The sequence below is a fragment of the Anopheles cruzii genome, chromosome 3 (genome assembly GCF_943734635.1).
Source record: "Anopheles cruzii chromosome 3, idAnoCruzAS_RS32_06, whole genome shotgun sequence".
Classification (NCBI taxonomy): domain Eukaryota; kingdom Metazoa; phylum Arthropoda; class Insecta; order Diptera; family Culicidae; genus Anopheles; species Anopheles cruzii.
This window is the reverse complement of record NC_069145.1, coordinates 25054888-25116545: the sequence shown is the minus strand read 5'-3', so window position 1 is coordinate 25116545 and position 61658 is coordinate 25054888. Positions and strand designations below refer to the sequence as shown.

The 61658-nt window shown below is 50.6% G+C and overlaps 8 protein-coding genes across 9 annotated transcripts; 5 read left to right on the top strand and 3 right to left on the bottom strand.

Moving 5' to 3' along the window:
- The first annotated feature begins 10736 nt into the window (after positions 1–10736).
- LOC128273488 (sodium-coupled monocarboxylate transporter 2-like) lies at positions 10737–13384 on the top strand. Its single transcript, XM_053011458.1, has 5 exons — positions 10737–10939; positions 11558–12058; positions 12127–12486; positions 12552–13214; positions 13291–13384. The coding sequence occupies exons 1-5, from the start codon at positions 10737–10739 to the stop codon at positions 13382–13384; spliced, it is 1821 nt and encodes a 606-aa protein (XP_052867418.1).
- A 3783-nt stretch (positions 13385–17167) lies between these two features.
- On the top strand, positions 17168–19932 carry LOC128273369 (protein pygopus). Its single transcript, XM_053011312.1, has 2 exons — positions 17168–19722; positions 19812–19932. The coding sequence occupies exons 1-2, from the start codon at positions 17168–17170 to the stop codon at positions 19930–19932; spliced, it is 2676 nt and encodes an 891-aa protein (XP_052867272.1).
- A 2972-nt stretch (positions 19933–22904) lies between these two features.
- Positions 22905–27602, bottom strand: LOC128270109 (tubulin polyglutamylase TTLL13-like). The gene is made up of 6 exons (XM_053007513.1): positions 27226–27602; positions 25699–25764; positions 24961–25254; positions 24643–24900; positions 23518–24589; positions 22905–23435 (listed from the first exon to the last, which is right to left on the bottom strand). The coding sequence occupies exons 1-6, from the start codon at positions 27600–27602 to the stop codon at positions 22905–22907; spliced, it is 2598 nt and encodes an 865-aa protein (XP_052863473.1).
- Positions 27603–30139: 2537 nt separating this feature from the next.
- Positions 30140–32651, top strand: LOC128272907 (zinc transporter ZIP3). Of its 2 annotated transcripts, none has more exons than XM_053010792.1 (3): positions 30140–30274; positions 31173–31824; positions 31892–32651. In XM_053010792.1, the coding sequence occupies exons 2-3, from the start codon at positions 31328–31330 to the stop codon at positions 32496–32498; spliced, it is 1104 nt and encodes a 367-aa protein (XP_052866752.1). In that variant the 5' UTR covers positions 30140–30274; positions 31173–31327; the 3' UTR covers positions 32499–32651. The 2 variants fall into 2 exon arrangements, with proteins under 2 accessions (XP_052866752.1, XP_052866751.1); XM_053010791.1 differs by lacking the exon at positions 30140–30274 and adding an exon at positions 30911–31045.
- Positions 32652–34407: 1756 nt separating this feature from the next.
- Positions 34408–35926, top strand: LOC128270107 (uncharacterized). Its single transcript, XM_053007512.1, has 3 exons — positions 34408–34586; positions 34750–35237; positions 35322–35926. The coding sequence occupies exons 1-3, from the start codon at positions 34408–34410 to the stop codon at positions 35924–35926; spliced, it is 1272 nt and encodes a 423-aa protein (XP_052863472.1).
- An 11160-nt stretch (positions 35927–47086) lies between these two features.
- On the bottom strand, positions 47087–54429 carry LOC128270106 (uncharacterized). Its single transcript, XM_053007511.1, has 6 exons — positions 53837–54429; positions 51448–51557; positions 51226–51358; positions 50916–51117; positions 50609–50827; positions 47087–50317 (listed from the first exon to the last, which is right to left on the bottom strand). The coding sequence occupies exons 1-6, from the start codon at positions 54427–54429 to the stop codon at positions 47087–47089; spliced, it is 4488 nt and encodes a 1495-aa protein (XP_052863471.1).
- Positions 54430–56394: 1965 nt separating this feature from the next.
- LOC128270105 (presenilins-associated rhomboid-like protein, mitochondrial) lies at positions 56395–57714 on the top strand. The gene is made up of 4 exons (XM_053007510.1): positions 56395–56628; positions 56703–57000; positions 57070–57392; positions 57463–57714. Exons 1-4 carry the CDS (start codon positions 56395–56397, stop codon positions 57652–57654), a joined length of 1047 nt encoding a protein of 348 aa, XP_052863470.1. The 3' UTR covers positions 57655–57714.
- Positions 57703–58760, bottom strand: LOC128275090 (S-formylglutathione hydrolase). Its single transcript, XM_053013476.1, has 2 exons — positions 58680–58760; positions 57703–58610 (listed from the first exon to the last, which is right to left on the bottom strand). The coding sequence occupies exon 2, from the start codon at positions 58606–58608 to the stop codon at positions 57760–57762; it is 849 nt and encodes a 282-aa protein (XP_052869436.1). The 5' UTR covers positions 58609–58610; positions 58680–58760; the 3' UTR covers positions 57703–57759.
- Positions 58761–61658: the final 2898 nt, after the last annotated feature.

Genomic DNA, 61658 nt, shown 5'->3' with positions numbered 1-61658 from the left:
GCTAAACGTCGAACTCTGTGAGACCCTTTTTCCTTCCGTTCCGGAAAGGGACGAACGCGAGGGACGGGGCACTTTGGCACTGTCGGCCGGGTGGGCGAATTTAAACGAATTGACGTCGATTGTGCATTTCAAACACACTGCGTTTCGTGCCAATTATTGTCGGTGAATATTGCTGCGGAGTATCACCGCATTCGCGGGGATCGAAGCAAAACCCAGGAATAGTAAAGCCCGACTCAGCCCATGATTGAGAAAAAAGTACCATAAGATCGATATGGGAACAATACGATACGTGCTTGAGGAACGTTCATAAAGAGTATCATGCGCAATGTAGTTGTGGTTGAGATGAATCGAACGCTCGTTTCATTCATATACGTTCAACGTTTCATTAGAATATCACTCAAGCCTTGTTAATCGGGCAACGGTTCCCCGTTAACGTCTTGAAGAAGATGACCAAAACCGAAGGCCGACATCTCCCGCTCCCGTTACAGTGTTGTGAAAGGTCGTTTATCAAAACATTTCGATAGCTAATACTTAACCCAGTTTCCATTTGGCGGTCTAGAATCGTCCGCCATATGGCCGCAGTTCTGCCTGTAGCCTGCGCTGGTGGCCGGTATTGTTACTGGGCCGATCCTGGTGCCTCGGTGGTGGTAATAATCAACCCATTGCGAAACATAAAGAGAAAATATTAACGCACCCGTTGAAAGCCATTCCCCCCGGCGGAACGGACACATATAGTGCGGGGCGGGGCCGGTATCGGCCAACAGTTTCTTCTCGACAACACAGCAGAAGATGTGCTAATGGCGCCGGGAGCAGCGCGATGGAACCACGCCGCGTGCTTCGGTTGCTTATTTGTGGACTGTGTCGCCCGCCCGTCAGCTGGAAAATAAATTTAGACATAACCCCACCCTGCGGGGGGCCAAAACCGAGCGCGGGACATGCTGCCTGGTACGGACAGCAGTAGCCCCGCGGTCGGACGCAGCCGGATGATTTGTGAAGCCGACCACTCGGAGAGGTCTTCCACATTGTGGGGAGCGCGTGCTGTGTGGTTAACCCTTTAACTTGCCAGCTATGGGCCACGGTTGTGTACAATTAAATACTATAGATTGTCCAAAACTTGCGCCTCCGTTTTGGGGGTCGATCTTTTGACCGGACGAAACGGACCCAACGTTCTTTCGACCGACTGTCACCCGATATGATGGACGCAGAAAGCATGCTTCGTCGCTGCTAGGTTTGGTCCATGTGTTTGGTTTTCTCGCTGCAGTGGCCATCTAAAACGGGGCAAACGGGGTGCGAGAAGTCGAAAATAAACCATCTATTAAGGAAAATTAACGAACTCCACCCCGGGGCACGATGGGGCACCGGTCGACAACTTAATGTAACTTAAATAGACCTTTGTTAAAAAATAACAGAAAATTGAACAGATAAGTTGTGTTCGATTCGTTACGATCGAAGAATCTATCAACAACCATAAGAAAAATAAAATCCACATCAGTAAAACAATTGCGTAATATTAGTAATTAACAGTTGCGTCCTAGAAGCAAACAGATACACACCGACATGTGGTCCGATTTGGTATGCACACCAAAAAGGCGGTTGAGAAGAACCGTATTGGCCCCGCCAGGCAATGCAATATGTTTCGAATTTAAGTGGTTCACCCGGTTCCTCTCGAACGTGTGAACGACACATTTCATACGTTGGCCACCGGATGAGCCGGGTGTAGTTTAGGGCCCCGTCCAGGTCCGGATGGGTACAACTTCCTTTGTTCCGACGGAAGAGCACTTTCTTAATCGAGACCACCACCACTTGGCGCCCCCGTGCCAAGTCGTTAGAACGGCCGGCCGGTCCAGGGCCGGTTGTTGCCGCTGGGCGTGCATTTATCGCCTTACCCGCGCTCGGGCGAAATGACCCAATTTGCTCGCGTCCACGGACTCCAGCTATCGGCGTGGCGAAGTGGCCGAACGACCGACCAGGCGCTGGTTGGTTGAATCGTAAAACGATCTCCTTCGTATCGCGATCAGTTCCTTTCGATCTTAACCCGTGCTGCTGCTAGTGAAGAGGGGCACAGTGAAGGCCATTAATGTCTTGCCATTAAGTGTCGAAAATATCTTTAACTACCCACGATCATATCTTCATTGAAAGTGCGTCTTACAGGGTGTGCTGTGCTCAAGGAGCGCCATCAACGAAGTTTGGTTGAACAAAACAAACTATTTCGGGTGAATTTTTGTATTGTAACCAAAAGACGTATTATTTTCTTCCGACTGCCTATATTGAGGCCATTCTCGCGCTATTCTCGCGCTATTCTCGCGCCATTTTTTGGTACAGTATATAAGAAAAAAATCGCCTCCCCGAGAATCGAAATCCCGAGCAAAATATGAGCTCCAAGATTACACATCACAACTCATCATCACGAGCTCTCTTGGTGACCAATGAGCGAATAAAATTGAACGGTGGTTGGCCCTATTTGCTGCAATGTTTGCATTTCTTCTTATGTCCGAATGCTATTTTCGAACACGCCCGGATGACGCCGACATGCTGCATATTTCACGCAATATTCACTAGTTTCAGCGCCGTGCGAACGATGAGAAAGTTTCCGCTTCATTACAACTGAACGTTTTGAGCGTGTTTTATTTTTTCCCGAAAATCCATGATCTCATCATCATACCACACGCTCACTTATCGCCGTTAATTTATTTATTTTTTGGCTCCCGGAATGTGACCAACCGAAAACATGTCACGCATTCGTTCACTCCAACATCGACCCATTTCTTAACGGCTGGCCAGTGTTTTTTGGCGACGTTCTAATCGACCATTCGGTGGCTTTTACTGCAACGATGAGAGATGATGCCATACTGTCGCCGCTGCCTTCGATTAGAAGCATTCTGGTTACGAAAAAAATGGCAACGGTTGCTACGAGCCATCACCATGTACCACCACGACGTACTACGCCCAGTTTTTCCACCCGAAAAAAGAAACGGAAACCATGACACGGTTGACTTCTGCAACGAGATTATGCAAGACGATGATGGCGTTGATCGATGGCTTTCGTAGGCCGACGGTGAAGGTGGCAAAAAGTAGCTACAACCATCGGTAGGTTGGGTGTTGCATATTAAGGGCGCAGCCCATGCGAGAGCGAGGCTAAAATGCATTCGAAAAATTGTGGAGCAACATTCAAGCGGGACCGCATTGATGCGGCTCGCAGCCACAACAGGTCACAACCTGCGAAGCACGAGGGCACATTTTACACCTGCGGGGCCCGTGGCTAAAACCTTTTAGCTCCCCCCGGGGTTCTGGTTGACGCGGCCAGTGGTGCACCAGTTTCGTAACACCGTGTGTGACCGCTTTTAGACGTTCGGTGCGACCCGTGGTTCCTCCTTCTTTTAGAGGCTAAGGTCGCCCTGCTGATTCACACTCACGCGCCACCCGGACGGAAACAGGTTCAATTAGTGGCACTTTGCGCTGCGGGCCCTTTTGGAGGACCAAACGAAAAGGCCACGAAGCATTCGATACGAAACACTAAACACCACACCGCGCCTGCTGAGATATTGTTTCGTCGAACCTGTGCCCGTTATCGAGCGACGAAAGTAAGGTGCGAATGGGCGCCCAAAAGTCGAAAATCTATCATCAATGTCAAGTTTATTAACGTTGCAGTAATTCTCGAACAAGTTCCTGAATCCGGGACGAACAGGAGGAGCCCAAAATTTGCATGTTTGGTAATTTAGAAAAAACGGATACACACACGCCCACAAACGATGTCCTTCGAATGCGGTCGGTGTCGTAAGCGCCTACGATCCGGGGATTGCTTCGGGAGCACACACCCTGTCGACGGTGCGCCTCCGTGCGGCCAACGAAGCGGATGACATCAGACGTGCCTGCAGTGCAGAGCGCGAGAGATGAAGAGCAGCCGAAAGGCGACCTACAACCTGCCTGGTTCTAGGAAGTAAGGTAAAAAAAATCGATCCCATCCTAGGTCTGCAAATTGCAACCGCGCGACGGATGATGGATCTTTCGCTGTCCAAAATCAAAGGGCACGTGCCCTAGCATCGTCATCCGGCCTCGGCGATAGGCATCCGCGAACTCCCGTATAAGTCCGCGTGTGGGTCTCGCCAGTATCGGCCGACGCCCCCGGCCGCAGACCTTGAGCACGCCAAATTGACACTCCATTGTGGCAACGTTATTACTTTTTTTTCTTCTTTTAAGTACCATCAAATCTTCCAAACACCACCAACGCACGTTTTGCACACTCACTTTCGATGCGGGCAGACACGCTGGAATTTGTCTTCCTTCCCGACCCAACCACCGGACCGGATGGAGCACAACACACGAGCGCGACACGACACACGAGCTTTTAATGACCGGACCGAGCCACCCACGGGGTGGGTGTAGCATAAAAAGGTTTTTGCTGAAGATGAAAATAATCGATCGAACTGCGAAACCCGTCAGTTCTCGGGTTCTCGGGAAGGGATGATGAACTTCAACCTTTCTCCGACGGTGGCCGATGACTGCAAACACGTCGGCGGTGGTGACGTCCAAACTTTTGGCCAGGGTTCTGCTGTCAGGACCACACAAACACAGAGAATCCAGTGTTTCGCTTCCTTCTTTTTCACACGCCAGGATATGCGCCAGGAGAACAAACAAAGCATTAGACAGCGGATAGGCGGCGCGACGGCACGATTTAATCCACGGCGCGAAGAGCTCCTTCGCTGTTTGTGTATGTGTGTGAGAGAGCGAAATGAAACCGGAAGGATATGAGAGAAAGCTTGCGATAGCCTCTCCGCAGAACGAGCGAATTCCGCTCTCTTCGGAAGCGTGTCGTACGAGACAGACACCGTGACAACGGCGAAAGGACGGCAAGGCAGGGGTACGATTCAAAGGCACGACCAGACCGGGCGCCTGCTCCCGAATCGGTTGGCGCGCGGACCGCGTTAACGTTATATGTGCAAATCACTTCATTACTTCGCGACGCTGCCATTGTCCCCCGATGGGTGGTCCGATTCCCAAACCTTGGTTCTAAAAGATTGCTTTGCTTTTGGCAACGTGCCCCATCGTCTGCCGAAAGCGGAGGGGGAGGGGAAAAGATGAACCATCACTCCCGCAGCGGATATGCAAACTTCCGGTGTCAAATTTGTATGCAAACGAGATCCAGGCCGTTCGAATGCACCCGCATGGCTCGTTAGCGGCGGCGGTGACGTCGTTAACAACTCGCAAACACGTGTCAATTTGTCACCCGAAAAGCGGATCAATTTTATTCCAATTCATCAGCGGCGGATTGATAGGTGGATCAACTTCCGAAGATGTTCAAACGGTCGTATGGAAGTCACATCTAAATTTGCCACAAACTGCAAACGGTTGGAAGCACTGCAAGCCGGAGGCGTTTCCCTGACTTCTTGCGAAGATTAGCTCCGGAAGAACCATTGATCTCTCGATGAATGGCGATCGTTCGTGGAATGCATTAAAGCAGCTTCCGGTGCACCGGACTGTGTATGTCTGCCGCCAATGACAGACATGGCATTCCATTCAATTTAAAAGAGGTCTTGCCCACCAGCGATTCCCAAGCTGCGAATCGGGGCGGCTGTTGGCAAGGAATTGAAGGTACGTCTTTCACCCCAAAGACGTATGGGTCCATTTTGCGTAGTTTGATGACGTTGTAGAAAAGTACTACCATAAAATTGTAGATTGCAAACTTTTTACCACATTTATAGACGAATTGTTCGCAACACAAACAGGATGGCTACCGGGGAGTTCCGTTATCGAATGCATCTCCCCTCAGTGCGGTCTTATCTTTTCCGGCATTTTTCGTTTTCGCTTCTTATCGACCCTCTGTGACTCCCATGGCGTAGCAGCATGAACAAGCAGAGGGTTCCGGAAGCACATCAAAAATGCACGCGAGGCGCAGCGAGTAGAGCAAAAAAAACCGACCGGCCCGTCATAAACGACGCGCAACCCCTTTTAAGGTGGACGAGATGAGCGCATTGTGCTGTGGGCAAGGGGCCAAAAGGACGGCCCGGGAAGCGCTCGGAGCAGCCGCTTCCGCTGCCATTTTATCGTCCCCTTTCGGTTAAGGTGTTACACAAATTTGCATTCATATCAACTTACCCAAAGTTGGCGGCTTCGTGGTAGCGATCGCTATTGTTTTATTATGCAGCGTCCCGATCTGGCCGCACTGCCGTTGTCCGACCCGACTGGTCTCCTTTCTTATGAGCGTATGTTGCCCAACACAGCTGTAGAGAAGCGCCTGCAATGGGAACTGGCGATGGCACTGGTTTTTGCGCTACATTACAATCGCAAACCTGGTCAGGCTGAATGCACTTTTGGTGCAACAATGCAGCGCTCACGGTAAACTTCACACACTGCACGCACCGGGTTCGTCGGGGTTTAGGCTTCGGGTTTCCCTTACCGCGCACCGCAATTCACATGTTTTTTTCACTGCACACACGCACGAACCTGTAAATGGATTGCGAAAGAAGAGCATTACAGAAGACGCAGAACAAATATTAACCCACGCTGGTTCCAATTGCACAAAATAGGTTCCCGATTTGTGTAACGATTGGAACGCGAGTCACAAAGCACAGGAGAACGACAATTAGGAACTTGTTCTCGGTAGGGCGCCGCTGCTGCTGCTGGGAGCAATTTTGTTAACAATCGAACGCACTGCTGCCAGCAGGGACTCGCAATCCACCCAGCAAGCCCTGCAACCATTTCTGGCACACGCAACACAAACTTCTGAAAGGGATAACAGTTGACGTTTTCGTGTTAAATTTTCTTTCAATCGAACCTTGCACAGTGACCGCCCGGAACCGAAAACACCAAACGCTGGAAGAAAACAAAACCTTCTTCAGCACTGACGCACTGGCCCCGCGTACGCACACTCGCGCACTCGCTTCCAGCGGAGGCACGCACGCGCACGCACTCACACGCAACCCCAGAGCACGCGCTCTCCTTCGGCATCTCTTTCGCTCTGCTGGGCTTTTTGTTTGGGCTGCTCCATGCTCCGGCGTACGGAGCCACAGAGATGCACCACGCGCACTCTCTCCCTCTCTCCAAAGACGACACGCAAAAATCGATCAGGATCGGCCTTTTCGCTCGACTGTGGAAAACTCCGTCCGGCACAGCTACTTACTGTTGTTCTTCTCAAGCTTACGACGATACCGGTGTATGCGTTCTAGTGAGTTTCTGTTCCAAATATGATTATTCTATTTGCTAGGTACGGTACAAGTGCACTGCCTTCCATTCACGCAACCCGTTCCGCAGAGTTAATTCCCTACCGACGTTTTTTTTTTTTTTCATGTATTATAGAGACTTTGAGCTATATAGCCTGATATTCGTCTCTTTTAAACTAACTATATTATCTGTAATAAAAGTATGTTCTATCTTAACTATTGTTAATTTAGGTTTGAATTTGTTTTCTGGTTGTTTCCCAAGCGATGGTTGAACCTAACTTTGAACCTTCGAACCTGACTTGAATTTTCGAACACGAAACGGAGAGCAAGGAGCGCAAAGTTTGACAGCACATTCTCTCCTTTTGAGCTGTCACTGTGAATCTAGTACTCCTATGCGGCGTATTTTGAAATCGGAAGACGATAAACAACTATCACCGTTGAATTTGCACTTACACGATTAAAACGAAAAAATAGTTCTTATGGCGAAAAAATTATACGAGTGGAGTTTATGCGGGTTTTTTGCGACACACATGAGATACCGTTACACAATTTCCTAACGTTTCATACAATTAATCAATTAATTAAATTAATTAAAGTCCATTTAGTTTGTCTGTGATATTAGTATATATCGGGCCAAGACAAGAATGTTTTGAAAAGATACGCAAGAATGGCCACCGCATTATTTCACATCTGGGGAACTCCGTTGATAATACAAGTACGTCAGACCCTGCTGACGACCAGGGAAGTACCTTACTTCTATAGCTTCTTATCACAAAGTTAAACACGATGAGCTACTACCCAATTATTCACAGGATTGACTCTGAGTAAGACATCTTGTGATTATTTTTTGTGTACTCATACAATTACTGTTCGCTGTGAATGGCAGAAATTGAATTGTCTTTGAGGAATACAAGAACATCAAAATAATCAAAATGTTATCATCTAAACCTTTCAAACAATGTCAAATGACAAATTTATAGTAACGATTTATACGTTGTGCAATCAGTAAACCGCAAAAGACATCAATCGACAATCTCATTCGAAGCGATAGGCAGATAGGATGACCCAGCTTCCTGGGTCATTATCGTTAGCGAGACTGGCTACCGAAAACGAAACGAATGATGACCTCGTGAAAAGAAAATTTACATTATTCGGTTTAGAGGGGTCGCAGCTTGATTGGTCATTTACTTACGACCTTACGGTAAGCCAAGCGCGAAGCGAGTGCCGATCTTTTCAATGAAACGCAATCAAACAAGTTTCAGCTTTAGGTTTCAACGTTAATGTACACAAACCGAACGGAAGTGGCATCAAAAACTGAGGCCAATTGATAGCACCAAACGGTAGCAAATTGATCATGAGCTTCCCGAGTGTGCAATTCCAAAGTTCAGAGCAAAATGTTGCGCCAAATAGAACGGTCAAAGCGTTTACCAATGATTAATTAAAGGACGTAATTCACTCACATTCTACCCGCGGGTGTCGGTTAATCTGTTGATCCCTGATTGACATGCGTGAAGATACCCACGCCCAAACAAAATGCTGTCGAAAAAGCGTTGAGCGAGAGGCGTTTGATGAATGTATCAGTACGGAGTGTGTTTACGCAAATGGAACTTTGCGGTGTACATTTTGTAAATACTTGCTTGAGAAACTTCAACCAAACCCGGAAAGTTGAGCCTGGTGTGGCAATGATCCTGGGGCTCTAGCCGAGCGGACCCCGAAGCCATACCAATAGGCCGAAATGAGGCTTTCGTGGTGTAGGGCCTCGGCTCTTTGCCGGTGCTTGTAAGGTGGTTGCACTTTTATTTTACGCCATCCTTTTTCTCGATGTTCAGTCTCGTTACGGGGTTGTTGCACGATTGCCCGACCGATGATATCCATTACAACGTGTTCGGGCTCGCCTAGAGTACCCGTGGTACTCGTTTGATGCATAAAAACGACAAACCAACGGCGAATAGTTCATACATTGTAAGAGGAAGCAAGTAGGTTATAAACCTAGTGACAGTTTTTAACAATGGAAAGTCGATAACAGACAACCAAACTTTATGGTTAATAAACACGTGTGTGATTTATTGAGGTTTTTTCCCAGTTCGCCACAGAACTGTCTCATTCTAAGCAACGCTAATTTCAAGTGATACGATGTAACTCATTACAAATTATCGCCATCTTAAGTGATGGTCTAGAAGCGAGTTAAAAGCCTGCCTCAAGCACCAATAAATTAGTCCGCATTGGACTGTTCCTTCCCAGAATGTCCTCAAGGGTGTAATTATCAGTTATAACGCACTCACCGATTCCCCTTCGGGGACTCATCTCGGGGACTATTTACATTTAATCGTTTTTTCGAAACCCCAAGCCTCTAGCCACAGCCGAACCAGCCGGAGTTAACCGGATCCCGGTGCACTGCATCCACCACTACTACAGGGGCAAAGCCTACGAAAACGAGGTACTACGAAAAACCGAGTGCCTCGTTAACGGCAATACGTGTTGTGTGATCGACCGGCACGGTTCTGATGTGCCCGGACGAACGGGGATCGAACGCGTGTTGCAAGGATCCTGTTCCGAACACTACTTGGCGGAAGTGTTTATAAAGCTTATTCGGTGGTGAAACGTATATTCGTAATTTTGTGACCCCCTTTCTTAGACATCGGCGCCAAGAATCAGTCGCCAGAATCCCACATGGCGCCCAGACCGACGGAGCAATTGAGCGAAGCGTCGTTGAAAGAAACACTAACTCGCCGCACACCATTTAAGAAGTGATCCTTCTCTAGGGACATTGTCCTCCTTCGGCACGGGATTTAATTGTCATCAATTAGTGTTGCTCGCGGACGAGAGTGATTAGTCAGACTACGCAAGCGTTCATCTCTCTAGTTGCAATCCGATCACTTTGCAGTTATAAAGCATTCCGGGGCGAGATTATCGGTCAGATCCAGATTGCCGTGCACTCTTATCGTTCGCTTCTTGTCGCAACGTGTCGAGAAAGGATCAGCCAGCATTCCTTTACCTCGTCCGAAACGTGTGTAGCCGATTGCTGGGTAGACAAGAAGTTTTGACCCACGTAAGGGCGCTCGGAATTTCGGAATCCGTATAGTTTTACTACCTCTTTAGCTAGTGAGGATGATCAAGTGCCGTCCGTTTGCTTCTTGTTAACGGTGGCAACCCAAGTGGTCACCTAAGTGTGATCGTAAACGACGGCCAGGCCACTAGAAAGTGCCATCCCGCGCTATCAGTAGACCCTTTCGGAGTGCGGAGCCACTTATGACACAGGTCCGGCGACTGCGCTGACGATTATTCCGGAGCTTCCTGCCGGGTGTTGAAAGGCAACCGAAAGAACACGAACGGAGCGAAACGAGCAACAACGAAAAAAAAGGAATAGTACCCAACACTTGAATCGTTATCGGTCTGACTAGCAGGAGCCGGACCTCTAGCTACAACAGTGCCTTAAGGATTGTGGCGTCCGGCCATTCAGTCGGAGCGAAGCCATCGAACGGACGACAGGACGACTCGGGAGCAGCTGAGGCAAAGTTACAGTGATAGTGGAAAAAACATTAACGCAACGCACAACGGGCGTGCCAGAACGACACCACGATGGTGAAATCGATTTCGGAGAACCCGCAGGGTCAGTTCTCGGTGGAGGACTACACGGTGTTTGCGATCATGCTTGGCGTCTCCACCGCCATCGGGGTGTACTTTGGGATTTTCCAGCGGAAGAAAAACCAAACCACCGAAGAGTACCTGCTGGGCGGACGAAAGATGAAGACGTTCCCGATTGCGATATCTCTGATCGCCAGGTAAGTCGCGTCCGGTAACCGGTCGAGTGTGTATTACGCTAGGATTATTGGGCTGGCTGAAATACCAAATGGCGGGGTCTTCAATGAGTCACTAAAAATAACGACCCCCAGCGTGTTAAGTGGATGTCTATTTTCGTGCCATTATCTGGAGCACTTTAAGTTAGTGAATTACGTTTTGAAGGAAAGACGTGTCTCAATTGTTTGGCATTGAGACGGTCTTGGAGCGATACATACCATCATGTTGTTTTATAATTTCCACGCACAATTGGAAATCGTGAAAACAAGAGACGCATTCTGCAAATGTGTTCAAAATATTAACCTTCCTTTCGACGAAGCCACGACCGCCCAATATTGATGGATGACGTTTGTTTGAGAAAGGTTGTTAACGATTCGCAAGCGACGAACAACCATTAGTCTTACAGGACAGTCTTTTCTTTCTGTTTTGTGTGATTTATTTGCTTTTTTTTGCTTTTTTTAAACATATTTCTTAAATTTCCATTCATTTTGCTTCCCAAAGCAAGGCCAATTTTTGCTATACCAAGTATGACCCAATTCCACTGCTCTACTGCCCTGCTCTATGCACTAATTGCTATCCTTTGCTCCTGCTCCTTCGCACAGTCAGCTGTCCGGGGTTTCCATAATGTCGGTTCCGGCGGAAATGTACTCGTACGGTGCGCAGTACTGGATTATTGCCCCGACAATGCTGATCATCACGCTGATCATCAACTACATCTTCGTGCCGGTGTTCTACAGCAACCAGATCACCAACTGCTACCAGTACCTGGAGGATCGCTTCAGTCCGGCGGTGAAACAGTTCGTCACGTTTACGTACGTCCTCAACATCTATCTGGTGTTGCCAATTTTCATCTTCATACCGGCGCTAGCATTCTCGCAAGTCAGCAGCATCAATATTCATCTGATCAACGGGATCGTGTGTGGTGTGTGCATTTTTTACACGATGCTCGGTGGCATTAAGGCTGTCGTGTGGACCGACGTGGTCCAGGGAATGATCATGTTTTTGTCCTGCTTTCTCGTCGTAATCATCGGGGTGTTGAAGATTGGGGGTCTGTCCACGGTATTCGACCGTGCGGATGCTGGTGATCGTATGGAAATTTTCGAGTAAGTCAACCTTGAAACTGGAAGCAAGATCTACGACTACTAATCCCGATACGACGATCCTTTTGCAGTATGACGCTCGACACGACCACAAGGCAGACATTTTGGACCTCCAGCATTGGAAATATTTTCCTGTGGACAGGCTACCTGGGCCTCAGCCAGAGCTGTGTGCAGCGAATAGTGGCCGTACCGAGCATGCAACACGCCCGGTCGGCTCTGTGGATCTTCTGCATCGGTTTCATCATCATAACGTCGCTGAACTGCTTCACTGGAATCGTAATGTTTGCCAAGTACTTTGACTGCGATCCGATCAAAGTCGGATTGGTGCAGAAGGCCGACAAGTTGCTGCCGTTCTTCGTGCAGGATGTCGTCGGCAATCTGAAAGGCATGCCGGGCGTGTTTATCTCCTGTGTGTTTAGCGCTGGTTTGAGGTAGGTTCTCTGGGGTCAGCACAATCATACATTGCAACAACTAAAACGTATCTTCCGAACCGCAGCACGATGTCGGCCAACCTAAACTCCCTGGCGGGTCTGATCTACGAGGATTACATTCGGCCCTTCAAGCTGTTCAAGCATACGGACGCATCGGCTAACATGACCATGAAATTACTCATTCTCGTGAGCGGTGTGTACTGCATTGCGATGGGTTTGATCGTGGAGCAGTTTGGCCATTTGTTGCAGATGGTCGTAACGATCGCCAGTGTCACACAGGGCGCGGTAATGGGCATATTCTGCCTCGGTATGCTGTGGCCGTGGGCGAACAAGCACGGTGCCCTCTGGGGATCGGCATCGAGCGTCATTGTCGTATCGTGGATTATCTCCGGTGCCCAGTTGGCTATCAGCAGCAAGCAACTCGCCTACCCCCCGAAGCCGACCAGTGTTGAGAATTGCTACGAGTACGGATACAATGTTACGGCAGACGATTTCCCGCCGCACTCGTCGCCCCAGGACAGTGGCGAGTTTTCGATCTACAACATCTCGTTTGTTTGGTACTCGACGGTGGGCACGTTAATCGTATTCCTGGTGGGCATCCCGGTGAGCTACCTAACCGGATCGCAGGATATGCGCAACTTCAAGCCAAAACTCATTGCGCCACTCGCACAGTGGATGCTTCCGGCAGAAGTTCGGCAGAGTGACTTTTCTCTCAAGGAAGAAAACTGGTAAGTTTTGCATTTCATCCAATACAGTTTCTTTGAGAACCACAAACAGAACACTGTACGTTATTTTCCGTTGCAGCAAATCCAACACGGCGACCGTCAACACGTGGACATTCACTACTGCTAACGAAAGCCAGAAATACAAGGAACGAGTGATCGAGCAATCACTTTGAAAACGATACGTACCGATGCTGGCGCATTTAGCTTAACAGATAAGGAAGCTGTGCGGTGCAATTCGAATCAGGCGGCGGACAAGGAGCGCCAAGCTTCGATGTGTCGGACACGCCATCGCCAAGTATTAATGTAGTAAACTAATAATTTTTAGAACGGTCTTGAATGAGTTACCGTCTCATTACGATGCCGCTTGTTTGTAGCGAAATAAAAATGTAGTACAACGAATGTACCATACGACTGATCTTTTTTCGTAAACAAGAAACAATTAAGGAAGGCAGTGCCTCGGCATGAGGGTAATTATTTTAAATTCGTTGGACTTTTTTGCAATCCACAACACTCGTTTCAAATCGGTTCGGCGGCCCGCGGACGATTTTCGCCCCGATTCCGGCCTGAGTCACAATAAAAACGCTATACCATCCGAAGCGAAGCGAACCAAATCGGGCGAAGGCGAAACCTGCCTTAACCCATCTGACGTTCCGTCGCCGCAGGCGCCATCGTTCGAGCGAAAGGAGAAGAGAAGCGAGCGAACGCACGTAAAATAAGTTCCGAAGTTTACGATACACAAACCGTCGGGTGATGTCCGGTTGTGGCGTGGGCATTCCAGGTGCAAAGTGTTGCAGTATTAGGCACGATTGCGGGCATTATCGTCGCGTCGAGGCGGCGATGAGGCACTCGGGCTAGGGGTTCGGCGCAAAGAAGTGTTTCCCTCAAAGTGTGTGCACCGCCACCGAGTCGGACCGCAGTCCGTAATGGTCGCACGGTCCTAGGCGAGAAACGGGAACGAGTCCTACAGCGAGTATTTGTGTGTGTGTTCGTGTGTGCGTTTGTGTGTGCGGCAAGTGTGGTAAGAAGGATAAAAAGAGATTGTGGTACGGGCACGGTAGAGGAAACGGACGGACAGGAACGCAAAGGACGTTGCCTTTGGTACGCAAACGGGCGAGCAGGAACGATAAGAGCAGTAAGCAAGAAAAAAAGGACCGAAAAAAGAAAACGTCGTGCAAAGAGTCACGGACGGGTCTCCGCGTTTTGAAGCGTTGCCCATTGCCGGTATCGCGGCAGCCCCCCGCCCGTGTGCGTGATTCATAGTGCTGGGCGCCCGAGACGATACGGAGACAGCACCCGGTGGCGCGGCCCGGATTGGCGTGAATTAAGGTGATTTCCGTGCGTGATTCTCTCGCACGGTTTCGCGTAGTGTCTCTGGCTGCGCTGGCTAGTTGGCGTGTGTGTATCCGCATGCCTTCCGATGGTGCGACGGTGTGCGTGGATACGCGCCTCGGGCCCGCGTCTGTAGTGGTGTGAGCACGGCGGCGATTTGGAAGCGCGAAGAAGAAAACACACGGCCGTCAACGCGACACACACAGGAACGTGGACCGTGGAAGAATAATAATAACCAAAAAACAAAAAAAACAGCCACACCGTTGTGCGGTGAAGATTATTCGATAAATTTTGGATCGAAAACCACAGAAAAAACAAACGTTAGCCGCACGGGTAAAGATTTGCAGCTGTAGAGTCGGTCATTTGGAACACGGCGAAACGCAAACACAACAGTAATGCGATGCGGATGAACGCAAACGCGTACCGTAAACATTATCCTCAAGCAGCAGCAGCAACATAGCCGTCACTCCCGCAGTGCATAATTGTTTTGACGGAAACAAATCCTACGACAAATCGCATCCAGGCCGAGAGCGCGGCATCGCACAGCATCTTGGTCGCCTCGTAATCGTCGCGGCTGCCCGATTTAATAATAGAGCGACTTTTCTTCCGAAATCACAGCGCAAGGAGGCGCGCGCGTGAGGCGGGACGAGAGTGCATGCACCGCGGTCTGCCAACGGTTGGTGCGTACGTGCGTGTGCGACACGGCGACAGCATCCACCAGCAGCGTGTGTATCGATGTGCGTAGGATTTGTCCGGCGGACGCGGTCAGGCTGAGATCGAATCCCGGAAACGAAATCACCTTCCATCACGAAGGATGCCGTTGCCGTAAGTGTGACACCGAGAGACCAGGAAACGAAAACGCTCAAGGGCCTCCCCGTGCGGACACACCGTCCGTCATGCAGCGCGCGAGAGAGGCGATGAAAGTGAAACAGAAAGCCAAATAGTTCAATTTCGTGTACGTTTTCGATTATTAAAAAACGCCAAAACGTAAAAGGAAACACACGGACTGTCGTACGAGGCGACTGGTGGTGGCGGTGGCGACGGGCCGAACCTGTAGTTATCCCTTTCTCGCTCGTGCTCGCGAAGCAGAGCAAGTTGGCTGAGAAGCTACGGTAGCGAGACAGAGCTTGTCGTGTTGTCTATCTACGCCTTTCCGATTTTGTATGTGTTTTTTTCTTTTCATTTTTTACCTCGAAGGTACACAGCAAGCTGGGTGAAATGTTAGGTTAGCTTTTGACATTTCCCCAAAAGAATGTTTTTCTGCGTTCATCAAGTTGTGGGTACGCCGTTTGTAACAAATTAGAAACGAGTGTTGATACGAACGAGATTTCGTGCATCTTTACGAGATGCGTCCAACAATTGTCATCGTTGCCTCGCGAATATTTTGCTCGCAGTTTGTCACACACGCCTTTGACAGATCCCATCCTGTAAAGAGCAGCACGCGACAGCGCGATGGTTGCTTTTCGTTGTTTACAGTGTTCGAGCACTACACTGACGACCGGGAGGACGATTTATGCAAAACAATCCAATGTAACGCTCACTGCAAGCGGGTGCGGGTATGTTGAAGTGCATCTGCGTTGGCTACGAAACACAGCGACATCCTCCGGATGTTTTGGCGATGTGTTTTGCAATGATGATGTTGCTGAAAAGTGTGTCGCTCAAACGGGCGCGTTTCAGCTAGCTGGTTCGGTGAATGATAACGTCCTCCGTCGGCGTTGATAATGGTTCATCCACATTGCTTTTGATGATAATTTGCAGAGCAAAAATCAAATGGACCGATTTTTTGGAAGAAAACGGAGGCCTTTTAAGCTGTTTGTCGTTGAATACCTAAACTTTTCAGCTTTATTACGGACAATAATTAACATCAATCTTTTCTTCCATTTCAGATACTCTCCCAAGGGGTCGGTTGGTTGATGAACTTTAAAACGCTTCGCCTTGTGGTCTGTGCTAACACACACAGGAAGAGAACAGAGCAACCAAAGGATCAGTGATGTCGCGGAAGTTTGCTGCAGATCGGACTTGTTATTGAAATCGAGTTAAAACGGTAATCGTAGCAATCGCCCGCAAGAGTGCGGCGATTTTGGAAGTGCATGGATAAAAGCGATGAACGCGATCTTCATTCGAGAAGGAAGCAAAAACGCAGCATGAGCGCTTCTTTGGAACTTTATTTTAGGAGCCGCTACAGCATTATTGCAACAGCACCAGGTGCTGCTTTGCCTGCGTACGTTCGCCGAAATGGATTCCCTCACGCAAAGGATGCACTAATTTTCCCACCGAAAAGATGAATCGTGTCGTCGCGTGACTGCTAACGACGAAATCACTCACCGTACGGCACGGTTACTCGCAGAGTTGCCCCGCAAACATGTGTACAGCACAGTGTTGTGTTTATTGTGTAAACTGGATCGTGTATAGATCAAACTAGCAACTAAGTTTCTTCGTGTGTCTGTGTGTGTGATTGTACGTGTGATAGAAACGTGAACAAACGAAAAGAGTAACGGCTAACTCGCTACCCACGCACGGGCTGCAAACGAGAAGTATCCTTTTGGGATCGGTTCAAACGGTTGTAAGTGTTTCCGGCGCGCTTTGCAGTGCGGTAGTAGCCATCGTCGTGTTTGTGGCGGTGTAGTATGACACACAACCTTGGCATGGCGTCGTATCGGTTGCCTGGACCCGGACTGTGTCCGCCAGATTTCAAGTCGCCCTCCGAGTCGCCTCAGTTACCGATCGCCGCACCGAGCAATCCGAAGAAGCGGAGAAAAACGTCAAACGCCGCGAACGCGAATGCCGTCACGACGCAGCCCACGCCGACGCCCTCGCCGCAAGATCTCCTGCCACCGCCGCCCACCGGCTACGGCGATACGATCGTAGCCTCGAATCCGTTCGACGACACCCCGCCACCGTCGGCTGCCGGGCCGCACCTGGGACACATGGGACACCCGCACGGTGGCCACGGTGGTCCCGGGGGCCCCGGCCCAATGATGGGCCATATGGGTGGCGGTGGAATGGTTGGACATGGCGGCGGACCGATGGGCCCCATGAATCACATGGGCCCGATGCACGCCCACCATATGGGTGGCCCACCGATGGGTGGTGGACATCCGCACGGAGGACCCCCGCACGGTCACGCACCACACGGTGGTCCAATGGGTGGCGGAGGTGGCGGTGGTGGTCACGGAGGAGGCGGCATGCCACCGCACGGTATGCCGCCGCACGGGATGGGCCACGGTCCGGGCCATGGTCCCGGCCATGGCGGATCTCCACATCCCGGAATGGGGCCCGGAGGTCCACACGGAGGGCCCCCGGGTGGTGGAATGGTAGGTCCCGGCGGACCGCAAGGGCCACCGATGCGTGGCATGAGTCCGATGGGGCTAGGCAACCACCCCGGAATGGGGCACCCCGGGATGCACATGAACGCGGGTGGCGGTATGGGCCAAATGGTCGGCGCAGGAATGGGACCGCACGCGATGGCACGGGGAGGAGGCGGCATGAGCCCGATGGGCACGATGCCCGGCGCCCAGATGGGAGGCCTGAGTCCGATGGGAGCGGCGGCCGTTGCCATGAACCAGAGCATGTCGCCGATGGGGCCGATGGGTGGCCTTTCGCCCATGAGCCAGCAGCAGCAGCAGCAGATGGGCGCCAAATCCGTCGGCAGTCCGATGAGTGGAGGAAACATCGGGAGCCCGATGAACTCGGTGCCGGGCATGGGCTCGCCGCACGGCCCGGGCGGTGGCCAGGGAGGCGGTATGCTCGGGAGCCCGATGAACACGAGTGGTGGCCACATGAGCAACGGACCGATGGGACCCCCGATGAACAGTCCGCTCGGGAACGGGCCACCGAACCATGTGCCACTCGGACCCAACTCCGCCGGCCACCAACAGAGTCAACAGCAGCAGCAGCCCCCCGGGGGCGGCGTGTCGGCGGCCAACGTGACCGTCGGTGGCCAGACGTCACCGAACGTGGTGGTGAGCGGGGCGGGCGGTGTCGGTGGCGTAGGCATGAACAGTAGCAGTAGCAGAATGAACCTACCGAATGGTGCAATGACAAATCAGCAATCAGGGAATCTAAATCAATTACCTCATCAACTCGGACCGATGGGCGGTGCGAATCAGCAGCAAGGCGGTGGAGGAGGACCGGGCGGACCGCAGCAGAATAGCAGTAACCAGGGGCAGGGACCGAACATCAACAATCAAGGGCCGCAACAGCAGCAAAGTGGTGGCCAGTCGTCGTCGCAACCGTTGCAACCTCATCCACCGTCGCATGGCGGAGTCGGCGGCGGCGGCGGCGGTGGTGGTGCCGCGGGTCAACACCAACTACCCCTCCCGCAACAGTCACCGCATGCCCAGCATCACAGTCAGGGTGGGCCCGGAGGGGGTGGTGCGCCAGGACAGCAGCAGCAGATGAATGCTATGGTCGGTGGGCCGATGGGTGGCGCCGGTGGTGGCATGGGCATGGGTGGCGTGAACTCGATGGGCGGCGGCGGCGGCGGCGGAATGAACCATCACCACTCTCCGCATCATCATCATCACCACCACCATCATCACCATCCCGGTGGACACCATCATCCGGGGAACCACCAGCAGAACCCGATGGGGATGGGAGGCGGCGGTGGACCACCGAACAATATGCACCACCACATGGGCGGAGTAGGTGGCGGCGGCGGCATGCCACCGCACGGAGGCATGGGCCCGGGGCCGGGCCATCGACCACCGTCGATGCACCCCGGCGGAGGAGGCGGAGGAATGCTGGGACCAGGTGGAATGATGGGCGGCCCTCCGATGGGCGGTGGTCCGATGGGCGGAGGCGGTGGACATATGGGCGGCGGCATGGGTGGAATGGGCGGAAGTCCGATGGGGTCACCCCACATGATGGGTCCGGGACCGATGGGCGGAGGCGGTGGTGGCGGGATGCCACCGATGGGCGGTCCGATGGGAGGCGGGCCGGGCCTGGGACCACCGGGGAATGGGCCGAACGGCCCCAACCATCACCACCACATGGGCATGTTCGGACCGAAACCGATGCCCGTGACATCCGGCAAGCTTTATCCGCCCGACCAGTCGAAAGTGTTTAACCCGCAAAACCCAAACGCCCCGCCCATCTACCCCTGCGGAGGATGCCACAAAGAAGTGCATGACAACGATCAAGGCATCCTGTGTGAATCGGGTTGCAACTTTTGGTTTCATCGGTAAGTTGAGCTATTTGAACGTGAGGTCCATCCGTTGTGGGACCCGTTTTGCTCATGCTGTCGTGTCTTTCTCTGTCGTGCGTTTGCAGGACGTGCAGTGGACTGACGGAGGCCGCCTTCAACCTGATACACGCCGAGGTGTACGCCGAGTGGTGCTGCGACAAGTGTTTAAACTCCAAAAACATACCGCTGGTCAAGTTCAAACCATAGTAGAGGCACCCGCAGCGAAGCGCATAAGCCAGCCACGTGCCTAGCGCCGATCCACTCGCGCCCGACGACTCGCCAAGAACTCGCTGCGCGCGGCACGTCTCCTTTCCTTCACACCCCTATCATGCGTGTCATGCCTCATGAAGTCAGTTTCTTGTTCAACGAACAAACGAATTCCGGGTTCTTTTTTGTTGTATTGTATATATTTTGTGCTCTCCGTTAGGAAAAACTGTTCAGGAAGCTGTGTGAAGTCAGTTTTTTTAAGGATTGTGATTTTTTTTCTTTCCAAGTGACGAAAGATTCGACTGTGGTGGGTGATTTTAGATTTGGGACAGTTTCCCCTCTAGTCTATCGCGTAATGAACCGTCGTGCCGTGTCTTTGACCGTGCGAAAAGGACTTATTATGGTTTTTGTGTTAATATTAGCCAATTGTTTTCTGGCTGACCATTGGTTACATGGTCAGGCATCGGTCACATTGACGCCCTTAGAGTGAGAATGACAAGTGTACCGACGAAAGCCCCCCTCAGCGAAGGGAGTGCGCGGTACTATACCTGACGAACCCAGCATCATTTGCTCAGGAGTAGAAAAAACGGACGACGAACCTTTGTAATCGAGGGGTATGCCGAGTTATTTCACTTTTTTTTACCATTTTAACCCACTTTTCTATGTTTTGCATACCAACTCTCTGATGACTGGGAGAAGGAAAGAAAGAGAAATCCGGTGCAGTAGGGAACGAGCGAATCCACGGATGCGATGGGTTGATAGCAGCGTGTATTAAGTAATAAAAGAAATCAAAAATGGCCTTCTCAAATATAATGCATATATATAAATATATATATATATATATATAACTATATAATTTAATTTCGGTGCTTAAGAATAAAGCCAAGACGTTGTATAAAGATAACCCGGACAGAGACAGAGCACACAAGCGAAAGAGGATGAGGCCGGCAAGTCGTGTCGCCGTGTTGTTCGAAAAATGTCGTAAAGTAAAGAGAAAAAGCCGGCTTTCATTTGGCGTTCGGAGCACTATAGATACCTGTCCGGAGCAGGTAAACCAAGTCCCTTCTAACTACCACAACGCACGTGTGCGGCAACCGAAGAACAGAAGCAAGCAAAGCAAAACAAAAACGAAACGAATCGACACACAAATGCCAGCGGCGGGGAGAAGCACATTGGCGCACTGGAAACGATGGAAAATTTTAAAAACAGTTTTAAAAGAACTAGCAACTTAAGTGAACATATTTAAATTATTTAACGCGAGCGGCGTGTGAGTGCGAACGTATAGAAACGTGAGGTTAGCGGCGTGAACGGAGACAAACGTGTGAAATCGGATGGCCGAATGTGTGTGTGTGTGTGAAATAGCAAATAGGATAAGTGGCACAGAGAGAAAGAGGAAAGGACACATTTAATGTATAAAGAGTATTGAGGGACAGTGGAACATGTTGCCTGCTTCTTGGTTGTACGAAACAGCAATTGAAGCAGTAGTGGGTGCGCAAGGCGGCACTGAGGAATGCGCCGAAGGGAAGCGCATTCGTAAATCTCGAAGGCTATATAGATGAACGATGCTCAAATGATTGGAACAACTCAATCCACAGTTCCGTACACGAATGACCACCAAGAGGGGCAAGAAAAGTGTATAGATCATCACGGAGACAAAGCGAATAGGAGACCACCATGGCACACCTTCACGACATTCGGAAAAAAGTTGGCAATAGCTGTGTTCCTGTTTCTGTTCCACGCTCCAAGCATCTTGTTAGAATCTTGAAAATTATTTGGTTTCAATTGTCACAACCCCGACTTTCGTTACCCGGACGGTTGGGCATACCAGATCGACCATGTCTACGCAAAAGAACATCGCAGATTACAGTTGAGCAAACATTAAACCTCAAGAAAAGGAAACAGTAAACAGTTGACACTTTGCTGTTGGCGTGATTCGGCATCCAACCGGGGTTGGAGGTTGGGTGCCAATGTGTCCGTGATCGTGACTCCTGGACGCTGAAACTAGCAATAATTGAACACAAAAATAGACGAACCTCTTTCGGTTGCACTTTCCCATTGCCATTGGACTGCGATCTTCGAGGAGCGGTGATCGTTCGTACAGAGCATTAGTCGTTTCGTGTTGACTGAGATTTGCTCCCGTGCCCCCGTGGCTGGGGTGATCAGGTTGTGGTCATCACCTTCTTAACTCCTCACCATCCTGAGTGCTCCACGAGCACGTTGGGCACGTTGGATTGTTGCCGCCTTCCCCTTCCGGAGTACTGATGAATTACGTAGTGGGAAGTCACTGAAGTCACGGAGTGTAGCAGAAAAAGGAAACGGGACAAGGGATGAGACCAGCAGGAAGGTACAACGGCAAAACAAAAACCTGCTTATAATTGTAATATGTTTAGTTAATTCTTTTTTTTACTAAAATAATCAGCAAGAGCAGCTGGCAGGGCGACGAAAGGTGAAAACGTTGGCATAAAAAACAAAGCAAAAAGCATAGAAAAGCTCACTGCAGCAAACACGGGGAGCAGTGTGTGCAGCGATTGAAGAAAGAAGCGAAAGATTGTTCAATTTACCGTGTACATATAGATGCTAATGATTATTATTTGTTATTCTTTTATTAATGAATAAACATTAAATTTTTAATCAAATCGTACGCTACAGACAGTGGACAGTGTCCGCAAGCCCATTGAAACACAACGTTCATAACACACCATCCATCACTTTCGTGTATTCTCGATTTAATCTCCTATGGACAATGCGGCTTAAACGGTTCGTCAGCCCGTGGTGGGACCCGTTCTCTAGTGGATCATCCAACACACAGGCTGCATCGCTCCATCCAGCCGGAGCAGCGAACACCATCGGTTACGATCAGGAAAGCAAGAGCGGTAGTATCTCCGGACTGCCAGTAGCAGTAGCAACGGCCGCAGCTGCCAGTCCGTTGCCGGTCGTGCACGGCCCGGTACGGTGCCGTGCCGGAGTCAATACTAGATGATTTTGTCCGAGGTGTAGTACTGGCGCGACTCGAGACTGTGGCGCTTCACAACGTTCGTCACCTGGCGCGCCATCGTCGACTTGGTGCTACGGTAGTTGGTCGGCTGTGTGGCCAGCAGATAGGGTAGTGGCGGTCGGCTCGGGACCGGCACCTCGCTGCACTGCATCCACGAGGTGACGTCGTTGATGGCGACCAGACTTTTGATCTGCAGTTTCTGCAGCTGATTCGGTTGCGCACTGCCCGAGGCCGGCTGTAGGGAGTGATAGCTACCGTTCGGCGGGTTCGCAAGACTTGGCAGGCAGGTGGTGCTGGCTGTGGTGGTCGTACTGCCGCCGTGGTACGCCGCGGCAACCGACCCGGCCACGGTGCTGGTGCTGTGGAGGGTCGACTGCGTGTGGATCGATTGTGGCGACGATTCCGACGGCTGCAGGTGCTCGTTGGCGATCAGCTTGGCGTACGTTTCCTTGTATTTGCGTCGGTCCGAGTCCGTCAGCAGCTTGTTGCGGTGAAAGTTGATGTACATCTGAAAAAAAACGGAGAAAGATGCATTTGGTGAGGCAATGGGAAGCGGCCAGCCTTGGCGAAACAACGCATGCGATCCGTACGCTCTGCACCAGGCCACAGGTCCGGATGAGGAAGTCCCGCTGGCCGAGCAGTGCCATCCGCTCGCGCTCCTCGAAGTCGGCAATCTGGTCCGGCGTGTAGTCGTCGTGTTTCTTCGTCACCTTCGGCATCTTTCGCTTGCGGAACTTCTTCTTGGCCGCGAGTGCCCCGCCCGCGCCGGCGGCATCCTCGCCCGTGCAGAGCCCGGTGCCCTTCTGCAGCTTCCGATTGTGTTTGTGCAGTATGGCCTGGTTCAGGCGGAAGCGCTCCTCCAGCTCGATGCGCTGCTGTTTGGCACACTCTTCGCGCCGCTTGCTGGCCGCCGTCTCGTTGTACACCGAGGCGTGGCTTTGCGCGATGAAGAACTGCAGGTAGCGGTTCGGGTCGCCCGGGGCCGGCAGAATGCGCCGGTAGCCGCCGAGATGCGTCTCCTCCCAGTTGATCTGCTCGGCCCACGGTCCCGTACCGTCCTCACCGTACAGCTCCTCGTCATTGTCCGGTCCCGCCGCACCCGCTTCCTTCGGGGCCGCCGCCGTCTGCTTCGCACAGTCCCGCAACCGCTGCAGCAAGCGGTTCTGGATGCGCCGCTTGTCTTCCTCCAGCACGCGCTTCTTGACCTCGCCGTTCAGGTTGAGCATCGTGAACGTGTCGCGGATGAGCGCTTCCTTGATCTCCTTGTCGATCGCCTCGTCCGTGTGGAACGATGGCGAGTGGTTCACCTCCAGCACGTACGGTTTCAGCTTGTGGTCGATGAGGATGTCGAAGCCCAGGATCTCGAAGCACGCCTGGATGATGTCGTGCGTCGGGAAGCTGGCCGTGTACGTGTGCTTCAGCATCGGCCAGGCGCTCATGACCGTCTTCACGATCACGTCGTCGATGTTGCTCCACAGTTCCGCGATGTCGTAGCCCTCCGCCGTCAGGATGCGATTGAGCGTGGAAAAGCGTCGCTTCGAGCCGGCCTCGTCGTCGTTCGAGAACGTCCGGCTGTACTTGTTGACCGAGTAGTTCGTCAGGTGCATAAAGTTGTTCGATGCGTTCGTCACGCACGGTTCCTTGTACTTGTACGTGGCGAACCTAAAGAGGGAGGAAAGTGAGGAAACGTTCTGGTGAAGAGCACCACTACTTACCTCGCCAGACCCTCGTTGTAGACGAAGATCCGCAGTGGATCGGTCGACGTGATCAGCGTGTAAACGCGCAAATCAAACTTATAGCCGTCAATTAGCAGCGGTTTCGTGATGTACACCTGGCAGATCATTCGATCCTTCGGGCTGATCTCCTTCAAGTTCTTCGTCAGGAAGATGCCTTTCCCCTGCGAGCCCTGGTCCGGCTTGAGGATGAACGTTTTGCTACGGTGCGTCCGGCTGTAGGCGATCGCGTCGCCCAAACTGAAATTACGCGGGCGTTAGAGTACGCATTTCGCCGACGCTGCCTCGCGGAATACTTACTCCGCCGGGAAGCACCAGGTTTTCGGAAAGATCTGATAGTCGATCGGGAACAGCTTCAGCATGCGGTTCAGATTGCGGGCCAGCAGATCCTTGCGGCAGATCTCGAACATCCCCGGGAAGTGGTTCACCTTCTGGAAGCGGCGCATGTCCCGGCAAAAGTCCACCCCGACGAACGAATCGGTCCAGCAGACGTTCCACAGGTCCGACTCACCGACTATCCGGTAACCGAGCCGCTTGCAGACCCGCGAGATGATGTCGTAGCGGCAGTTGAGTATAGAAATACTGATCGGTAGTCTGGTCGGTGATCGGTGGGAAAGAGACAAACAAAGAACGAGAAGGCGAAAGGCGAAAGATAGGCGACATGTAGAATGTTGTGTGTGTGTGTGATGAAAGGACAATGTGTGTTTGTGTGACTGTTGGCGAAAGGTTTCCGGCCGGTCTCGAAAGTCCGGTCAGGCGATAGATTTAAACACCGATGCTGCGGCCCGGAAGAAGGACGGCCGTACCACTGGCGTGGAAAGCAAGCGGTCTGGCGCCGGTCCAAGTTCCAAGTTGGCGGTTGAAGCTTGCACCAGGTCCCAACTCCAGGTTTGTCCCGGTTTTACGTGGGCCGATCGGTCGCTAGTACAACTTTACAACTAATGTTTCTGTTTTTGCATTGCGTTGCGAGCTGGTTAATGAGTAATGGCGGGGAATAACTGATCGGGATTCGGCAGTGGGTTCGTGATACGGGCTTACGTTTTCTTCGCCTTCTTGAGTCTATGTACAAGGCGCGCATTGCGGTCGAGAGCACCTCTACAACAACTGCGCAATGGAGACGGAGCGCGACACACGCGGTGAGGGAAAGGAAAAAAAGAAGAAGAAAAACTATTGTACACAAAACCAAATCGTTGGAGAACCTTTTCTCAGATCTCAGGAAAGTGAGTTTGGAGGACAGATCGACGGGCCTTACTACGCTACTACGGGCATGGGGACCGTGATACTGGAGGGTCCACACTAGAATCTACAGTTACGGCGCTGTGACCAAGTCACCGGAGACACCCAACTCACACTGCACCTGAAGGCGCAATGCGGCGCCACAGCAACAAGCGGTCCAGCAAAAGTGCAACTCCAACCCACAACTCTTCCTAGCGCGTGTGGTGGGCCCATTTACTAAACCGAGGCCGAGGCCTAAGCAATGGTTTCAGTCCGAAAAAGCCCCACAAATTAAGCACTACTGCCTAGCGGTGATGGGTCCTAAATTTAGCCCTCCGCAGGACAGCGGAGCGAAGTTCCAAATTAGGAATCTCGTGCGGTCCGAAAATAACCGCATAATAATAAGTTACGGTGCGACCACTGGGGCTCGATTTTCGTGTGCGCCGGTACAGTAAGACCCCAGCGACCCTCCACCACGAACCCGGAACACCCGGTTGATGGTTGGTGCTCACTTGAAAGTTTTTGCCTCGGCATGGGCCGGCTAGGTGGCTAGGAAGCAACAAATAATCAACCAAACGGTTCGTTCGCAACCGTTCGCTTCGAAGCGCAGTGGTCGGGTGGTTGCCTTGGCAGTTTGCTTGCGAAGGCCCACACTGTTTGGGAAGTGACGTGAAGCGCCCCCCACCCGTCATCGCTCGGGAAAGAGGGGCCCGTACTTTCATTATGGGGCCCCCCGTAGTCTGGGGCCGGTACGCGACAAGCGGCGGCCCTTCCGCCAACATTATGCCTCGGATTCGCTATCGATTTATGCAATCTACTCGGTAGCGCTTTCCTTTCGCCAGAACGAGCCTAGGCGGATATGCACCGCCATCTTTGTTATCGTTTTACCGCAACGCGCGCCCTCTGACCCGACGCTGGCCGGCTAGACGATCTCGGACCGGACGAAGGTGGCGGCGCTCTCGAGAAAGGCCATCAGGCCTTCGGCGACCATTCGCCGGAGGTGATGGCGGGGCTGAGGAGCTACCCCAAGTCGAAACTGGAGCAAACTACCACCTCCGCCGGTCCCGCGTTGGCCCCTTTTTAAAGAACGAGGCCCTTAGTTCTCTTGGCCCCCACCCATTGGGGGGCTCGCTGGAGCCCAGTAATGTCGAGTGTAGAAGCCAAGCATTGCAGAGTGGCAGCATGTAGGGTGGTCTGGGAGGATCGGTATCGGTTCCATAAGCAGTATTCTACTCCTAGCGCCTAGGTGTACCTAGTCGAGGCATGCTGCGCCCGTTTACGGTAAAAGCGGTGTTACAAAAGACCTAATTGAAAGCAGGAAACCGCTCGGTTCGTCGTCCGCATACTCACTTTGCATCCTTCTTACAGTCATCATCGTGATGATGGTGGTGATGATGATGGTGGTGGTGGTGATGGCAGTTCTTGGAGTTTTTCGAGGCCGACTCGCCACCACAGTACACCCCGTAGGTGCGGTTGTGCACCCGCAGCAATCCCTGTTGCTGGCCCGGATGTTGCTGCTGGCAGCTCAACTGGCCGCCGCTGGCAGCGCCGCACTCGGTGACGCTTTTCGACGAGAACGACGTCTCGGTGGTGTCCATCTCCGACTCGGTGTCGGAGCTGGTCCCCGATTCCGCCGTGCCGGACGACGTCTCCTCCTCGTTCGAGTCGTCGCTGGAGCATTTCGGCTCGACGGTCGGCTTCGGTTTGTTGTAATGGCGGTTAATCATGATGGCTACTTGCACATGGGAAAAACGGAACAATAGCCAAAACAGTGCACCACACAAACGCACCCACGCTACGATCCCTGCCGGATGTCGGATTTACTCTCCAAAAGCTGCCAAACGAAACTATGATCCGAAAATTGTGAATCCACCGAACGCTTTGGTTGCACTGCAGGCAAAGTAGGCCGCACCAACCGCACTCTCTTCCAGGCGATGGTACCTCGATGATCGACGACCGACAGAGAGCGAAACTTGGGCCGCGTCCGTACGATCCGTAACGAATCGCCGCTCGGCAGTGACTGAAGCGGACCGAAAGTTAAAATGGAATCCTAAAAATAGGACCCCACCGTTTGGCAAGCCTTGCCGCCGTCGGGAAAGCCTCCATCGCCCCAATCCCAGCTGGTTGAATACTAACGTCGCGTACGCTACTACTCCCACACACACATACTCACGCGCATAAAAGGATATTTAGCCGAAGGATCCTTCCGCGCTCCGTTCGACATGCTTCGCGTTCCGGTCGTCCTGGGCCGGTTCCGACTCGTCCGTCCGTCGCTAGCGCGTCACCGTTTCGCGTTCACATTTTATTCACGAAGCCGATTGAGCGGCAAAAATGTTTCGCGTAAAGTCCCGGGCCTGGCGACGCTACCCGGGGGCGCGGCACTGACACCGTCTGATGTAGCGAATCCGCGGTGGTGAACGGTGTCACGCGGATGGAAAGCGAACGCCTCCCGGGCAGACAGTAAGGGCGGGGAGGGTAAGGCAAGGCGAATACTAGTCACGCTAGGGAGTATCGTATCAGGAGGCCCCGGGGCGGCGGGTGGAGGCTGGTTGTCTATGAACTTTGCCGGGCGCCCACAGGACTCAGTGGACGTACCAACCGTTCCGCGGGGTTGGGCTTGGCGCACCATATTGGAACGAAAGAGTGAAACTTCATTACAGCGTTCGGAACGGCCATGCTGCTGTTCAGTTTTCAGTAGCTCCCCATCGGCACATGTTCCGCTAGAGGGAGACACACAATCGAAGTTGAATCGACTCCGGTGCTCTCCTACCCCAATTCCCGAAGCACTTGACCTCCGGTTAACGGTCGGCTCCCCGCGAGGGGGCAACAGTAGCAAAAGTTGTGCGGCGATCATAAAGTCAACTTCTTTCGTTTTGACTGAAAAAAGTAATTTCAGCTCACCGTGGGTAGGGTTCCGCGAAAGGGGAGGTTACTGGCCGTTGCCGTAGGGTGAAATTCTTCGTTGAAACGACGAGTCTTCACGAATCATGAGTCGTGAAGGACGGATGCCGAAATTCGAACCCAAATTCTAACCCCAAAGAAATGGTGCTACATGAGCAACGATAAATGAATCATTCGTGGTCACGATACTGCCAAACGTAAACCAGTAATTCGATCATACCTTAGACACATCCCTGACCTGCTTCACGTATTGTGCCTGTTTTTTTAAATCGCATTTGATTGTCAAACTGTAACGCGCGTTGTGCCAGAGGGCATAAAGATTGATTCTCTGAGGGCACGTGACGCGGCCGCAAAGAACATCGACGAGCAGCGCTCAGTTGTGGGATCCTGGATTGTAGGAGGATTCGTGCATAAAATGATGCCATCTCGTAGTCGTAAATCGTCGGCTGCCCGTAACGTCATTGGAGTTTCGCAAACATGTTGCATGCGACCGACCGCCAAACGGCCAGAAAGACGAGCAAGTTGGACGAAGCAATTAAGTTCGCATGTCCTTTGGAGCCCAGATACGGGATCGTATTGTGCGCCGAGTTTATTTCGCTTCGATCGAGTAATTTGTAGCAAAGTCGGTATCGGTGGAATGCACACGAGGAATACATAAAAGAGACTTAATTAGATCATAAAGTTGTAACAGTTGCCGATGGAAGGGGCGATTGTAGGTCGATTGATAGTGAGGTTCATTAGCATTGCACAGGCTCGAAACGGCGATGATTGCGAAAAAAGTTGTTATAGAAACATCGAAATAATACAACATTTGCCTTGTTGGGCGAAAGACTTTGCCACAGCCCGTTCTGCGGAAGGGTGATCATAAAAATGGCGCTCGGACTGATGAGAAGAAAAACTGCGGGCGAGGGTGCTGTGCTAACTGTAGTTCAAGAACGTACCTTTTCTACCTGCGAAATGACGGGTCAATAATTGGCCACTCCATCACGGCTCTGAGTTGTGTTATTTTGCTACGGGAATGCTACCTATCACTCCTGGCAGAAGGGTAAAGTTTCAAATATTTGACATAAAAGAACATCGAAAGGGTTGCCTGGGGCCGAGGAGCAGCATGTATTTTATTAGGTTTCGAAAGGCCGCAGCGTGGCAACCATCTATACAGTTTGCAACCGGTGCGCCGCGTGATTCACTTGAAATGAAACGTTTCTAACGGGCGCGCCACAATAAATGAAAGCGTTACTTCGAAACGCTTGCTAACCGCTCGTAACGCATTGCCTTGCTGGTGTGAGTGAACTTGACATATCGCGGTAACGCGCTCTTTTGTTGTGTCTGAACGGCACGTTTGTTGATTTCGCATGGAGAGGATGTTGCTTTTGCGATACATTTTACTTTGAGGTCTTCTGCACGTTCGCGGATCCAGTGTTACACCTTCTACAGTGTAGTTGCCTTCGTGTCTCTGGATGGCGAAGTTCGAGTGCAGTCCCAAACCGTGGTGCAAAAGGTTATTAAGTTTAGCGTTTTTACCTGCATACAGAAGGTTTGTGATTTTTATCGTTAAGCGTTTAGAAGCATATACTGAAAGTACTGGCAGAAGGCATCGTACGAATCACGCTTTTTTATTTCTAATCGCGTTCGTACGCGCGTGAACAGTTCGAGGGCATCGATTTGCAAAGCCCGCGTGATTTTCCTTTGAGGCCAATCGTAAACAAAGGCCAGATGTGCCAAAACATGCGCGTCTGTGCGATGAGTCATTTGACAGCTGCCGAAACGACAGGGTGGTTCAAATACGATCCGGTTCATATCGTGCGTTTTTGAATTTTGCAGTTAGGTTTTGCTCAACAACGAGAATAAGATTTTGTGTCAAACTGGTAAAAATAACGAGTTTGCTTTTCACGCAGTACCGATAAGGGTTTGCGTAAATAATGCACGACGTTGTGGTGCTTCGTCGTCCCACCGCACACGAGAGTTGAATGCTAACGAATTCACAAAACAGTCGTGCCTCTCGTTAACACATGCGGAGTACATTCGAAAAAACAATCTTTTTTCCAGTACTTCGTTCCATTCGCGTAAATACGCCTCGCCTTTCAACATTCACTTTGACTCAGTGGTGTTTTGAGTGAGTTTGAAACCTGATCCAGATTCTGATCCGGGACCTATCGTAGTTCTGTCTGATTTTTTAAAGGATATTAATTCGCTAACTACCGCACTACAAAACACAAAGCACTCCTCCGTTAGCACACCGCTCGAGCTGAACCCGTCCTAATCAGTCTTGGTACGTCCGGGCTCGTATTTTACCTAATCTGCCTAAACATTGACCCCGTTTAGATCTACTCTGCGCCAGCATCGCATCCAGCACTGCAAACAGGTGTAACTAAACCGTTTTATCTTCCTTTGTGCAGATCTGGTCCACTATCTACGGCGGTTAGGTCGAGGACAATAAAACAAAAAGACGATAAATGAGATAGCCATCCGTGGGCGGATAGCTCGTGAAGTTTAGTTTTGAGCACGTCGTTGGTGCTTGACCGCAAACCAGCGCACATCCAGCCATTTCATTATGGACGTTGTGACACCCGGTTTTTCGACGGAACCCGAGCCCCCGGTCGGCATCAGTCGCAATGTGGCCAAACTGTTGGCCATCTTTGCACTCGGTGCGGGCAGCTTTCTTTGCGGTATCCTGCCCCTGTTCTGTATGCAGCGTAATCATGTGCGCTATCCGCGGTTGCTGTCGTTTCTGCTCTGCTTCGGAGCGGGCGTCTTGCTGGCCACGGCCATTGTCCACATGCTGCCCGAGATTCGTTCGTCCCTGGGACAGTACGCAGAGATCGTGTTCTGCGGCGGTTTCTTCTTTATGTACTCGATCGACGAGCTGTTGCACGCCTGCGGCATTGGATCTCACGAGCATGGAGAAGGAAGCGCCCAAGCGGTAAGGAACAGAAGCGCGTCCCGCAGGTACAGCGTCGATTCGGAATCGGACGCAGCCAGCACGGCCAGTGGTGGTCGCAGCTACGGGACAAACGACGTCACGGAATCACTGTTGAAAAACCAACAAAGGTAATGTCGAAGCCATCTGTGGTTAGAACGGGAAGAAAATAATTCATCAATCCATTCGTTTCTTCAGAAGTATCTCGGAAAGCCAGCTGGCGCCTGATGAGCGGGTGGAGAACGCCAACCTGCGGTCAGTCCTTACATCAACGTCTAGTAGCAGCTTGGTAGCAGTCCGTGACCGACCACCAACCACTGCGAGCGAGGTACAGTTGACGGGAGTTTTCGGATTGCTGCTAGCGCTTAGCCTCCACTCGCTATTGGAGGGCCTTGCGATCGGTGTACAGAATTCGGCCGCCAAAGTGCTCCTGCTGTTGGGCGCCGTCAGTGCGCACAAGTTCGTCGTAGGATTCGCGCTTGGTGTTGAGCTATCTACGTACGGCACCCGGCAGCGCTGCTCACACATTCTGCAGGTCTTGACGTTTTCCCTCGGCTCGGTGGCCGGCATCGGTATGGGCATGGGGCTGGATGGGCTAAACGAAGCGTTGACCAACGTGGTTATGCCGGTCCTGCAAGGGCTAGCCGGTGGAACACTGCTGTACGTCACCGTTAGCGAAGTATTACCGCGGGAACGACGAAAACGGCTGCACATTACCAAGAGCGTGGGCCCATTGCAGCTCGTTGCGGTTGTCCTCGGGTTTTCGCTCATGTCCTTCCTCAGCCTTGTGCTGACCGACGAGTGAAAGATGTGCCTATTCGTGCCGTCTGCTGCCTTTTATCCAAACGAGTGCCGTACCTTTGAGAAGACTTCGCGTAGTGCCTCAATCGACGAGACATTTTATCAACTTACAAAAACAACTTATTGTGTAAGCTGCCAGAATGAAAGCAATCGATAACGGAGCAAGTGATAACGGAGCAGGAACAGAATAGTATTTTTATAATTTTTAATAAAAATGAAACAGAACTGAAATACTAATTGCTCGCAAAATGATTGATTTATTAGATCTTAGCAAAAGTGTGCCCTTGATTGGTCCTATTGTTTCCTTATTACTCGGCCACACATTTTCGACCATTTCTCTGCCACTGACCCAAATTTCACAACCGTGGCATTGGGAATTTCCGGTTTCGCTAACCGCAGCAAATAGTGCTCGAAACGTCCTTGTGGGATGAAGGTGAAACGGGTTCCCCGTTGCTTGGCTTTCGGGGAGACGCTCCAACATAACAACATAGCAAAAAACCCCAATTCCCGCATTTGCCCGATGAGTATTGATGTACGGGACACGGTGGCAAGCAGTTTTTGGGCGCGCAGAAAGAAAGAAAACGACGAGTCAGCGAATGGCAGCGCCTACACGTGCCACAAAATTTTGTTTATTGCCGCTCTTCTTTCTTTCCTGTTATTGTTTGAAGTAAGAGCGATTGGATTCGTCGGTCGGCGGCGGCGATCCGATTCGCGATCGATGCAAATTTTTATCACCTTTGCTTTGCTCGCACCCACTTCGCCACGCCGGCATTATGGTTGCGGTTGCGGTTCGCGGACCGTTTCTCTGCGAGACTTTCGAATATGGACGGGAAATCAGCGTGGCGTGCGCCTCGCGGACGGTGGGCGAAGATGGCGTCTGTTAGTGGTTAGATTTCAAGGCCACAGGCCTTGTTCAACTCTTTCTCTTCTTTATTCCGTATGTATGTCCGCAATTCGAATTTAGAGGCAAACATTTGAAGAAAGCAACAACCGTTTTATTTTCGGATGTTCTCCTGTTATGTATGAAACTCTCCCTTTCGACTTTTGAATAATAATATGCGGAACCGACCATCCGATGCGATCAGATACATCCCACTGTGCGCACCGGTTGATTGACAGTGCCACCGATCAATCACCCATAAGCGTGGTGTACATAATGGACGAATAAAAAAAAAAAAACAACGAGTGTGCCGTAAGCATACGCAACTTCAACCCGCTCCGGTGAGGGGTCCAGGGTCCGCCCAGAGGAACCACTGCACCGTACCGCGTGCTCCCTTCACGAGGGCACCACCGCCGCGAAGGAACCGTTTCGTGTCAAAGCGGATGTAGAAAGTCCCCCCACCTAGGCCGCAGCCAGAGCCCCCCTCTGACCGAGGAGAGTGTGCCGAGTTACCGAAAAAGTGTGGTCCTCTCGCGCGGCATAGTTCGGCTTCGGTTGAGGATCGAACTGACCGGCACTGTGCTATTGACCGTGGGTGCGTGCGGATCGCGTAAAGTGTCGCGAATCGGTCGCGCGTAGCGAAACTTAACCTTAGCTGCCGAGAGCCGGAGCGTGGGGAATCAAGGGCCGAGGAGTTGTGTGACGTGCACGGTACACATAATCAAGCAAGTGACGTCGGGGAACTTCAGGCAACCCCATTACGCGTGCCAAGCCCGTTTGCTAATGATGTCATTTGCCCGTCGCCTACTTGTCTCACACGATCCCGTTGTTGGCGGTCGTTGAAAGTGAAAAGAAGAAGAACGTGACGCAATGTGTGTCGGAGTCGAGTGAACGAGATCGGAGTTCCAGTTCCGGAACAACGCATCTGGCGTGGCGTGGCGTGCGTAGAAAGTGTTGGTTGATTGCTGCGGGCGGTCAACAGTGTCAGCGACCCGCGATTCTCGTGACGCACAAACAGCCAAAGTGGAAAATCATGGTGACCCCGCGGCAACTTCTTGTGATCGGCGTGGCCATGTGCGTGTGGACTGTTGCGGGAATTTATGTGATTGAAAATGGTGGCAAAAAGTCATTCATCCGGCTCGGGGAGCACCACTGGACCGACGCGCAGGACGATGGGCTGTGGTCGAGCATTTTGGAGGAGTACACGGTCGGGTAAGTAGCGCACGGTTATCGACGGACGCCATGTTTGTTTCACGGAATGCCGTAGCCGGGAGACAGTCGAAGGACCTTGGAATTATGGAAATCCACCAGAAGAAAGCCTCATTGTGGTGACGCTGATCGTGCCTGGTTGTTTGTGTGTCTGTGTGTTACTCAGATTGGACGGCGCCAACAGCAGTGCGGGTCCGAGGGAAAGTCGGGTAATGCAGGTCGCCCCCAAGTACATACCCACCTCCAGTTTCTACATCAACAAGCGCATCGGCGAACCGCTCGAGGTGGACGGACATCAGCATCCGGCGCCGCTGCAGCATCACCACAACAACCGGCTACCGTTGCCGGTGGGGAAAGTGATCGCCACTGCCGGTGGTGCCGGTGGCGCCCTGTTCGGTGACAATCAGCTGAGCGGAGGAAGTGGTGGTGGTGGCGTTAGTGGCGGAGCCACCTTCACACCGATGCGCCAGACGTTCGGTGGTGGGGCAAGCCCCACCGAGCTGCTGACATCGCCCCGCGAAGTCTCCGAGACGGACCTGTATCTGCTCGGTGCGATCGAGAAGCTCGTCTACCGGGTGGACTACATGGAGAATCGGTTGAGGCGCGCCGAACAGATCATCTACTTTCTGATGGCGGGCAACAACCAGAAACACGGTAAGTTGCGGCCGGGAGATCGCACATTGGAGGGGGAAATCCGGCCACTAATTTCTCCGTCTTCGAATATGCCACTTCCTGCAGAGCCGTGTCCGCAGAACTTTACGCAGGTGCACGACCGGTGCTATCACTTTGACATCGAGCGCGGCTTGAACTGGAAGTCGGCCAGCACGATGTGCAAATCGTACGGGGCGCACCTGGCCGAATTCGAGACGGTGGCCGAGTTTCAAGACGTCGTCGCGTACATACTGAACAACCCGGTGAACCGCGGCAAGGACTTCTGGCTCGGTGGCCTCAACCCGGGCCTGCTGTGGATATGGGCGAACTCGGCCAAACCGGTCAACCCCAACACGAACCTGAGCTCCATCACGAGCACCACCAGCAGGCCACCGAAGACGGGGCACGGCACGTCTACAGCACGTCCCTCCACGGCGGAGGGAACTGCTGGCGACTCTTCGCCGAAGCAGGACACGAAGATTGTGAACAACGCATCGAAGCATCCAACGTTGGAGATAACGGGCAGTGGACGGTGCCTGCGGTTGACGTACAACTCTCCGCTCTACACTTACGGCTACCGCGGGGACGACTGTTCCGCGCAGTACAATTACGTCTGCGAACTGAAGAACAAATCGCTCGACAACGAAATCTCGCGAATAGCGAAGGAACTGAAACTGCCGGAACTTTCGTAAGTTGCCGCGCGGGTCAGCGCCTTGTAGCATTTAGTATTGTTATTTATTTGCATTTCTTTCCGTACCGATGTGATCAATAAAAGACGGTTGGGTTTGAGAGTAGCAACTGGAAACGGGAACTTTCGGAGGTCGGACCGTGGGAAGCTGAACACAAGACAAAGAAACACAACGCATCACATTTCTACTACATGTTTAGCTTGTTCGTATATTGTTTTAGGCACATCCATCATATGAATATAAGTTGGTTTCCATTGTTCTAGCTTCGTTGCTTCTCCTCGCATGTTTCAGCTCACTCTCCCAATCGGGCGAGGTCCTTCGCAAACATCAAGCTCAGCTCGGATTATTGACCATTGTTGTTTGACCTGTCTCTGCTTCGCGCGTCTCTACTACACGCGCCTCACTAATGACTAACATAATAACTGTTTCAGTTTATCTGAATTCACGGTTAAATATAATTACCATGTGCGTAATGGTGTGTCCTGTTGTTCAGCAGTTTACTTGCTACCGTTAGCGTCGTTAAGGAGAAAGAAACAAATAGAGGAATGAAATAGTTCAGAACATTGTTTCACTTCCTCGTAACGCAGGTATGAAAAGGAAAACAAATCCTAACATTATTAAACAAAACAAACCTAACCTACCAGAAGCGCGAATCTGAAGAGTGATCGAACGAGCGATACATTCATTAAAATAACAACGTAAAAACTATGAATTAAAAAAGGATTAAAGGATCGCTTCTGCTAACATTCACACTGAGCGTCGATCACTTTTAGTACTCGTAGCGTTTTTCACGTGTTTGTGGTGAGAAATCTTGCGTGAATGTTTTACATTTTTCGTACGCTAGCTAAAATACTTAACCTTAGGGTGCGCTTTAGCGTTTTGCACGTTCCGTTCATTTGCTTCCCCCTTCTTCGGTGGCATACATTAACCGTTTTTATTACTTTAACGTTCAGCTGTTCACTGTAACGTTAACAAAACAAAACAAACAAACGTAACGTTCGATTTTCAAAACAAATTGTCAACACTTAACGATTAATTTGCACTTTCTGTTTTCCTTCTTGCCTATCAGATATTGTAGCATCATTCGCGGTACTGCGCCAACAGTAACAAACAAAAACAAGTAATTCAAGTTCCGATCCATCCGTCAACCTCTACCGTCAACGGCCGCGGTGGGCCTGCCGTACTAGAATGAGTGTTCTAGTACATCCCCTTTTTGGACATTCGTTGAGTTTTTTCCATTGGTATTATTTTTTTGCCAGCACGCGCCACCCTTGCGCGCGCGTGCGTTCTTTTCCACCGAGTAGTTTCGCTTCCGGAACCTGTTTCGCGCACTCTCTCGGCTATCTGCGCTTTCGCGCATTTCCTTTCCACTTTCACTCGTGTGCTCGCACATACTATCAGCCACGTACGCAATTGTGTCCGATTCGCACTAGTTCGGAGTCGGGCACAAATGGTTCGCACGCCATCGCCATGGAGAAAGAATCAGCGAAAAAGAAAGGACCCATCAGAAAAGGGTTCGCTCTGTTCGCGGGTCACTCGTTAAGATTGGGGCGCCCGTCGTCATCCTGCCCACATCCTTCCGACCGGCGGGGCGGCGCACTCAACTCAGTCATAGTTATTAGATCGGTCCTCTGCATTTGCCTTGTTCGCTCCTTGTTTCGTGGTGGGATTACGTTGGTTGATTGTGGATATTCAACAGGCTTTGCCGTTTTTTTTCCGAAACCACCCCTTGTTTTTGCCACGATTCACGGCTATATTTGACCGCAATCGTCTCGTAACCACGGCCATTACGTTCGAGCAGAACCAGTCAGTAATAGTAAAAGTTCAGCACTTTTCGCTCACAATACTTGTCACAAATTTATTTCCCTAAAGTGGTTGATGTCGTTCGTCGTTTTAGCACTTGATTTCCGCTTTTTTTGGTTTCTTCCCGCCATTGTTTAATAATTTCCTACTCTGTGTAAATAATTTTGGTCCAAGATTTAAACATTTTGTTATTTTTGTTTCTTTTTTTCCAACTTGATTATGCTCGTAGTTTTTAGTCATGTTTTTTTCTTTAGTTTGTTTCGTGGCCAATGTTTTATATATTTTGTTTTCTATGTTTGCCAAAAGCTTGTAAAATTTTGTTCGTATTGTTAAAATTCCTGGTCTTCGGCACACAGGCTACAGGCGCGCGGTTGGTCGTTTGTATCGCTGATTTGCACGTGCCATCATCCCTCTTACAGACTGCCATTTTGCAAAACTAGAAACCCACCAACAAGTAACAACATTACAATAACTTTTTATTTTTCCCAACTACACAAAAAAAAGATGGATGAAATAACAACATAATCAAACATTTGCATATTTAGCTCTTAGTTCGGTTCCAGTGGGTGCTCCACGATCCATCGCGGACGGCGATCGTTGTTCGATCGCTACCCTCAGAAAGAAGTACCACAGCATTATAATAACTCAATTTCATGCAATTTGCAACTAAACCACTGATTTGAGGCCCGATAAGTAACAACATAGTGATCGCCGTCGATAAGAAATCGTCGCCGTGACCGACGTTATCAACTGCCGAGAAGAGAATTGTGCCGCTGTTTGTCACTGACACCGATAAGGAAGCGGGCGGCTTATCAAATCCATCGCTCTCCAAGCGTCGTCGAATGAAATGGAAATCATTCTAAGCAGCAAAATGTCGTCAGCATGGAACGGAGTGCGCTTTTTAACCCATTCGCGGGTAAAATATACGATGAAGGTGTCGGCTTGCCGATGCTGTTACCAGGCCATGATTCAAAATATGTCTACACACCAATCTCGGCGGTTCCTTCAACAACCGGCTTTACGTAACACGTCTGGTGCGGCTGCTGCCGGTCAGCAGTGGCAGCCAAAGCCTCCGTTTCCTAACTTCGCTCTCCGAACCTCGCGCGATTGTTGTCATTAAACCCAGCGACTGTTATTATGACTTCGATCGATCTATGATGGATCGTTGGGTCGTGGTTTGGTTGGGGGTCCAAACATTGCGCAGCGATCTCATAAATAGCACTGTTTTAATTTCACTTGTCAAATCTCGACCTATTCCTGATTCATTCTCTCGGTGTGACAATGAAACTCTATCTACAGTGTAACCGTATGCATATCCTCGTGACTTTGCTCGCGGAACAACACCTGTGCACGGCCGTTCCTGTGTGAATTCCAGGAATGGTTAATCTGGGGCGCAGCTGCCGCCACCGGCTGGAGAGCAGGTGCCACACGATGACGTCAAGGATCGGAGCGCAGCAGCGATTACAATATGCAGATACGACAACTTGTCCCGAGCGTCCGGAAGCTATCGATTAGCAGTCCAAAACCCATCCAACGACACATTTGAGTCGTTGAGCACAAGCAGCGGAATGGAATTTAATGTTCGGTTCACTTTGCCGACCGTTCCCTGTGTTGGCCACTGTGCGTGGCCGAGTTAGGGAGTCCGTTACACAACGACGACGGCGACGACCGAACGTGCAGCACATACCACATGCACAACGGGTTGCACACGGTGCACGCTACTGGGTCGACGTACTGGCGATACCATTTCAAGGACAAGGCCCATTCGCCTCGTCGGATGCACTGGAACATTGCTGCTGCCGGTAGTAATGATGACGATGACGCCGCATCGTCGCTACGAGAGACGCGGAGAGACAGTTGCAGCAAAAGTGCACGCAAGAGAGCCGAGAATAGTGCACTTGTGCAGTGCTGCAGTCTCTCCCGCCGATAGAGTGTGGAGTGTGTTTGTGTCTGTGTTTGTTTAAACTATTTTTATCGCCCCCGAGATGCCGGATCGGCCATTCACGGACACTGCCAACCGTACCCCGGCATCTACTCGACTACTCGCGGGGTTCGTCAACACCACCCCAACAACTTTCACCCTCGGAGTGGGACTATCTACTTAATCCAGGCACCGGCCGGCGAGCACGTGACTCCTCGACCTCGGTCCCTCGCCCAGTCTCGATTCGTGCGATCGAAATGGCCACAAAGTTTGATATCTTGCAGCAACAATGATTGGTGGTACTTCATCCCGCTAACCGCAGCAAGTGGGGCCGGTTTGGCCACTCTTGAGCGGGGGTCAGTCTATTGTTGCATCCTTTTACGGTCCGTGCTCGAGAGCTCCGGTTAACCGCACACTTGAGCGGGCTGCTGCCCTTCCTGAACATGGCGCGTCATGCTTTCCACCGTCATCTGTCGGTCATCGCGGGACGATAATGGCCGCCCGGCGGATGACGAAGAACGCTTACGTTCAATTAAAATCACTTCAAATCGACGATCGCTTGCGATATGCCCATCGAGGCTTTCCCGTGTGTGCGGTGTAAAGGTGAAATGTTACAGGCAAGTTTGATCATAGATTACGTATCGTTATCTTTCGGTCGGTAAGACGAATCCCGCTCTCAACACCTGCCACAAATCGAATGCCGATCCTCGATTTCGTCTTTAACATTAGCGCGGGCAAAGACTGCGGAACGTGGAGCCGCCCACTTGAACCGGCTGTCTCGTTTGGCAACATTGTAGCTGCTTATCTTTCTAACCACAGGAACTAATATTCCCGGTCCCAGGAACGGGTTGTAACGCAGGGCTGTTCCCGGTTCCCGGCACGTAATGACATTAGAAAGGAGGGGGAAAAAGAAACGAACACGGATTAAACGCTACAACAAGCTGCAACAATTTGCGGGCGCTCAAGAGTGGAGAATTCCGATCGAAAAGCCGGCGGAGGGTTTGACGCATACCAAAGTGTAACCGATCCCAGTCCAGATGTGGTGGCTGATGGTTAGTATCGAGTAGGGTCTGGCAGGTTACTTATCGGTAGACACGTGCACGGACACGACCAGCACGCGGCGCGAAAGACACGCGCGCCCGGTGCGTCGGACGGGAAGCGAACTACGAAGTTATTGATTTTTCTATGCTAATTTACGGCACTCGATCCGGCAATCGAACGGAGGTGGGACATGGGACGCGTAGGGTTTTCAACATTTAAATGTGCATTTTCAAACAAGTCGACAACCGCTGACGGTTGCGTGTGCGAGATAAGCCATGCGGCGGCGAGAAGTTGATATTCGAAATGCCAGTGACGCCGTGAATCTGGCCCTAATTAGACCTAACGGCACTCTTGCGCATGAATGGTCGATTGCACCCTAACTTGATGGGGGCATTCGATACGGAGTTATTAAAACTACTTTCGGCCGAAGGAAGAAGCGAAGAGCAGATATTTTAGACAAATCAGAACCGGATCGGAAGAATAACACCGGCTTAATCGCATTCTAAAACATTCCATGATTCGCTTTGTCGATACGACGATGAAGCTAAGAGTTCATCCGGGACGGGATACATTTAATAGAAACACGGGAAACTTCACATTTTGCAGTCTTGCAGTGTGTTGGAGTTAAACTAACAAATAAGGTGTAATATATTGAAATACAAACTAAGGCCGAAGGACTCTGAGTCATTAGTTTCTTGTTGGAAGTCATTCTGTGTGGTCGTGTTATTTACACCAAAGTTTTAAGAGATTTTAAGACGATGGATGCGGGAGGAAAACGCCTTTTTTGTTTAAAGGATACCGAGACGCTAAGCCGTTTTGTTGATGAGACGATATTGAGTTATGTGTTTAGTTTTTGGAGCAAGTTCAATTGGAACGCCACGGTGTTGGCATGTCCAAAATGTAAAGGTGCCATTATCCATTCATATGACGAACTAGAAAAAGCCCAAGTGTTCGCGGCAAAGGTCCTCGCCAATGTCTGGATGCAATTAACGTTACCGGACGTTACCGTCGAAGACGAAAGTGTCGGTGACGAAAAAGAGCCAGAGACAGCCGAGAGGTTGCCGATTTTTTGGAAGACGGCAACAAAGAGGCAAACATTAGCAGCTGTAGAGAGATTTTCGATGAAGTCATCAGCATGGTGAAGCTAGATCGCCCTGATTCTCTCCAACAAACTGCCGATAGAGATACTCGCGACTGTACAAGCAAATCCTCGACTCGCCAATCATTCGAGAATGTTCGGTTGTTATCGAGAAACTTTCAGCTTCGTTTGTATCGGTAGTTACCCTGTTCTCATTTAAGCTAACAAGCGGGAAAAAGAAGTAGTGGTTTTGAAGTTTAGGTAATAAGAATTATTCGTCCTCGGTTACGAGAATATTTAGATCTTTTAGCGCACAGATCACACTTGGACTCATTGCTTCAGTGTTTCGTTCGCCAATGAAGGACCGATGAGATCCTGCAGACAACCCTGGTAGAAGCCGAGGACATCATCGATTCACGGCCGCTCGAAAGTGTCGGTGACGAAATATAGTCAGAGACACCCGAGAGGCCGGTTGCCGATTTTTTGGATGACGACAACAAAGAGGCAAACATTAGTAGCTGTAGAGAGATCATGGATGAAGTCACCAGCATGCTGAAGTTATATCGCCGTGATTCTCTCCAACAAATTGCCGATACAGATACTCGCGGCTGTACAAGCGAATCCTCGACTCGCGATACATTTAATAGAAACACGGGAAACTTCACATTCTGCAGTCTTGCAGTGTGTTGTTAAATTAACAAATTAGGTTTAATATATTGAAATACGAACTAAAGCCGAAGGACTTTGAGTCATCAGTTTCTTGTTGGAAATCATTCTGTGTGGTCGTGCTACAAGTGGTGACAGCGGTGGGATAACGATATCCCGTATGGACAAGTAATTACCCGGTGGGTAATGAAAGCCATACCGTGAAGCATAATAAAACTACGGCAACACCAGGCGATGACGGCTCTACAGGACAAAACCAGAAAGTTCCTGACGCCCAGTATGCCCCATCAGTGTGTGTGTGTGTGTGCGCCTGCGAGTCGTACGAAGAGGCATGTGATTTTTTTATAAAGGACCACCCAACGATGCTCTAAAACGTAAGACACCTAAGATAGCCTACGATGCTAGAAAGCAACTGGTTGTGTTTCGAAAGCTTATCGAAGCAAACAGCGTGAGCATGGTGCAGGCAATGATCCAGAAGTATCCGCGCTTTTTAATCAGTGAGGGTAATTCGCCGACAATTCTCGAGGAAGGGGCTGGCTACAATGCGCTTCATATTGTTGCCATCAAAGGGCGCGAAGAGATATGCCGCTTGATTTTGCAGACAATTAGCAAACCCGCTTACATGGAACTGATGAACGGTACGCTATCTCCCGCGAACGATGAAGCGAGTGCCAAGTTACTGGAAATGTACTTGAACACGCCGGAAAAAAGGCGCAGCGAGACGCCCTTACACCTTGCCGCCAAGCACGGTTCGGTCGGAGTGGTGAAGGAATTGATTGCCTATTCAGCTTCCTGTTCTCATTTAAGCTAACAAGCGGGAAAAAGAAGTAGTGGTTTTGAAGTTTAGGTAATAAGAATTATTCGTTCTCGGTTACGAGAACTTTTACCACACAGAACGGTAAACGTTTAGCGTTCTCGCGACGCTTTCCAATGTTCTCAGCAGTTGGGACCATTAGTCAGGGATAAATTTGATTGACCACTAACGGTAAGCTATTCAAAGCCTTAAGGTGTTCCACCTCAGCATTGGGACAAAAGTCGCGCTCCAGACTGTTAAGGCCCGTTTACACGTAACGATATATCTGAACGATGCCTTGTATGAAACCGATTGCAACGATATATCGTTCCGTGTAGACAGCAAAAAAGTACCAATTTGCTTGTATACGACCAGATTGGCAGATCAAAAAAATTGAATGCGCCGAGCATCAATTTCGGTCCAATGGATCCAATCTCCATACATGTGTGAGTGTGCTGACGGTGGATAGACATGTGTGCGTGTGTTGATGGCGGTTTGACATGTCAATATTTTGGTTTTAAACGCTTCATTCTGCGCCATTCAATATGGCAGACCTCGTTTCTCAAGGTTCGCGCGAAATTTTAAATGAATTACTAACGGTTTACGAAAGTCTGCCATGTCTTTGGCAAGTGAAAAATAAAGACTATAGTGATCGGAATAAAAAGGCGGAGGGATACGATGTTTTGCTTCAAATATATCGGAAAATCGACCCCAACTGCACCAGGGATACCGTGGTGAAGAAAATTAGTAATTTCAGGACTGTGTATCGCAAAGAATCTGCGAAAGTAAGAAAGTCAGCAGCATCAGGCTCTGCAGCAGATCAGATATACAAGCCACGCTTGTGGTATTATGATTTCCTGCATTTTCTGCAGTCGTAATGTGGCCGATAGTCTCTCATGGGAAGAGATCGCTTGCCGCATAACCGTATCTTGTTTTGCAATGTACGGAGTCACCATATTTAGTAAATCTGTGTACGTTTCCCACGTTCATCCGCATGTAGTTCCTCCAATCGTTTGGTTCGTTTTCCAATTCACGCAAAAGTTTAACGTGAGAATAATTGCCTCGCTTTAAAACCCTCGACCACCGTGACCGATTAGTACTCTTGGTACGTTCTTTTTTTTGCCTTTTAACAGAAACGCACCATGCCAAGGCAGACAAACACAGTGTTTCTTCCATGGCTGTTTCCATGACATTGAGATCTGCGATTGCAAATCGAAACGATACATCGTGGCGTGTAGACGCTCCACCTTGGCAACGATATATCGCTACGATTAATCGATACAAGGCATTGTTCAGATATATCGTAGCGTGTAAACGGGCCTTTACGTTATGACCGAGACAATAAGAAGGAGCAAACCAAGCAACCGACGCGTGAAGCAGGAAATCAAGCAACAGGCGCGATCAGAACATGTTCTGGACATGTCATACCGTGAAGCATAATAAAACTACGCCAACACCAGGCGATGACGGCTCTACAGGACAAAACCAGAAAGTTCCTGACGCCCAGTATGCCCCATCAGTGTGTGTGTGTATGTGCGCCTGCGAGTCGTACGAAGAGGCATGTGATTTTTTTATAAAGGACCACCCAACGATGCTCTAAAACGTAAGACACCTAAGATAGCCTACGATGCTAGAAAGCAACTGGTTGTGTTTCGAAAGCTTATCAAAGCAAACAGCGTGAGCATGGTGCAGGCAATGATCCAGAAGTTTCCGCGCTTTTTAATCAGTGAGGGTAATTCGCCGACAATTCTCGAGGAAGGGGCTGGCTACAATGCGCTTCATATTGTTGCATCAAAGGGCGCGAAGAGATATGCCGCTTGATTTTGCAGACAATTAGCAAACCCGCTTACATGGAACTGATGGAACTATCGAAAAACTTCCAGCTTCGGTTGTATCGGTAGTTTCCCTATTCTCATTTAAGCTAACAAGCGGGAGTAGTGGTTTTGAAGTTTAGGTAATAAGAATTATTCGTTCTCGGTTACGAGAACTTTTACGGCACAGAACGGTAAACGTTTAGCGTTCTCGCGACGCTTTCCAACGTTCTCAGCAGTTGGGACGGGCTCTGTGGGAACGTTGGATCCGGGATTATGTTCCAACCCTGAATATAAGGAGCAAATGGTTTAGCGAAACCAGGCGGGCTCCAGGCGGCAGAACTTGTGTTTCTAGTTGAAGGAGAAAAGAAGAAATGCTGGGTACGAGGAATAGTTGAATGTATCCAAGGATGGTCGTATCAGACAATCCTGGGTGCGTATTAAGACAGGTGGATTCAGAAGAGCGGTTGCGAAGTTAGCCAGGCTTGAAATGCCTGATGGTAACTCTGTCCCGATAACCGATTCCGGTACAGGGTTACGGACCGGAGAATGTTGGAACACAAATCAAGAAAAAACCATTAGTCAGGGATAAATTTGATTGACCACTAACGGTAAGCTATTCAAAGCCTTAAGGTGTTCCACCTCAGCATTGGGACAAAAGTCGCGCTCCAGACTGTTACGTTATGACCGAGACAATAAGAAGGAGCAAACCAAGCAACCGGCGCGTGAAGCAGGATATCAAGCAACAGGCGCGATCAGAACATGTATTGGACATGTCTAGGAAACGTTATTTGGGTGGTCGAACAGTACACATTGACAGTTAGAGAGTTCAGTTGCGAACAAGAAGTGACGCGTGATGGTCGAACTTGTGAAGGTGATTAAGTCCAAAAAAAAAAGTTTTTGATCTCCGCATGCTTGATTCAGAACTACGCATCGAAACCGATTAGCAAAAAATATTTCTCGGAACTGGCTTGATGGCTTAATAATGCGACTGTTTAAAAATTAACCACAAATGCCCTGCATTTGCCATATTCACTTCATGATTAGTAAACAAAAGGATACAAAATCTAGTACACAAAATATGGAAGCATCTGTTGGGAAAAGTTATAAAATAGATAAAAATTATCGTTTGGCTAACGCACAAACCGTGGATTCCGTACGACCCACGGCATAGCAAGCGTTTCCGTCCGTGCAGGGCAGCAGCAACAATGTTGCTACTAACGACGATGCCGTTGGCACAAGCCAACAACTCCCGGTCCCCATTCCTTTGCTGAGCGTACTAATTGATTGACGATTTTGCGTTCTCCCGCTCATCCCGGATCGCCGGATGCCCCACTTGCGCATCGAGCTCCAACGGCCGACACCCGTGTCTCTTTTCTACCCTGTCCGTGCGCAGCACGTGGGACTTAGACGGGCATGCAGCTGGACGTGCCAGGGCTTACTACGACGCATGCGACGTATTATCGCTGCTCCGAACGCACCCGGCTACATGCCGACCTCCCATAACCAGGCCGAGCCGCGCCATCGGCGCATTCGCTAGCCAAAGTGGAAAGTGCATTCAGCCCGCAGCGCACCGAAGTGTGGTCGCACTATTTCAAGGCCAATGTCGCAACGCCGCCACTCACTATCGTGCGCTTAGTAGTAGAAGTCTGTCTGTGTGTGTGGTGCTCTAGTACCGCAGCATCGGCAGCAAAGTAGGCGAAGTGACTAAAGTGTCTCTATTGCATTAGAGAAAGAGATTGAGAGAGAGAGAGAGAGCATCTAACGAAACTAATGGCCCAATAATGGCTTGGTGTGCTTCTATCGTGCGCACTAAGACAGATCCCAAACCCGCCCCTCGTCTTGGTACACAATCTCACACAGTTCGATGGCACGTGGTGAATAAATTACCAAACAAATAAAAACGACCAACACACATTGTAGCTACAATGTTGCCGCTGCTCGTCCACCACCGCTGCGGTACGACGTCATCTCGTACATATCAAAAACCGTTGCCCTTGGCTTGGCCGCTTTCCCCGTGTGCACTTCCACGTGCTGGTGCTTCCGTTGCTTACAGATTTTGCAGGATGTCCGAGTCCATCATCGACTCGGTCACGGCGTCGAGATCGGTCGACAGTCCCTCGATGCCGTCGGTCAGATTGGCCATTTCAGCCGACGGTGGTTCGTCCGACGGACCACCGGCTGCATCGTGCACCGAGCATGCACCGCCACCGCCGCCGCCGCTACCGCTGCCAGCCTGCAGTGCGGCCAACTCGTTCGCCACGTTTCCATTTACGTCTCGGCCAGCGCCACCGCTCGACATACCCAGGCTTCCGTCTCCGACACCGGCAGTGGCAGATCCAGCATCCCCTGCGCCGCCGTAGAAGCTGGAAGCACCAGCGGAAGAAGCTTTGCTTCGATCGACGGAATTGCCATTGATGAGAAAATCGCGTGACGTTTCGGGACTGTACTGAAAGATCGAAGCCTCGTGGCAACCGCCGTCGCTGACTGTGATCGGTGTCGAAGGGACGGATTTCGGGTACTCGAAAAGTGACCTCCTGCTCGAAACGAACCCGCTTCCGGTTTCGCTGCCACCCAAGCAGGCGGCCCCTGCCGATGCTAGTCCCGCCGCACTGCTGCCGCCTCCTCCAGAGAATCCGCCCAACAGCGGCAAAGGGGTCGAGGGGACCGACCGCGAAATGATGCTAAACATACCACCACCTCCCGTTGCTCCTCCACCTTCTCCTATTCCTGCTCGTGAGAAAAATGCATCTCCGGGACCGCGGCCTCCGGTGTCCGCTTCTGTACCACCAGCGCCAGCTTCCTGTTCGCGTTGCGCCTGCTGATCGAGCAGATCAGGAAGCGTCAGTTCCGATTCTTCTATCTTGATCTCTGCCGACATCTGGGCCGATTGTTCGTTCAGCATGTCGAGGATGCCGGTGTCGGTGAAATCGTCGTACTCCGACGGGACCGGGGTCTGCGAGACGGAATTGTAGTTGGAGTTGCAGTAGCCCTCGTAGTTCTGCAGCAACGGCACGCTGCTCGAGCGTGATTCGAGCGCCATCGGCATACTGCCGGGGCCAATGCCGACCATCTGCGGTCCACAGATCGGTTGGAATGCGGTCGGTTGTTGCGACGCAAGGCCGCCTCCACCGGCACAGCTCAGGCCCCCGAGCGTAGAACCGAACCGAAACGGTTGCATCATCGAGGGAGACGGAGGAGCCGACGCGGGAAGTTCGTTCTTGATGTAACCACCCAACGTGCGAACGGAGGAGTACTGTTGTTGTTGTTGCGGTTGCTGCTGTTGCTGCTGCTGATGTTGGAGTTGCTGCTGATGATGAGGATGATGGTTGTAGCTGCTGCCACCCTGAAGCTGCGGGTGATGCAGTTGCTGCTGGTGTATCTGATGATTGAACTTGCTTTGGTCCTGCTGCTGCAGCGTGTGGCCGTTTGGGGCCCCCTTCGGAACCTTCCGGTGGATCGGTGTGCTGCGAGGACTAACAAATGGGCTCACGTTCGGTGTATGGTTAACGTTTGATCCTCCTCCGGTGCCCATGGCCGGCGGTTGTTGCTTGTTTGCAGTTGGCTGGGAAATCGGAACAAAACTGCAATTGCGGCGCCGAGTCGTCGGACTTTGTAGTGTCTGTCCGCTGCTTCCGCCGAGGCTCATTGACGGACCACCAACGCCACCACCGAGCTCGTAGTTTCCCTCGAGGCCCCCGGAGCAGTGCTTAAGATCGAGAGTTCCACAAAATTTCTGCTTCCCTGGTTCCCGCTCGCTGCTTCTGACCATTCCTACCGGCGATTGTTCCGTCGAAATGCCACCGGTGGGCCCGGCTGTTCCGTGGGTATTGTGACGCTGAGATAGCATCGCAAGCGAAGCAGCCGCCGAGCCGGGCTGTAAGCCCATCCCAGACTGTGAATGCTCGTAAGTACTTGCACCGGAAGAAGAGGCACCCGCCGCCAGCTGGGCTTCCATCGATTGGTGCATCTGTTGCTGCATTTGCATCCGGCTGTTCTGGGTGGCCTGGTTCTTTTCGAGAATCATCCGAATCTGGAAGAGCTTCTGTTCGCTATCATCAAACATTGCCCCGTAGCTGCCACTGTCCGTGTCCATCGAGGTAGCACTGGTTCTACCTTCCATCATGCTGCCCTCGCCGCTGGGGTGGAGCTGATTTCCGGTCATTGGTGGTGCTGGTTGACCTGCCTCCTCGGGGAAGTACTTTAACAGCTCCTGATCCTGATCTTGCGAGTTTTCTTCCTCGCAGTTCAGATAATCGTCCAGGGCGTTCTTGTCCATGTTACAAATGCTGATCACCCGCTCGCGTGGTATAATGAACTCGTCCCGGCCCTGATCCTGCGGTGCTTCGATCAATATCAAATTGCCCTGCTCATCGTACCGCGGAGCACTGTTGTTCTGCGATTCGAGCGAACGCTGCTGCCGGGCCTGCAGCAACTTCAGGCGCTTCTGCCTGCTGGCATAGCCCAAGTTACCCGGCAACTGACGCTTTGCACCAGTGGGACGGTTGGGGAAGAACAGCTGCTGCTGAAGCTGCAGTGGTGCTGGCGGTTGTTGCTGATTTTGTTGCAGTTGCTGCTGTTGCTGCTGCTGCTGTACGGCTTTCAGTTGCTGCGCCTGGCGTACCTTTTTGCAGTAAATGTTCGAGAGAAAGTGCTGGTCCTGTGGGCTACGCATACCTCCGGCTTCCAGGAGTCGCTGATGAATCATCTGTTGCTGCTGTTGCTGTTGGGGCTGCAGTTGCTGCAGCGATGGTGATGGGTGACTAGCGGGAGACAGCAGCTGCTGACCGTGAACACCCGGCGTATCACTCGGCGTGAAATTCGTCGCACTGAGCACCAGCTCTTTACTGATCGACTCAAACGCGCCACTGTTGTTGCTGGCGTTATCACAGTTGAGATTTGTACTTTGCTGGCGTTGCAGGATCAGCATCTTACCACTGGCGGTGGTGGTAGTGGCCAGAACGCCACTGGTCGTGTTGTTGTTGTCCTCATCGAGACAATCTTGCTGCTCGCGTTTAATCATGTGCTGCTGGAGCAGCAGCTCGCGATGCTTGGCCGCTAATTGCTGCTGTTGCTGCTGCTGCTGCTGCTGAACAACGGTCGGTGTTTGCTTTGTACTTACGGTTTCCGTTTGTTGCACTACTCCTGGGACACCGAATGGTTGCTGAGGATTATTTTCCTCTTCCTGCCCGCCATTCCGGTGCTCCGAAGACCCCGTTTCACAAATGCTCGTCGAAAGGGTCTTTCGGCGTTTCTTGCGCCGTTTTTTCAACGCCACCGCCTTGAGCGGGTGTTCAGAAGATAACGAGTGAAACGATGAGAAAAAAGGGGGAATAAAATTAATAAATCGTTGTGCTTTACGTTCGTCATCGCGCCCAGACCCAGACCAGCGAACGAACACGCAGTCACGTTTTGTGGCTCGTGTTGCGTGTCGCCGCCGACCAACGAGAGCCATTACTCCCGGTGCGCACACGCTGTGCAAACGGGCATTTCGAGACTACAATGTTGTTAAACGGGGAGACTGGTGGCGAGGTCCCAGTACTGAGTGTGCGTACTCGAGTCGTTTACTTACGGAAAGCTTTCGTTTTTCCTTCAACTCCCGCTGGAGGATCTTCTTGTGCAGCTGCTGCCGGCTGGTGACGCCGGTTGGCGAGTTGAGGTTGTTCTTCGCGATGAACGTGGCCAGCTCGTTGATAGAACCGAAACACGCGGGCAGCATCGCTTCGGCCCACAGCTTAACCACCTTCCACGATTCCTCGTCGCTGAAGTTGGTAGTTTCGGCACCATTTTTCTGCACAGAATATATCAAAGAGGGAAAGTGAGTCACACGGGAACGGAGAACGTTCCAATCGAATCGATAGCGTCGTCGAAGCGCATACCTCGCTCGTACCACCGACATCCGTAAGATCGGGCAGCTTCGGTATGGGCAGCTTTGTCGCCTTTCGCATGGCCGCGTAGCAGTATCTGGAATGTCCGCGGGTGCCTAGACGGCGTGGCCGAATGCCGGGAAACACCTGTTTCATCACCTTTCCGAAATCCGCCGTCGACAGGGGCTTGATGTTGATCCGGGCACAGTACCCCCTGGGGTCGGTAAGTGGACACGGAACGACGAGCAAAGCCCAGAAATTGCAGAAAGATTCGTTGCTCAGTCTAGTGGCCGCATTCATGCACCGTCAGGCGATTACTTACACATAGTCGTCGTATACTTCTTGCTTCGGAATTGACACATTCGGGTCGTGCTCCAGATGCGAACGAACCCAGTTGATCGTATGGTTGATCTCAAGGCGCGTCCCGAGTGGGTTCTGCGATTGCCGCAACGGATCTGTGTTACGTTGCGTTCATTACACAGCGCAAAAAAGGGTGAAATAAATGAAATGGCAGCGACTAATGCGATCGAGAACCGCTTCGTACCTGTTTCCGGATAGCCACCGGGCATACGAAGGTACAGCAGCAATCGTTCCGGTGGTCGCAGGATGGAGATTTTGTCCAATATTTCTAGGATCTGTTTCTTGGTGTTGTCACTGCGGAAATAGTTCCCAATGTTAGTTGCTGCTCGGATTGTTGCTTTTTTCATTCTGGCACTAAATCGACCACCGTTCCTAATATTTCTACACATGTTGTCTTTGCAATCAAAGTAAACGGGGTTCAGACAGATGAGCCATAAAAAAACATTAAAATGTTTTAGATAAATCTTCAGTCCCTATGCATCGTTTAATATTTGAATATCATTATCGTTTCAATAATGTGTTAACGGATTCTTCAATCGAAACTCTTGTTACTTGCACATCAACGTCGATAGCCATCGATCACTAGATTGATCGTTATTTATCGCCAAAACGCCAAACAGTGTGCGTCCGGGGTTGTAGCCACATATCAGGGTTCAACGAGCTGTGAGTGAAGGACACACACGTCTATCTACTGTCCGCATTCGCATTCAGCCAGCCCGCGATGCCGGCGATGGGCAGTATCGCTGTTATCGCAAACGATAAGAACAATAAAAGGACTTCATCGTATGGATTAGAGGACCACACGAACTGGTCTGCTGATTTCCAGACCATCTATCGTAGGTGAGACAATAACAAGAAAGTCGAAAAACAACCACACACCGCGCTTCATCGCCGACTACGCGAATCGCGAATCTTATTAGATCAAACGCTCCCAAAGCTCCTCAAAGTGCTAAGCGTCACACGGTGCCGAATGCCACGGCGAAGACGCGTGTGTGTTTCATCATGCCAAGGTGACAATTTAAAGCAATTAGTAAGATTTGGGCTACGCTGGCGGGCGGGCGGCTGGTCGAACGCTGGTATGCAGAGTTTATGCGTTTTGTTTGGACGCTCGATGCGAACCTTAGGAAGGCTGGCAGGCCGCGAAATTATTCGCTCCTATTTTAGGCTGTGCGCGCGCGAGAGACACCGTTTGAAAACAGCCTTATTAATTTATTTACGTCGAGCCACAAATCGTTTCGCTTCTCTGGCACCGTGGGCAAAGTCGAACAAGCAGGCAGCGCGTTGCGTCGATAGATTGTGAGCATAAACGGGGCACCAAACACTCGGAGAGAACATAAATGAACATAACTAATGAAGATGACCGAAAGACAGAGAGAGAAAGCAGAGCGGTGATTTGGGTGGGGGTTACGAGACGTGGAGGTACGAAAAAGAAGAACGCGCGAGGAATCAAAAAGTGGTCCGATAAGGTAACGCGCGAGGCCAGATAACGATAATAAAATGCGATGATTTGTTTTTCTACTTCGCGTGGCACCCCGGGCTGTGTCGGTGAGGGTTTCAGTGTTTTGTCTTTCAGTAGACAGCATGCTTTACCCTGTTTTCACAAGCGTACCGCCATATTTTCGTGCGAAAGGTGCATTCCGTCAACGCGTCACTTCATGCCGCCAATAATCGTGAATAAAAAAATTTAAGATGGAAATTACCATTTATTAAAAAAATTAAATTCAATAGGAGAAAACTGCACACTTTCCAAAGTTGACATATTTGGACGATAAACGTCCGAAAGCTGATATTGAATATGATCATTGTTGAGTCGCGATCAATAAGTTCTAGGAAAATATGTTTTGTTAATCGGCTTCGATTCGTAGTTCCGAACCAAAAACTTTTTTACGGACTTAATCACCTTCACAGATTCGACCATCACGCGTCACTTCATGCTCGCAACTGAACTCTCTAACTGTCAATGTGCACTATGTTCGACCACCCAAATAACGTTTCCGAGACATGTCCTAAACATGTTCGATCGTGCTTCGCGCGCGCCTGTTGCTTGATTTCCTGCTTCATGCGCCGGTTGCTTGGTTTGCTACTTCTTATTGTCTCGGTCATAACGTAACAGTCTGGAGCGCGACTATTGTCTCGATTCTGAGGTGGAACACATTTAGGCTTTGAATAGCTTACCGTAAGTGGTGAATCAAATTTATCCCTGACCAATTGTTTTTTTCTTGATTTGCGTTCCAACAATCATTTAGTCTGAAGTGCTTTGGAGAGATCGCCTAATTTGTTGAATATTTCAAATGAAAATAGCAATCCTGTGATCGAAACGCGACTCTTATGAACTTGAAATTACGGTACGGCTGTTTGTTTTTGGTTTGCTGTCAGGAAAAAGAGCCTTTTCATAACTGAGTCCCCCTGAGTTTTCATACAGCCCCTAACGACGCCATTGTCCTTTATCCTGTAAACCACGATCGGACGGCAAGATTACAGCACATTGAATTTCGCAAATGTCCCAATCCTTACACAGATAAACTAGAAGTATTTTACGTTCCTATCGAGATAGGTGTCTTTCTCTCGCTTACCTGACGGTTTTTTCAAACATTTGCTGTATCTGTTGCTCTCGTTCCCTGTCCCCGAGCGGGGCACCCTGGCCGGACACCGTCATCATCGCCCGCATAGCCGCCACCCCCGGATCGAGCTCGAGCCCATCATCCGCGGAGGATGCTGCAACAGCCGCCGTCAGCTCGTAGCTGGTGTTCAGTTTGCCTAGCTTTAGCTTGTTGACCGCCATTTGGGCGAGGAAATCGTTTCCCGTGCCATTGTGCATGGACAGGGACGACGGGGAGAAGGCAAGCGCAGCTCCACCCGTGCTGCCGATCGGTGCCGGCTCACGGCGACCATCCGCATGCATGGCTCCAGGCTGCAGAAGGTGCGATGACGTAGCAGGCGCTGGCAGTAGCGATGCGGAGGACGACGACGAAGACGAAGACGACGACGATGAAGGTGACGGTTGCAACGGCGGAGCAGTTGCTGTTGCTGATGTCGGTGGTGGTTGTGGAACTTTTCCATAGCCTACTGCACCGCCGCCAGCGCCAAAGATCGCGGAGCCCAGATTCGAGGGCAATCCGACGGGAAGGGTTTGTTTCCACGGTTGGAACGAGTTCGCCTGGGACATTTCGTCGCGTTCGTTGCCCGCGCCCATACCACCACCGCCCACGGCGGCGGATGGGGTGTACTAGACCAGGATTCCGAAAACCGCACACTCAAAAACTTTTGAATACGAAGGGTGGTCACTTCGGAGAGCAATGCACGATGTATCGCGGGAGAAGAGAAAACATAAAATACACATACACGTACACAAGCACAGACACACACTCAAAACTTCGGCGGAAGATTTCCTTTTTTTATACTTTTTGGAAAGATACAACGCGGGACACCAACATAGAAAGGCTTCTTCTTTTCTTTTTCTTCTCCTTATTCTCGTTTTGTGGCCATTGATTTGGCACGCCGAAAACTCAAGATTGGGGCGGGCACATAGACACACACAGACACATGGTCGCGCATCGACAGGGTCGAGACCAAAGCTCACGGGAAAATCATCCTACATCTTGTGCCTTCTTCTTGGACGACGTGGAGCAGAATTCAGGGCAGGCCACAGAGGCGCCCGCGTTGAACTGTTGAAACCTTGCCGAAAACTTCGGCCTCTTCCCGTCGCCTACTGGCACCCGTGCTACACTCTGGTGGCTCTGCACAACGACCCAACATTTGGAAGCTCGTTTTTCGGGCACCTTAGCGCTCCACTTACTGACCGCTTGGCCAGGGATTGTTGCGAGACTTCCTGTGAACGGTTTGCATTCGGACCGCCGCTTTTCGGTCGGGTTCGCTAACCCGGGGCCGGCTCTCAGAAGGCACTTAAGAACATTGCTATGCTTCCGCCTCAAACGGGATACTTTGCTGGAGCGCCACACACACACACACACAGCCGGAACACGCACAAAAATACAATTGCGTTTTTGCGGCGCACACGCACAGCTTCTCGGCGGATGCCGGGACACTAAAGCTTCGACTGCCCTTTTCGGTCGAGTGGCGTCACACTGGCCATCGACAGAATGGCACTGGATTGGGGAGCTACAACGGAGTTCGAGCTGCAACCGCGACGAGCCGAAACCAATAGCCGATGGGACGGACTGCGCTGGGTGGCAACGATGGTGACAATGGAAAAAAGCAACAGAATGCCCGAGAAGAGAGACAGTCTCTGGCGGACGGTCGACTGATCCGAGAGGACGGAGCAGCTGGGAAAGATATTGGCCGTACTGAATGAAACGCGAAAAGAACAACGAAACGAGGGTTTGCAGTGAGGACACTTTGACAGCTGTGGCCGAGAGCTCCCGCATCAGCTGTTAGGTGTTGCCCGATCGAAACGATTGTTGCACGTTGGATGGACCGTGGGGCAAGTTTGGGGAATAAAGCCTAACATAACGAATTTAGAAGACTTTCGACAGTATATAACTGCAATTTAAAGCGCGTGAAAATTTCTATCACCACGTTCAACAAAGTATCGAGGCGCTCAAATCGTCCTACTTCGTTTTTCAAATATCTCCCAATATAGAACATCAGATTGGGCCACCGAAGAAACTCTTCAAACGGGGTCGAAACAATAAAAGAGCAACTAATCCGTACATATGAATCAACGATTCATGGGATATGGAAAGTATATTTAGTGAAAATGTTAGAAATGAGAGAAAACAATTGTACGGAAAAAGGGGAATTTCTTCACACGATGCTCACCCTGAGATCTAAGCACCTTGGCACCGTTATGACAGCTGATGTCGGCTGCGTGACACATTGTTGTGTTGGTTTTTTTGCTCACCAGAAATCATGGCATTCGTAAACAGCAGAAAACTTGTGTAATACGGAACCAGACGCACGGATACGGATTTTGAATAAATTTATGTTCCTTAACGGTACGCCGGGCCCATACTAAGCATGCTATGTTGAGGCCTCAGTAACGAAACGGTCGAAAAAGCAAACAAACATGGCTTTACGCCTCCTCTGTTGTCGCGGGATGCCTTTCGTCGGCAGGTAAATTGTTCTTCGAATCGTCGACCCTTCGCTGGTTCAATATTTTCTGACCTATACGATGCCGGTTTCAAGGTTTCATTCGTTCGTTCACTCTCCTCACAAATTGCTGAAACAATCGGGAGGCGATCGGCAGCTTGCGATACTGCGATACACACGATCGGGACGAAACACACGGGCGGAATCGTTCGCGCCAAAGCAAACCATTGTTCCGACGGAGGTGCAGGGAATTGTCATAGAATCTGGCTATATTGATCCGTCCAAAATTTGGCGATCATTTCTGTTCACCGTAGCGGTAAGATCACGGACAAGCTGCCAACTTTTTTCCGTGCGCAGTGATCACTGATCTTTGTTTCCTATATTCCGTAGTTCACGACTGGTAGCTTTGTAGGAGTATCCATCTGGGAGTATGAAACGGTGCGTGCGCGTGCCATGAAAGCGCTGCGAAGCAAGCTGAGTACGAACTGGTTCCGCGAGCGAGCAAAACAGCACCGTCAGGAAATGGACCATTGGCAACGGGAGCTGAGCGGCTGGTGGAGCAAACTGTCGCCCGGTGAACGAGTATTTGCACCGATCTGTGCACTGAACGCGGTCGTTTACGGACTCTGGCGGATACCGAGGCTTGCGCCAACGATGGTAAAATATTTTGCCTCAAACCCTGCGGCAAGTAAGTAGTGGCCAGCGTTGTGTACAGTTTAGGGTAAACTAACGATGGCGGTGGCCTTTTCAATTGCAGAAGCGGTCTGTTGGCCCATGGTACTGTCAACGTTTAGTCACTACTCATTGTTCCACATTTTGGCCAACATGTACGTTCTGCACAGCTTTTCCCACGCGGCCGTTGCTACGCTCGGGCGGGAACAGTTTTTGGGAATGTATCTGAGTGCCGGCGTGATAGCGTCGTTTGCCAGTCACGTCTTTAAAACCGTTTCTCGACAGCCAGGCCTATCATTGGGTGCATCGGGCGCCATCATGGCCGTGTTGGCGTACGTCTGTACGCAATATCCGGACACACAACTTAGCATACTGTTCCTACCAATGTACACGTTTTCTGCCGGGGCGGTAAGTTCGCAATTCTACGGCTGTTTGGTGGGTTCAGTGGTTTGTTCCTAATAATGATTGTATCTTGCAGGCAATAAAAGTCATAATGGGCATCGATCTGGCCGGTGTGCTGCTGGGATGGAGAATATTCGATCACTCGGCCCATCTCGGAGGCGCCATGTTCGGATTGTTTTGGTGTTACTTCGGGGCCCACAACCTGTGGCCGCTGCGGGAGCACTTCGTTGGCTACTGGCACGAACTAAGGGGACCACCGAAGAAATAGCCTTGAACATCACCAGCGCAGTGAATGCTGGAGAAGCAGAAATAGAATAAAATTTGATGCTTTATTATTTCATCAATCTGTTTCTGTGCGCTGTGACGCCATGTTTTAATGCAAGTGGCGAGCATGGTACGCAATGTGTTCCCCAATGAACGAGGCGACGTAGAAGTAACCGTGGTCGTAGCCTTCGCGCATATTCAACACACACGGCACCTGAGCGGCCCGGCAAGCGTCGACCAGATTTTGCGGCAACAATTGTCCATTCAGAAACGGATCGGCCGATCCTTGATCGAGGTACAACTCAAGCGGTGGTCCGTTGTAACTAGCCACCAGCTCTGTGGCGTCCCACTGCTTCCACTCATCCTTATTGTCGGCTCCCAGGTAACCCGTAAATGCCTTCTCACCCCAGGGGCATTTGGACGGATTGCTAATGGGCGCGAAAGCGGATACGGATTTGAAAAGGCCGGGGTTTTTCAACGCACAAATCAGGGCTCCATGGCCACCCATGCTGTGGCCGGAAATGCTAAGTTTGTCCGCCAGGGTCGGGAAGTTGTTATTGACCACGTCGATCAGCTCTTGTGTGACGTAGCTAAACATACGGTAGTGCTTCGACCACGGGTCTTTAGTGGCGTCAACGTAGAATCCGGCACCGGATCCAAAGTCCCACGAATCGTCCTGACCCGGGATGTCCACATTGCGTGGCGATGTATCCGGGCAGACAATGATCAAGTCGTTTTCAGCTGCATAACGCTGGGCACCGGCTTTTTGTATAAAGTTTGTTTCGGTGCATTCGAGTCCCGATAGCCAATAAAGCACCGGCAGTTTACGATCTTCGGTGGATGCCGGCAGGAACACGGCAAACTTCATCTCACACGCCAACTCCTTCGATTGGTGCGAGTACACCTTTTGCACTCCGCCGAAGCATTTGTTCGACGACACAAGCGATATGATTGTCATGGCTGAAACGCGCAAATATTTCCGTAGAACGAGAAGTTTATGAAACTTGCAAAGATTATAAATACACTTACCCGAAAAGTTGGACGATAAAGTAATGCGAAATAATTTTGCCCGGGGAAATGAAATGGCAATTTGTTATCTGCTAACCGGTGATTTCACGTACGAGGAGCGCGGACAGACCCTCTTGTTTACTATTTCGTTCTTATTCTCTTTCACCATGTTGTAGCTGTAGAGTGACTTTCACTCAATAATTATGAGAATAATTACAGGCCAGAACGAGCAACACTGTGGGAAAAGAAAACAACACGTCAAAATTAAATAATAAAATATGCTAGCTTTATTTCATTTGTCTTGTTCCAAAAGTTTTACTTTTATCTTCGTTCTTGTTTTGTAAATACGCTTTGAGGATATTATTTTTCGTGAACTGGAGGCAGATTTCTCGGCAATAGACTTGAGAATTTGATGGTGCCTAATGAATTGGTAATCGGTAGGAGAAATTCGTCACTGGAATCCTGATCCTCAAAATGGATTCTTATTATTATTCTTATTTTTGTTTTATTATTTTTGTTTATTTATGTTTTAGAATTTATTGTGTTCCACCAATTCATTTTTAGAATTATTCCATTTTAAACAACACTAATCGGCTCATAAACTTCGAAGGGCAGCGCAACGTTTATTAGCTCACTTGCGGTGATGCTTTTTCGAACTCATAACTGCTTAGTTGGGTTTTTAATGTTAGAAAAACTTACTTAAAGCTTTTCACGAAAAAGCGTTCCTTTACCATTCTTAGTGCCATGAATGAGCCGTGTAACCATCCAAAGTATACCATTCTACAAAGCAGAGTTTCAAGATGGCTTGTAGCAACAAGTCTCGCGGCGAGGAATGACTTCGATTTTCATGAACAGAAACTGAATGATTGAATGATCGATCTCTTCCTTCTATGGCAGGCTGGTGATCTCTTGCTAACTGGCTGAGAAGTGGACGGCCGAAAGGGCTGGACATTCTCCAATAGACCCCAACATAACTGAGAAGTACATAACTGTCTCGGAATCAAATTCGGAAATTAATTGCATATTGTCACGCCGCACCATGGCGCGCCGTGCTGCATCTGTTGGGAATTTGATCAGCCGGCAGAAAGGTGGGTTGCTGCACCACTAATCCTCCCTCGAGGATGACGCTATCCAAGCCGAGGCTGGCGTCTGGAAACTGAAGTAGAAGGTTTAGTTTTTGCTCATACTTCCTTAAATAGCATTGATAGATGGAGACAGTTGTCCCATTTAGTGTTGCCAATTAAAATAAAAACCGTTTCCTCGTTTGCATAGCTGTTCTATGGCCCTCGGCTTGCCGACGGTAGCAGACGGTGTGAAGCACATCACTCGCCGGGAACCATCTATCGACGGGGTTCCGTCTGTGTCCGTGCTGGTCAAACGTGAAATCTTGATCCATTTCTAGTTATTGGTGCTAATTAATTGAGTGCTGAGTTGAGCTGTCCATAAATAAAACGAATTCTACTTAAAGCTAATTAGCATTTGCCGTCAGCGTTCTTCTCGGAGGTCGACGTGGGTAACGTCAAGTTGTAGATCTCTCTTGTTTAATGTCAGTTTCATTATTTCATTATTGGAAATTATTGTTCGTCAAGTTATTGCAATTTTCACAGAACAAGATGAACGATTTAACCTTCACGCTGGAATACTGATTCACCACCCGAAAGCCATTTGCTGGATCGACAGTACGCCCAATTCATCTACAATTCCGGAAGCGAAATTAGAGCATTCATTAGTTGGTTTATGCAGTTCGCACCAAAGTTTTGGAGGGTGACATGTGGGTGACCGGCACGAGGTGCGCAACAAGCGTGCATCCGCGACCGACCCAAAGACCTCCGTCAACCGGGCGGTGTACCCAAATTAGCTAATGAATGGCGACTCATACGAAGCGGGGTGCTCAGGGGACGTACCTGGTGGAACGCTGGGCGCCAGGTTCTTTAATGAATTAGGATTGGTCCCAAAACAAGGGCCACGGTTCGTGGCAGCGGGGGCACAACTCGCTTCCTTCCTGCTCCTGCGTGCCGCGGTTCTGAAAAGTTTGCGCTGATTGCGAGAAATTTTATTCGCCTTCTCATTTGCATTTTAATTGACCCTGTCGCGGACCACACGGGACGGCCAGCCCCGGTGGTGGTCACGCTGTGGTTCGCGGTTTCACCATATGACAATGCCGAGCGACCGTGTGTACCGAGCGAAAATTTGGCGTTGACAGCGAGTCCGTCATTCGGAAGGGTTGCCGCAAAGATGGATGGCGACGTCGTTTTCTCCAGCACCACCACCACGGAGGAATATTACTTGTAGAAGTGCGTGTTTCTCATGGGATGGCTTGGTGCCTTCGGCGGGGTAGTTTGTGAAAAAATCTCACGACCCCATGTCAGGACAAACGCGGGACACAGGACTCAGGACACAGGTCAGGGCACATACTGGGAGAGGGTTTCAGATACTTCTGGGTCACCGTCAGCAAAGGCAAATTAGTAAACAGAAAAAATGGAACCTCTGGGATTTGCCATTTTTGTTACTCTGGAGTGGCAGTCAGGTATTTACTCCTATTCCTAATTTTCTTTCCAACTCCAAAGAACTCCGTAGATTCGGTAGCCTAAACGACAACCCTGGGACAGTTTCATCACGTCATCACATCATCACTGGGACTTAACAAATAACGGCAACAAGATACAGATCTATAGCTAGAGTGACTCCAGCTGTATATCTAACTGTATATCTGATGTATGAAAATCAGAAGTTCTACGTTAGAAAGGAGGAGAAAATCTAGGTTCTTATCGCCTCACGCAATGCATCGAGTCCTACTTTTTATTATTGCTCTCGACGAGCACTGAACCAGTTGGTCTTACAGTTTCTCGTAGCTTATGCTATCCAAAGTAAAAAAGCGGACCACTGCGGGCCCGAATACTGAGCTAGGCAGAAGGTGCCAAGTACATCACTCGAGTGCCGTAGCTGAGAGCCGCGTCGTCGATCTGTCAGATCGTTTGCGCTTCATTACACACCTTCGGC

Coding starts and splice junctions, on each gene's coding strand:
- LOC128270107 (XM_053007512.1), top strand. CDS start 34,408: ATGGTGACCCCGCGGCAACTTCTTGTGATCGGCGTGGCCATGTGCGTG. Junction 34,587..34,749: donor TTGGAGGAGTACACGGTCGG/GTAAGTAGCGCA, acceptor TGTGTTACTCAG/ATTGGACGGCGCCAACAGCA. Junction 35,238..35,321: donor GGGCAACAACCAGAAACACG/GTAAGTTGCGGC, acceptor CACTTCCTGCAG/AGCCGTGTCCGCAGAACTTT.
- LOC128272907 (XM_053010792.1), top strand. CDS start 31,328: ATGGACGTTGTGACACCCGGTTTTTCGACGGAACCCGAGCCCCCGGTC. Junction 31,825..31,891: donor CTGTTGAAAAACCAACAAAG/GTAATGTCGAAG, acceptor TCGTTTCTTCAG/AAGTATCTCGGAAAGCCAGC.
- LOC128270106 (XM_053007511.1), bottom strand. CDS start 54,429: ATGTCCCAGGCGAACTCGTTCCAACCGTGGAAACAAACCCTTCCCGTC. Junction 51,118..51,225: donor GAAGTATACGACGACTATGT/GTAAGTAATCGC, acceptor TACCGACCCCAG/GGGGTACTGTGCCCGGATCA. Junction 50,828..50,915: donor ATGTCGGTGGTACGAGCGAG/GTATGCGCTTCG, acceptor TATTCTGTGCAG/AAAAATGGTGCCGAAACTAC.
- LOC128273369 (XM_053011312.1), top strand. CDS start 17,168: ATGACACACAACCTTGGCATGGCGTCGTATCGGTTGCCTGGACCCGGA. Junction 19,723..19,811: donor TGCAACTTTTGGTTTCATCG/GTAAGTTGAGCT, acceptor GTGCGTTTGCAG/GACGTGCAGTGGACTGACGG.
- LOC128270105 (XM_053007510.1), top strand. CDS start 56,395: ATGCCGGTTTCAAGGTTTCATTCGTTCGTTCACTCTCCTCACAAATTG. Junction 57,001..57,069: donor TGCCTCAAACCCTGCGGCAA/GTAAGTAGTGGC, acceptor TTTCAATTGCAG/AAGCGGTCTGTTGGCCCATG. Junction 57,393..57,462: donor ACACGTTTTCTGCCGGGGCG/GTAAGTTCGCAA, acceptor TGTATCTTGCAG/GCAATAAAAGTCATAATGGG.
- LOC128275090 (XM_053013476.1), bottom strand. CDS start 58,608: ATGACAATCATATCGCTTGTGTCGTCGAACAAATGCTTCGGCGGAGTG.
- LOC128273488 (XM_053011458.1), top strand. CDS start 10,737: ATGGTGAAATCGATTTCGGAGAACCCGCAGGGTCAGTTCTCGGTGGAG. Junction 10,940..11,557: donor GCGATATCTCTGATCGCCAG/GTAAGTCGCGTC, acceptor TCCTTCGCACAG/TCAGCTGTCCGGGGTTTCCA. Junction 13,215..13,290: donor TCTCTCAAGGAAGAAAACTG/GTAAGTTTTGCA, acceptor TTTCCGTTGCAG/CAAATCCAACACGGCGACCG.
- LOC128270109 (XM_053007513.1), bottom strand. CDS start 27,602: ATGATTAACCGCCATTACAACAAACCGAAGCCGACCGTCGAGCCGAAA. Junction 25,255..25,698: donor CTCAAGAAGGCGAAGAAAAC/GTAAGCCCGTAT, acceptor ATCACCGACCAG/ACTACCGATCAGTATTTCTA. Junction 24,901..24,960: donor ACCTGGTGCTTCCCGGCGGA/GTAAGTATTCCG, acceptor GCGTAATTTCAG/TTTGGGCGACGCGATCGCCT.